The 60,948-nt window shown below is 39.5% G+C and overlaps 3 protein-coding genes across 5 annotated transcripts; 2 read left to right on the top strand and 1 right to left on the bottom strand.

Annotated features, from left to right (window-relative positions):
• Nucleotides 1–15,841: 15,841 nt before the first annotated feature.
• On the top strand, nt 15,842–25,386 carry LOC131219448 (large ribosomal subunit protein eL8y-like). 2 transcript variants are annotated; one of them, XM_058214583.1, is made up of 8 exons: nt 15,842–15,997; nt 21,788–21,835; nt 23,251–23,452; nt 23,649–23,818; nt 24,288–24,416; nt 24,559–24,651; nt 24,999–25,170; nt 25,254–25,386. In XM_058214583.1, the coding sequence occupies exons 1-7, from the start codon at nt 15,995–15,997 to the stop codon at nt 25,128–25,130; spliced, it is 777 nt and encodes a 258-aa protein (XP_058070566.1). In that variant the 5' UTR covers nt 15,842–15,994; the 3' UTR covers nt 25,131–25,170; nt 25,254–25,386. The 2 variants fall into 2 exon arrangements, with proteins under 2 accessions (XP_058070566.1, XP_058070565.1); XM_058214582.1 differs by having other exon boundaries at nt 24,999–25,386.
• A 10,008-nt stretch (nt 25,387–35,394) lies between these two features.
• Nucleotides 35,395–56,748, top strand: LOC131219446 (uncharacterized). Of its 2 annotated transcripts, none has more exons than XM_058214579.1 (5): nt 35,395–35,533; nt 44,888–46,571; nt 50,971–51,084; nt 52,081–52,230; nt 56,397–56,748. In XM_058214579.1, the coding sequence occupies exons 2-5, from the start codon at nt 45,150–45,152 to the stop codon at nt 56,535–56,537; spliced, it is 1,827 nt and encodes a 608-aa protein (XP_058070562.1). In that variant the 5' UTR covers nt 35,395–35,533; nt 44,888–45,149; the 3' UTR covers nt 56,538–56,748. The 2 variants fall into 2 exon arrangements, with proteins under 2 accessions (XP_058070562.1, XP_058070563.1); XM_058214580.1 differs by having other exon boundaries at nt 35,408–35,533; nt 44,937–46,571.
• Nucleotides 56,749–58,996: 2,248 nt separating this feature from the next.
• Nucleotides 58,997–60,866, bottom strand: LOC131219447 (pollen-specific leucine-rich repeat extensin-like protein 4). The gene is made up of 2 exons (XM_058214581.1): nt 60,537–60,866; nt 58,997–60,082 (listed from the first exon to the last, which is right to left on the bottom strand). The coding sequence occupies exons 1-2, from the start codon at nt 60,838–60,840 to the stop codon at nt 59,286–59,288; spliced, it is 1,101 nt and encodes a 366-aa protein (XP_058070564.1). The 5' UTR covers nt 60,841–60,866; the 3' UTR covers nt 58,997–59,285.
• Between the last annotated feature and the right edge of the window lie 82 nt (nt 60,867–60,948).

Here is a 60,948-nt window from a genome sequence, read left to right as displayed (position 1 = left end):
AGGAAAAAGAAAAAACCTCTAGGAGAGGAAGGAGGATGGAGAGATTAATTGTGTGTGAATTATTATTATTATTTAAAAAAAAACATAAATAGCTTCCAAAGATAGCTTGCCCATGACACGCGGCACGAGAACCAGAGCGCATTGTGCATGTGTGGTGGCATATAAAAACTTTTTATGCATGTGAGGTAGTGTTGGTAGCTTTACACATGCATGGCGGCATTAAGAAATTAAGAAGAAAAAGAGAGAAAAGGTGCATACAACACATTTACACCACATTGCATCGCACCAATGCTCGATGTGTGCACGCATATGACACATGTACACTCTTGTTCTACCATATTCTTAAAAAAAAATAAAAAAAAATAAAAAAAAATGCTCACACTATGAGCAGTATGATGGCGCTATCTCCATCTGCATTACAAGCCTCTAGACTAAGGTCTTAATATAAAACATCTATAGTCATCTCCCTATCTGATGGGAGAAAAATACTACACAAGTCTTTCCTATGTTTTAAATAAAATTTCCCAATATTTCCAACACACTGACTAATGCCTTGAGCCTGTAATTGAGAACTCGGCTAAGTTGAGTGTCTTGCTAGAAAATGGTGAGAAAAAGACACCTTCTGGCTTGTAAGCCAAGTCTTTCATACCAATGCCTATAGTGGATTTGTTGGTGCATGAATAGTCCTGTTGAAATTTAGGGGTTCCCATAAATGTTCAATAGGAGAAAGATTCCATGTATTTTATGTTGACTAGTCAAGTAGCTTCACTGTCCATTTGAACATTAGACTTTGATGGTTGATTTTGAAGGGTTGAAGGTGGACATTGTCTCTTATACTAGAGTCGTGAATATTCCGCCTCAATTGGTGCCCTCACTTCATTGGCTCTTGTACTCAATTAGTACAATTGGGGTGTGGTATTGACTTGGATTTGGAATCGCCACTGGCCGAATGAAGCTTTTGAATTTACAGTTGACTAGAAATTGTAAGTCGTAAAATCGTTTAAAGGTGATTTCTCAATTCAAGTGACTTCGCGGTTAGTTTGTGATCGTAGATATCATGTAAGGGCCACGGTGAAAAAAAATGAAGGGGTTAAACACTGTTTTATACTCACACCACGCGCGATCTCTACCTCTACTTTGTAGGGTTTAAGACCCTTTGTAGACAAAAAAAAAATAAGCAGCATATGGCCTTGCTTCGTGGGGCTTAAGACCCTAGTCAAGCAAGTAGAGTAAAAAAGAGTATATAGATAAGCGAGAGAATCGTATAAATAAAATAAAAGTGAGTGTTGCCGATGTACTTAGGATGTATGGAGGGAAACAGGAAATAAATTGAGGTGTGAGAGGAAAAGGGGGAGACCATACACTTTTTTTTTTTTTGCAAAATTGATGGTTGAATATCTCATATTCCAAACCACTTATGACTTCGGTGACTTCTTTGGTGGACTAGCCAGTCTTTTGGGCTAGGCAGAGTGTTGCCATTGTCAAGATTTTCCAGACACCTTGGAACCTCAGCTGGATCTCTAAAATCTTACAATCTACTTACTCCGACCACCATCTAATGCTCGCAATTGTGCTATTTATATAAGCCTTCAACCAGCCATTCAAGGGCCAAATTTGATATCCTTTCAACCTGGCCCACTTAGGTTTCAGTTCCTATGGTGCTCAACAAGTAGTCAGTCTTTCGGGCTAAGCAGAGTGTCGCCATTGTCAAGATTTTCCAGACACCTTGGAACCGCAACTGGATATCTAAATTCTTAGAATCTACTTACTCCGACCACCATCTAATGCTTGCAATTGTGCTATTTACATAAGCCTTCAACTGGCCATTCAAGGGCCAAATTTGATATCCTTTCAACCTGGCCCATTTAAGTTTCAGTTCCTACGGTGTTCGACAAGTGTGATCAAATTAAAGTTGTGTGTGTGTGGAGTTTTCGAGCAGCCTGGACAATTGACCGATATCCGGTGCCATCAAGTCGCAAGCTTATCAATCTGATCCATTAATCATTTACAGGTCGTGTTGAGGATTAATACACTTTGAATTAGTTAGAGACGGTTTTATAAAAGTCCTGTGCATTTCGGGTCGTCGGGGGGTCTTAGTAGTCCGGTCAAGATCATATTGGTCGGCCCCTTAATCTGATGATCTGGTCCACTAGTTATGCCGGGATTTGCCTGGAGTGCATTTTGTCCAACTCGTACGACCGCCCAACAAATTTCGAGTACCATGGGGACGTTTTTACAAGCTTGGTCGAAGTCAAAGAACGGTTCATTACCACTTTGGGTGTAGATGTCTACAGTGAGCCTCTCATCATAATTTAAATACTACATTTTGGTCGATGTACTGTCGTTATTTCCTTATAAATGACAGGAGTACATTGAAGATGTGAGAGTGATGTACTGTCGTTATTTCATTACAAATGACAGGAGTACATTGAAGATGTGAGAGATTTATAGAGATTTGTAAGAAATCCTAATAGAAATATATGAATCCATCTACCATAAACATCACTATCCATAACATATATGATCATACACGAGTTTTTATGAATGCTCTGTGAAAATGCGATGGAATAAATAAAATGATTTTCTAACCAGTTAAAGGCCGAGCAGACAGAGTAACATCCCACAATGACCCTTGTGCAGGTATCTCACTTCATAATCCTTGCCTATAAATATTATCTTCAATAAGGACTTCTCCACACAAGTTTAAATGTGAAACTTCTTCGGGCCCACAACGATTCGTGTTCTAGATTCACACCGTCCATCGATTTTTATAGATCATTATAGGGCATGACTCAAAAAATGAGGCACATTCAAATCTCAAGCGGACCACACCACAAAAGACAATATGGTTTGAACAAACTATGGACGGAACTTTCCCCGGTCAGCCGTGAGGCTTATTTTCTATTTGACCTATTCATAAGATCACACATACTTGTAAGAAGTTTAAATACAAATATTAGTTTGATCAGAGCTTTTTGTGGCCCAAAAAAGTTGTTTACAGTAGCATTAATTCCTACTATTTTAAGTGGCGTGGTCCACTTTAGCTTTGGATTTGTATTTTTTAAAGCTCTTTTTCTATAATAATCTAAAAAATTAGATGGACAGTGTGAATTTAAGAAATACATTATTGCAGGCCTGTGTAAATTTCACACATCAAGAAATTTTGTCGCTTGATGTGTGGTGTAGGGGAGCGGATTAGGTGAGACCTCGGGCTCACCCGAGACCTTGCAGCCCTTACCATGGGGCCCACCTTAATATGTGTATTTTGTAACCACTCCATCCATCTGTTTTTCATATCATTTTAGAGCATGATCCAAAATTTTAAGAAGATCAAATTATCAGGTAGATGGTGGTGATTGAACACCCTACCGTTAAAAACTTCTCAAGGTGCAAAATAATGTTTCTGTATATTTATCCAGTTTATTGATAAGCTCACGAAACTCTAGGATGAAGTGAAAAGGCAAATATTAGCCTGGTTCAAAACTCTTGTGGCCCATTAATGGTCAATCACAGCTGTTTCGTATGGTATGGTCCACTTGATATTTCAACCCGCTTCATTTTTTGCACAATACCCTACAGTGATCCGGTTAAAAGGGATGGATGGGGAGGATATGATATACACACATCAAGGTGCCCACTATCGTCAGGGCCGCACCATCTTAGGTGATGCTGGGTCTCACCTAATCCACTTTCGCGGTGCATCATGTTACAGGGGAGAAGTAAACCTGAAAGTATCAACACGTGGAACTTCTATGGAGTCATCATGATGTATGTGTTAGATCCACACTGTCCATTCATTTTCTATACCATTTCAGGGAATGTGGTAGAAAATGAGGCAGATCCAAGGATTAAGTAAGCTACATTACGGAAACAATAGGCATTGGATGCATACCGTTAAAACTTCTTGAGGCCAGATAAGGCTCAAATTAAGCTGATATTTGTGTTTTCTCTTCATCTGGGTCTATGTGACTTTATGAAGAGGTTAGATGGCAAACAAACCTTGCAGTGAGGATCTTTAAGATAAATAACAATATAAATTAATAAAATCATAGGTATAAAAAATGAGATGTGTATTTAAATATGTTAATGTAATAATGAAAAAGTTGGCATATATCTACCTGGTCAACTCAACCAACTTGACTGAGACCGCTTCAGTTAGGCTTGGGTTGAGAATTCACAACTTGACTTGGGTTGAGAACAAAGTTGGATTGGGTTAGGATTAAAGTATAGAAACTTTGGATTGGATTAAGGTTGAGCACCAACTTGGCCTAACCTGTCTAACTTTCAGCCCTACCTTTTACTTCCCTCGAGAATGGATTGATCCAATCCATACATGCTCAATTTGGCTGTGATGTTTGTGAGAAATTCAACTGTCCTTCTATTTTTCAAGAACATGCTGGGCCATAAGCTAAAAGAAGAGGCAGATACAAAAGTCAAGTGGATCAAAGATAGAAAACAACAAAGATTGAAAGTTCACCGTTGAAACTGTTGAAAACTCCTTGGGCATAAAAGTTTTGAATATAGCTGCTAATTTTATGTTTCGAGTTCATCCAAGTAAATTTGACCAAATCAATAGTTTTAACGGCACACAAACATCACAGTGGCCCTAGGAAGGTTTCAACTGTCGGTATTTCTTTATTTTATATCATCTGTCCACTTGTGTTTTGAATCTACCTCATTTTTGGGCCATTTCTCAACATAATCTTTCAAAACCGATGAGCAGGGCAGATTTTTTACAAACATCACGATGGACCCAACCTAGCTTACGAGGGTTTCGCCGTCATGGAAGCCGGATAAGAATACCAGAATACCTTTAGATCTTATGATCTTCCTTTCCTTCACACCCTTTCTGCAATTCACAAAATGGGACTCGAATTTCTACTGTGTTGTAGGATCGGGGACCCAACTCTCTTTTATAGAATCTGTGGAGAGAGAATTTGAAACCCATCACAACTCTCTCTCCCACGCTCCACATTGTAGCATCCTAGTACAACTCAAATTACTGTCTGCATAAGACAGTTATAGCATTCCAGCCCTAGTACGCAAAGCTGCGCAGATAGACTGCGCAGCGCATCACCTGAAGTGGGGCCCACTGTTCTACTCAATCATCCAGTCCAACTGAATGACAATCCAGACCGTTGATCAGTAAGGCCCACTAAACAGAGTTCTTACATTCTCCCACTTGGGCCTCATTGAGCAACGTCAATGATGGTCATATAGAATAATTTTGAAAATAAGTTTTGATCATTTAAGAAAATATCTAAATGGTTAACCAATGAAACAGTTGGACAGTATGAGTAATGCTATTCAATCTGGTCCATTAAGACAGTCAGTATCGAAACGCGGTAGTCATCACAACATTTAATTTAGGCGAAGTGAGTCTAAGCGCGATCACAAATACTTTCAATCTTAACGACATAGATTAGGAACTAGACAATGTGGTATAAGGATTATACACCTTAGTGTGATTATATGTGTTTATCCTTAAGAGGTCTTGAAGCTTTTACCTGTCTCCAATGAGACACGACTGGAGTTCTACTTATTCAAAATTTTCTCACATATAAAGAGAAGTAGAAATAAAGCTTTATATCAAAATCATCTAAACAAACTGTATAAAACGAGATCTCTAAATGTCTGTGAAAATCAAAGTACGCTCAACTCCCACTAACTGAAAACATCTATGGGATCAATTACTCCTATGGATGTTACATGCTCTTGAAATGGTGTGATAGGGAGCCCTTTAGTGAGCGGATCTACAATCATCTGCTTAGTGCCAATGAATTCCATGGACACTTGATGATTCTGAACCATTTTCTTTACAAAAAGTTACTTGATGTCGATATGCCTTGACCTTGACGAATGCTTGTTATTACTAGAGAAGGAAATAACAGCCGAATTATCGCAAAATATTCTCAATGGTTTCGGGATATGCTCTAGTACCCCCAAACTTGAGAAGAAACTCTTTAACCATAGTGCCTGATTAGATGCCTCATGGCAGGCAATAAATTCAGCTTTCATAGTGGATAAGGCTATGGTAGATTGTTTCACGCTTTTCCATGACACAACTCCTCTCACCATCATGAAGATGTATCCTAAGTAGACTTCTTAGTATTGACGCAGCAAAGTTGCATCTGAATATCCGATCAACTCCAACGGATCAGCCTTCCGTATGTGAGTCCGAAGTCTTTTGTTCTCTAAGATACCGTAATACTTTCTTTGCAGCCTATCCAATGTTGCATTCTGGATTAGATAGATATTTTCTCAACATTCCAGTGACAAAGGCAATGTCCGGTCACGAGACTTGAGCATACATGATGCTCCCTACTACCGATGCGTACGGAAATTCTTTCATTCGATTCTTTTCTAAATCATTTTTGGATCGAAATAAACCAAATTTATCGCCCTTCACAATGGGTGACTTTCCTGAAGTACAATTTTGCATGCCATATCTTTCGAGTACCCTAGTAATATAAGCCCTCTGTGACAAGCTGAGCAGTCCAAGTGTTCTGTCACGGCGAATCTCAATGCCGATGATGTAAGAAGCTTCACCAAGGTCTTTCATTTCAAACCTTTGAGATAAAAAATTCTTGGTGTCGCTTAACATCCTGGTATCACTGCTAGCTAACAGAATGTCATCAACATACAAAATCATCATAACGAACTTACTCCCACTGGTTTTGATGTAGATGCATTCATCTGCAGTGTTTTCTACAAAGCCATATGAAGAAATTACTTCATGAAACTTAAGGTACCACTGCCGCGATGCTTGTTTCAACCCATAGATGGATTTCTTGAGTTTGCAAATCAAATGTTCTGAGCTAGTAGCTACAAAACCTTTGGGCTGCAACATGTATACATTCTCATTTAAATCCCCATTGAGAAATGCAGTCTTTACATCCATCTGATGTAACTCTAAATCCATATGAGCTACAAGAACCATTATGATCATGAATGAGTCTTTCTTAGATACTGGTGAGAAAGTCTGCTTAAAATTAATGCCCTTGACAACCAGTCTGGCTTTATATCGTTCAACATTACCTTTGGAGTCCCGTTTGATTTTAAATATCCATTTAGAACCAATCGGCCTTATTCCAGTAGGTAACTTTACAAGATCTCATACTTTATTGTCCTGCATGAATTTCAACTCATCTTTCATGACATCAAACCAACGAAAAGGATCAGCACTTTGTTTGACTTGTGTAAAGGATTCAGGATCCTTTTCCACCCCTATGTCAAAGTCGTGTTCCTGTAAGTATACGATGTAATCGTCTCGATTTACAGGCCTTCTCTCTCTTTCAGATCTTCTTAATGGTTCAGCTTGTTGGGTCTGATCTTGATTTTCTTCATCAGTGGTTTGTATATGAGGTTCTACGTGGTGCTCTACAGTGACTGCAGAATCGACTGCATCATTAATGTTCACGTGATCTGGATTGACTATGATAGGAGTCACAGTCCTTTGTTCCTCAAATACAAAATTTCTTATATTCGTGCTCCCACTGTTTTCAGTGTCCTCAATGAATCTGGCATTCTCAGTCTCAACAATCCTGATGGAGTGGGAAGGACAGTAGAATCGATAGCCTTTTGATCTTTCTGGGTATCCAATGAAGAAACAACTTATGGTTCTAGGATCAAGCTTCTTTTCATGCGGGTTATAAATTTTGGCCTCAGCAGAACAACCCCAAACATGTAGATATCGGAGACTTGGTTTTCTCCCATTCTACAACTCAAAAGGAGTTTTGCTTACTGCTTTGCTGGGAACCCTGTTTAATATATGAACTGCGGTTTTGATCGCATCACCCCACAGAGATTCTGGCAATGTTGAATTGCTGACCATACTTCGCACCATATCCATAAGGGTGCGATTACGTCTTTCAGCAACTCCATTCTGCTCTGGAGTACCAGGCATAGTGTACTGAGCAACAATGCCACAATCCTGCAGGTATTTAGCGAATGGCCCTGGATTGCGTCCTGATTCGTCATATCTGCCATAGTATTCACCACCACGGTCAGATCTGACAACTTTAATTCTCTTATCGAGTTGATTTTCAACCTCGGCTTTATAGATTTTAAAAGCATTCAGGGCATCTGATTTCTTACTGATAAGGTATAGGTACCCAAAGCGAGAGTAGTCATCTATAAAGGTAATGAAATATTTGTGGCCACTCCATGAGGCTGTAGGGAATGGTCCACAGATATCTGTATGTATAACCTCTAATAGATCTACACTCCTGGTTGCACCTTTCTTTCTCGTTCTAGTCTGTTTCCCTTTTATGCAATCAATGCATACTTTATAGTCAGAGAAGTCTAGAGAATGCAAAATTCCTTCTCGTGCATACGCTCGACTCCTGAGTTCCCGGGGTCACTTATAATCGGTTTCATTAATATGCGATTAATCCAAGTTTAAAGGCGCAGCATGGAATTACTTAAAACATGAAGCACGATCACAACTAGTCTGCTGAAATGAAAATAGATCATTATATACATGTCCAAAAGGATATAAAAAAGGTCGCATCAGGCATTGCTCAACAAAATTACAAAAGAAATATCATGTCCAAAAGACTGAGCCCTCTGCGCAGCGATCCAACGTGCCATCTACAGGTCCGATGTGGCCCCATTCATCAGCTGCAAGTAAGAGAACTCGTTCTCCTCCTCGAGGCTCGCATCGCCAGGCTCCACGAGATCTGTGTCACCTGCATCTATGAACGGGTCCGGTTGGTGTTTTAAAGCACCGTCCCAGAGTGGGAGTGAGTGATCAACTCAGTGGGTGCTATTAGTCTTAAGTTGCAACAAGCATCAATTATAATAAGAATTTAATGAAAAGCAATCAATCATAAACATCTATCTAGTCTTGTTAATGCGCATGCATGCAGGATGATATGATGTATGCCCTCACCACAACGCTCCCTCGTGCGACAATATCTAACGATCGCCAATGCCAACACTCCCTCAGTGCGACCTCGACTGCCGAGTCGCCAATCTAGCTAATGTCATGCAATGATGATGTTAACCTGGTTCTTAGTTAAGTAAATTCATCCAGAAGTGGGGAATCGATACACCCCACGTATCAAATGCCCTAAACTAGTTGCTGAGGCCAAGACCCCCCAATGTGTGAGGCCGAGACCCCGCGATCCTTGACCCCGTCAGTTTCCCCATCCCCGACTTCAAGCACATGGGGGTGCGAATGTGGGGTCGCTCGCGGTCACTACGGGAGGCGCGTCACCCAGCGTAGGCGGCTCGGACATAGTGTCCCATTCCACCATGCCCGCCTCACGAGTTTGGGATCAATATTCCATCCGGTATCGATGGGCTACAACGGTGGTGGGGTGTTTCAGTTTCCATACATATGTGAGCAAACAAGGTTAACAAACTAGGTGGGTCAGCCAGTGGACTAAACCGCACGAGCCCAGGCAAGTATGTGGCGGAACGACATCGGGTACAAGCGACCCATGTAGCCTAACTACTGCCGCCCACACGTACTCGCCCAAACCCATGGGTTTAGCCTCAAGGTGGTCCTACCAACGGAACCACCTTCGCTCTCCTCATGTTCCTGACCAACCCAAGGGTAGGAATAGTGACTCATAGCATGCCAACTACCAATGTAACATCAAGCATATTCAACACCATGTTCTCATGTTGCTCAACATACAATTTAAATTTCTCTAGCAAGCAAACTATTAATATCATGAATAAGGTGTATGTGTGTGGTGTGGGTTGGTGAGGAAGTTAAGCACTTCTTATACCTCAAGAGATCAATTACACAAGAACAATGAATCAACACACTAAGAAGCAACACATATGAGAGAAAAGGAAATCAAACAAACATGAGCATGTAATCATCCATACACTAGATCATGAGAGGCAAGATTTAACATTAAGGAGAACTAAACATGTCATTCCATACAATCTAACAACATACCATTCCTAGGTTCCTCTAGATTCTTCCATACAACATACCAAGCAAACAAAATCAATAAACTCCAACTATAATTGGTGCTAAGCCACCTAAGGATAATAGTCCGCACCTTAAGGGGATATTTCCATTCTTTGAGATCTTAGGATTTGGGGATTTGGGTAAAACCACCATTTCCTAAATCAAAATCAAGAAAGACAACATTAATGCCTAGAAATCTATACTAAGTTGCTCTATTAAAGGAAAATATACCATTCTTACCTCCGCTTCTTGGCATGGGTGGGTTTGGTGGAGGTTTCCTTGGAGAATGGGTAGAGAGTTGTAAGGTTGAGCTTCCTTGGGCCCCACCTCCTACCACATACTCATTTCCTTTCTTCTTCCTCTCTCTTTCTCCTCCTTTCTCCTCTTTCTCTTCTCCCTTTTCTCTCTTCTCTCCTTCCTTCTCTAGGGCAATTTCGTATGGGGAGAAGGGTGCCCCAAATGAGGCCCTTTTATAATGCCAGATTTGGTGCAAATGGCCCCAAGTGCTAGGTTTTTACTATACTAGACCTATGAGAGGGTCTTTCTAAGCTCTAGGGCCCACTATGGGGTGTACAAGTCGATATACACCGTAAAATAGTTAGCCTTAATGATGATCTACGTATGGATACGATCGGCCCGCCATTTGGATGCGCCGATCGACAGATATGATTAGACTTAAGTTTCAACTCCTTCCTTTAGGGTATTTGCACTTCTCATGCACTCGTCCTTTGGCTCAAGTTGACCGGTTCTGGGCAGTACCCAGGTCCGACTCTCGCGATGGACGTCAAGCCCAGTGAGACGGACATTATTCTATAGTTTTGGAACTAGTGGCCCACCAATGAGCGGTGTAGAGCTTGTTTGGAGAATCAGGACAGTTCTGGTGGCCCTCTGGCCATGAAACTAATAAGATAGGTGCTCCATGGCCCGATGAAGGATCATGTAAAATTTGGGGGCAAACGGATGTGGGGTTTTACCGCAACAGTCCGATTTGCGATCAACAGTCACCGTTTCACGATCGGGTTCCAGATTTTTGTGGGCGGGTGTAGAAAAATACATTAGACCCTCATCGTAAATTATGAAGAAATCTGACGGCTGAAATGTCTTACATTTCAGTTTTATTTACACGTGCCAGATTCTAATTTTGGCATTGGTGGGGCGCATCTGGCAAGTGCCAGATTCCACTTCTGGGTGTCCACTGGGTCCGTGGTCCGCGATGGTCCCCAAGCCCAGTGAGATCTATGCTCCCTTGAATTTTTATAATTTTCTGACCTTCCCATGTCGCGGTATAGCCCGCACGGGCTGTCGCTAAGTGTAAACGGCCATCTGGCTTGGAGGCCCGCACCAGGTTCTATCAAGGCTCGTCTGGTCTATTCAATTGAGTTAATCTTGGTCTAATTTATTTGTGATACCTCACTATGAGTGGCTTAAATGAACAGTCCTGTGGCAAATCCTACGTGGACGCCCCAGGACACTGTTCTGGTTGGGTGGGACGTTACACTACACCTGATGTTCAAGTGATTGGGCGGATTCATTGGCTTTCTACGGCTGATTAATCGGACTAGTGCGGTTCTTTATTGGTACACCCTTGTATAAACTAACATTGAGTGTTAATGGTCATTAAGGGATATTATAAGTTAATTAATAAAAAAAAAAAAATTCAAGGATTTTTAGAAATCTAAACAGTGAAAATCCAGGATGTTACAAGCTGTTTAATCTCTCACGAGATATATGGCATAGCCGCCTATGCCATAACATGGAGGAATTCTCATAGTCTAGTCTTCGCTTGGATCCCACTACATTTCTATGCAAGGTATTAATATTATAGACCTGAGATGCAATCAAGTCTAACTGGTATAAGTTGTTTACTAAAGAGCCGGTTCCAACTTTAATCGAATTAAAGTAAATACTAAAACCTCTATTTTCAAAGTGGAACGAATATTCCAACTTATCCAAACAGGAAATTGAAACTAAATTGCGCCTTATAGACGGCACACAGAATGTATTAACTAAATTCAAAAAATGACCAGACTTCAACTTAAGCCTATAAACTCCTATTGCCTCCACGTCAACTTTGACACCATTGCCTACGTATACTGAGCGCTCCGCATCAGTTGGTGGCCTGGCCTGTAGTAATTCCTGCATAGAAGTGCATATGTGAATAGTAGTTCCAGAATCTATCCACCAGGAATCCACTGATACATCGGTCAGATTAGATTCAAAACAGACAAGAACAGAATGATTACCTTTCTTTATGAGTCAATCCTTAAAACCTTCGCAGTCTTTCTTTAGATGACCCGTCTTTTTACAAAAGTAGCACGGTTTGCCTTTAACCCGTTTGCGTTTAGATCCATTTCCAGATTGATTCTCATGGTTTCCAGATGGAGGACCAGAGAATCCATTATTAGAACCTTGTTTCCTCTTCCTTCTACCTTTATTCTCTTGCCCATGCCCTTGTCCTGAAGTCACCATATTAACATTTTGAACCTTTATCATCTGTCTGATCCTGTCTTTTTCTTGGACGTACTAAATGATGAGTTCATCCAATGTCCACATGTCCTTCAGAGTGTTATAGTTTACCAGGAACGTGCCGAATTGGGGAGGTAGGTTGTTCATGATCAAATGAACCAGTTGATCATCGGTGAGTACAAGCCCTGAGCACGGATCTTAGAAACAACTTCGATCCGCTTTACAATGTATTCACGGATGTTGCCTTTTCCATCGTAGACGAGCGAGTCAATTTATTCAAGAGAATGCTTATCCTTATCCGATTTCTTAAATCGTTTTCCCATTTCGATCAGAAAACTTTGGCCTTATCTGTTTCAGGCATGACACCCTTCATTGATTCGTAAATTGAATACTTAATGACTTTCAAGGCATGTATCATTTGATCTAAACCATGCAACCCATCGATTATATTCACTTCGGTGGCATTATCGGATGGCTTTGGCGGTTCGGTGTTATCGGGCAAGATCTAATTGAAGACATCCCAAGTACAACTTCAATGGCGTTCTTCCATTGAGTATAATTAGACCCATTTAAGGCAGGGACTTGATGCGTATTAGTTGGAATTGAGACTGAAATATAAGAGATACACATATACTCACATTAGTTCATAGTTTCACAAAAGCAATGTTGTGAATGTAAACAAATATCAGGCAAAGTTAATCAATTCAGTTGCTAAGGGAGGCATCAACTGAATCATCCAGGATGAAAATGGGCCCAACCATCACATCCTAGTGAGAATCTGTTACATCATCATCATTCCTCCTGTGGGAGGAAATAATAACATGTTAGTGATCCTCCTGAACATGAAGCTAAGTGATGTCAGTGATGTAAATCTGAGACACTCAACACCTGTGGGTGAGATGAGTCTTTCAGTTTTACATTACCAGCACCATTTACTTCACCCGTTCACGCGTTTGCCAAACGGTAATCATCTGTGTTTTCGTTACTGCATGCATGAAGACGTGAACGCAACTGTATGCAATCATTCTAATCCAATGTTACAAGTCTGTACTTGTAAAGTTTTCATCGATTGAGGTCACTATGGTGGCTAACACAACCGAATCCAACACTACAAAGACAGACTCAAGATTGCGATCATAATCCTGCCTCTCCATGAATTATATCTTAATAGTCTGATGCGGTCCATAAGTTAGTTGATTTTGACCTTTTGAAAATCCTTAAAGTGAAATAGGTTTCACATCTTATATTCCAACGGTCCATATCAATACTTAAAGATGGGTGATGGGCCAACTATAGGGCCGAATCAAAGCTATTATTTGATCTGTACTAGTTCAAATGAGCGAAACTAAATCATGCTACTGTCATTCAAATGATAGATGGACTATATATCTTGATGGGCAGATTCATGTATGGTTGTTTATTAGTTGAACAGATCAACTCAAAGTCTAATTATAGATGGAAGTCCATGATTAAATAGACAACCCATATCAAAATAGACAGCTCATAACTTCTTGAATGTGACAGGTTAAATGCTCGTGATTGAACACGTAGATGGTTCATACCAAAATAAAACTTAATGTTACTGTGTGAACCAGACACTAGGATTAATGGGCCTAGAACGATATCAGGGCCCATCAATCAATAGTCCGTAACCAGAAAGCTCCAGTTCGGGTCCTATATTGCAGACCTGACTATTATAATCTCAACAGCGCCCTAGACTCTTCTCGAGGCCATCTCTGAAATTTTCTCACCGAGAGAGAGAGAGAGAGAGAGCCGATCAGGAAGTCCGCCCGACGTGACAAGGAGAGATCAAGCTCCTCTTATTTTTTAGGATTTCTTGCAGTCACAGCAACACGGCACTGTAAACGGTGTCGGAAACAGCGGTGGCCGTGGCTGCCATTGGTGAACATGAAAGCTCGAGACACTGGTAATGGCTTCGGAAAGAGGAAGAAAGATGGTGGTGAGCCATCACCTTCGTCTAGCTATGACGCGGTTCGTCAATGGCCGCCGATCCATCAGGTCAAGGTAAGAGACTAGATCGATGAGGTCCGATGGGATCAAAATCCCTAATATTTACTGAATCTGGGGTTATGGAATGGAAATCCCTAATTTCTGATACGGGAATCGAAAATCCCCAATCTGAAAAACTGGATTTAGGAATTTTTGAAATCCCTAATTGTTGTATTTGGGATTTCAAATCCAAAATTTGTGATCTGAAACTCTGAATTTAGGGTTTCGAATCCAAATCCCTAATCTGAAATTCTGATTTTAGGGATTGGAAATTGAATCCCCTAATCTACTTTGGATTTTGGGGTTGGGAATCTGAAATTCCCAATTTGGGATTTAGGATTCGAAATCCCTAATTGCTGTATTTGTCTTTAGGGTTTTCGAAATTCAAATCCCTGATCTTAATATTTCTGGATTCAGGGACTCGGAAATCCCTGATCACAACTGTTTCAGGAATTCGAAAATCCCTGATGCAGATCTGTTTCAGGAATTCAAAATCCCTAATTTGATCTGAAATAGCTGGATGCGATCTTCCATACCTATGCACAGAAGCATGGCTCCCAACTGTGAGACTTAATCTATATGCGGAATAGGCCCACGAATTTGTCTGTGCATGGGACATGGCGATTAGGGTTTGGATAGCTTACCATATACGCCAGATAAGAATACCAGAATACCAGAATTCCCGTAGAGCTTAGGATCTTCCTTTCCTTCACACCCTTTCGCAATTCACAAGATGGGACTCAAGATCATGCCAAGCCGTAAGCTAAAAAGTGTGGCAGTTACAAAAGTCGAGTGGGTCAAAGACAGGAAACAAGGAAGATTGAAAGTCAATTGTTGAAAACTCCACGGGCAAAAAGTTTTGGATATAGCTGATAATTTTGTGTTTTGAGTTCATCCAAGTAAATTTGACCAAATCAATAGTTTAAACGGCACATAAACATCACAGTGGCCCTAGAAAGGTTTCAACTGTCGGTATTTCTTTATTTTATATTATCTGAGTTTTAAATCTACCTTATTTTTGGGCCATTTTCCAACATAATCTTTTAAAACGGATGAGCAGGGCAGATTTTTTACAAACATCACGGTGGACCCAACCTAGCTTACGAGGGGTTAGAAAAGGGTTTTGCAGGGATACGGCCTCCGCCGTAAAGGATCAACGGTCGCTCTAGCAGAGAGCTTAGGGTCCTAGCTTGTTCATGTCCATTGGATTTGTGGACATTTATTGGACGGTTGAAAATGAAAAATATCTCACGGTCTATTCCAACAAACGAGTGTCATGAATCTTGGCAATGTTTGTCCTGCCGGTCAGATTTTTGGACTACCGGTTACTGATTGTGGGGTCCACAAGTCATAGATTACGACTTCGAAGTGCAAGCGTATCGATCTTCATACTATAGCAGAGTATCAGACATCCCCTATCGTACCTGGGCGTCTAGGGTTTAAAGATGGGCCTGCCTGTCCCTGAAAAACCCTATAAAGAGGCCGTTCCAAACCCTCTTCCGCCCTTTGGCTGCCGCTCCAGAAAAACATCAAAAAAACGAAAAAAAACAAGGGTTTCGATCTGCTCTCGCATAGGCATCGAAGGCGATGGTACGTAGCAGCATTTCTCTTCGTTTTTCTTTCATCTTGATTCTATCGTCATCTTCATCTGTACCAGAATCTCCATATCTCTCTCTCTGCTGTAATCAACGCTAGGGTTTCTTTTTTCCGTTATTTATTTATTTATTTCTGCTGTTTGAATCTCTCATTTTTATCTCAAATCCGATGTCTGTATGCGTAGGAGGCATTGTTCAGATGATTTCAAGCTTCGTTTTAATTTTTAAATGTTTTTCCTGCTGAAATTAATCATTTCGGGGGTTATTATTTGATGCTCGACCGAAAAATGGCTATTTTGCTCTGCCGTGCACACCTACATGTTGGGACCACACTCAGGAGATCCGCACTGCTCTACTTGTGGGGTTGGTTGCTGATGGGCCATGCCTTGGAAGTCTTCTCCATCAGACGATCGTAACTGTCTGATTGGTGGTATGAGAATGGATGGTTTTGCTGACCGGTGACATTTCGGAAGAAGTTCCTTTTATTGCATCGGTCCTTTCCGGGAAAGGGAAATTCTTTGGGCGCAAGCATATGGTCCTACCAGATTATGGGCCTGGATTGCTCAGATGAGCCCTTCCCAATTGTTGCTAGCTGAACAAGGAATGCTATTTTGTGGATCAAGCATTTGACATTTCTGTATATTCATCCATTTGGACACGTGGATAATCCCATCAATCATTCTGGACCATCCACTCCGGTGACGTGTCATGCAAGAATTACACCCACTGGACTGTCCCTGCTATCCAAATGCTAGCCGATGCAACCGGGCCATCCACTCCTGAGTCCTGACCTGACATTGGACCACCCTGTTTTTAGATATGTACAAGATAGCTGACCCTGACCCTGATCCTTATAACTGGTTCGGCAATCGGACCCAGCCCCATTTAAACCAAGTTGGATCCCTCAGTTATCCATGGGTCCGGCTACCTATTGTCAGCCATATTAGCAGTGCTTCTTTAGTTTGTTTTATTTATTTATTTTTTTATCTGTTAAAAAAAGTTAAATGAAATGCTTAAAGTACCCTCACTTGAGAGCTAATGGAGAAAAGAATTAACTAGGGGCAGTATGATCAATTCACATGGCAGTAGCGCCTCACTTTGTAAGCAAGACTGTAAATAGTTCTTATTGGACATGTGATGGCATTATGATATAATGGAATCAATAAAATTCTGTTTAGTGCTTTTGCACCTATTGCTTGGAAGAGGAAGGCAGTTGATAATTGTGAAGTATAGACTAGAGGATTGTGGGTTTCCAACGACATTCATCGTTGCTTTTTTTTTTTTTCCTTGATCCACTTTGCATCTTTGTCTGTGTCACTGGCATTTCCCTTTTTTGAACCACTGATGGGATGGTTCATGGCTGGGATACTTTGGTTGAGGTGATTGTTGAGAACCATAACCAATCCAACTTGGTGCTTGCCAAATTGATGTTTCAAGCTGATGATTGGGTGCATTTTTCTTGTCTGAACATTATATGTGTCATTGATCAAATTTTGGACTAGTCTGCCATTGTGATTTTTGCATGGTGGCCTTGAACGGTGGATTGGACCAAATGAACAGTTCAGACTTCAGAGCCATAGACTACACTGTCCATTTGCTGCAGTGCATCTCGTAGAGCAATAACATGATACAGCATCTAGCGTGTCATAAGTTTATAGGCTGTACCTATTATGTTCTCATGGCATGCTCATATTGTACCCCACAACCTAGGCTCTAGCATCTCTCAAAAATTGTACATATGGTTTAGGTGTTTGGAACTGCTTGTGTTGGCAGATATCTCTAAAACAAAATGAAACTCTCTAAAATGTAACACAGTTGCTCCAATTTCTCAACTCGGTCATTTGAAAATATCCCTGCTGTAAAAACTAGTAATAGAAATGTTTTTTGGTAGTATGCAAAGTGTATCCATGCGTATCATTTTGTTTAACATTGCTTTTAAAGAACCTGATATTGTTCATTCTTTTATTTTAGCACCACCATCCATTCTACAGAGTTTAGGAAACTTTTAAATGGCAGGACTCATCTCCTTGCTATATGGACATTTGAAAAATACTGATATATTATCCTCTCTTTGATGCAAGCTATTTGAGTAGGTCTCCCAAGGGGTACTGGATCTGAGGGTTCCCTAAGTGTGTGATGTAATGTAATTAGACTTGGGTTTGGATTTCCAGCCTGATGAGTATTTGGGTTGAATTAAAGTAGAACAATTTGGTTTCAATCATAAATCGAGTTGGGATGGGTACCTTAAACATGTGATATTTTTATTTTTATCCAATAATTTATTTAAGACCTTATAAAAGGCATGTTTTTGGAATGGATCCGAATCGGTATCCAAACTTGTATAAGGATCTGATCTTAGATCCAATTCTAGATCGCAACTCCACTCCAGATCATAATTCATGCTTGAAAGCAGTGTTCGCAATATCGATTCTATCGGTTGATATTATCGGTATCGCAATCCAGCGATACGAAACCCGTCAGAAGATACCAAGAATTTTATTTTTATTTTTTATGTAAATATCCGAAGAAGAAGAAAAAGAAGAGAGAAACCTTCAACAATGTGGATTTCCCTGTAGAAGAGTTTGCGCTGATTGGAAGCTGCATGTAGTGGGCCATTTGAATCGAAGTGCATTGTTCATAGGGAATTGATTTCGGATGTTTGTAGGTAATTGATTTCGGAAGATAATGTGAAAAAAATCCGGAGAAATCCGGAGATTGGGGAGAGAGATTAGGGTTTTAGGGGCCGAAACCCTCTCTGCTTACAAATAGGGCTTTTTAGCCTTTTTTTATCGTGCGGTCGTACGCGGATTTCATTCGAAAGACTTTCCTTCTTGCGCTGGGATGCTAGGTGGGGCCCACTGTGATGTTTGTGAGAAATTCGCCATGTCCATCTTTTTTGCAAGCTCATTTTAGGACATGTGACCAAAAATGTGGTGGATCCAAAACTCAGGTGGGCCGCACGTGAGGAAACATTAGGGATTCAGTGACCATCGTTGAAACATTTTTATGGCCACAGAAGTTTCATATCAGGATACGTTTTTTATGTTTTCACTCCATCCCAGTGGAAATGACCTCATAAACGGTTTGGATGGCATATAAACATCAAGGTGGATCCCAAGAAAGTTTCAACGGTAGAAAACTCTTTCCCAGTTTTCCCTCTCGTATAGCCCACTTGAGTTTTGGATCCACCTCATTTTCGGTCGCATCTCCTGAAATGATCTTGCGAAATGAATGGTCGGGGTGGATTTCTCACCAACATTACAGTGGGCCCCATCTAGCATATGAGGCAGGAACATCCTGCGAAAGCCTTTTGCAGGAAATCCGCGTCCGGTGCGGATAGAAATCCTCGGAGACAGATGGTATTGTCAGAGGCTTTGTAGGGCCCACCATGATATATGTGTTTTATCCACACCGTCTATCCATTTTGATAGGTCATTTTAGGGTATAAGCCTAAAATATAGGTAAATATAATGATCAAGTGGACCACATGATAGGAAGTCGTGGCAATGATATGCACCGTTCAAGCTTTCCCAGGCCCATCGGTGAGTTTATTTTCCATCCAATCTGTTCATAAGGTTTGATAGACCTAGATGAAGGGAAAACATAAATATTAGCTTGATTCGAAACTTTTGTAGCCCCTAAATTTTTTTTTAATGGTGGCCATTCAATGAACACCTTTTCGTGTGGTGCGGTCCACCTCATTTTTGGATTTGCCTCATTTTTTGGCCCATTCCCTAAAATAATATGCCAAAATGAATTGACGGTGTATATACATCATATTATGTCAATGTGGCCCCACAGCCAGAGTCCCACCATATTATGTACGTCATCTTATGTGGTCCACTTGATATCTGGATCTGCCCCTTTTTTTTCTCAGCCTTTAAATTTATCCAAAAAAATGAATGGATAGAATGCATGGGGCCCACACAATCTACCTCATTTTTTGAGCCAAGACTTATCAAAAAGTAAATATATCAACGTCATGAATTAGTGAGCGGATTAGGTGAGACCCAATACCCACCCAAGAGGGTGCGGTCCTTAATACTAGGTCCACCTTAATGTCTGTATTTTCTATCCATGTCGTTCATCCGTTTTTCCAAATCATTTTAGTGTATTATCCAAAAGACGAAGCACATCCAAATATAAGGTGGACCATACAATAGGAAAAAGTTGTGATTGACTATTAATGGGCCACAAAAGTTCTGGATCAATCCGCTATTTGTTTTTTCCTTTCATTCAGGCTTATGTGAACTTATCAACTGATTGGATGGTAAATAAACACTATGAAAACATTAAGATGAGCCCTAGAAGGTTTTAATGCTAGGGCCTTCAATCAATACTGTTTCATATGGCATGGTCCACTTGATAATATGGCATGGTTTTAATGATATGCTTCATTTTTGGTATGGTGCCACAAATTAAGGTGGCAAAACAGATGGACGGTATACATGTCTTGATGCATTTATAAATGTTATGCAACGTATTTGAATATAATTGTTTTAGTTCAATCGGACAGCGCATGACTTAGGACCCTATACAAAGGAAACATATTATGTGCACTTTTTTTTTTTTGTGGAGATTTTATGATTTAAAAGTGTGTATTAAGGTCATTTTTAATAATCCCTGAAGTTTCATTGAAAAATTCAAACATTTTCCCAATGTTTCCCTATGTTTCCCAAAAAGTGCAATAAATTACGCGATACAAACAATATATCCCGTGCGATAACTGATATGTATCTGTATCCCAAGGGTGCAATACCATGCGCGATACCGATATTTCGAACACTGCTTGAAAGTGAACCTCATAGGAGGAAATGGAGACAAACTCAATCAGGCTCAGATTTTGTGCCTCCTGAACCTGACAAGACTGGAATTTTTCAGGCGGGTTCAGATGCAATACACCAGTATCAGACCTGAACTCAACCTTTTGACTTGAAAGAATTGAGAGAACACTACAGTTATTTCTATTCTGCTATGATTAGTCATCCCGAATTTGTCTTCTTCCAACCTGTACATTTGTTTCTTTAGAAGTATTTTATATGTGAGAAGTTTCGACAAAAAACCCACCTGCATTATGTATTATGTATATATGGAAATTAGTATCTAGCATACCATGGTTGCTGCTTGTTATTTCTCTTATAATTATATGCTTCAATGTTGCTATGTTGTATGCTATGGTCAATGATTTAAAGCCAGGACTGAACCGTGACCCTTTTGGTAGGTGATTCAGTCTAGCTGGTCTGACCTGGACATCTTACTCCAAGTAGTACTGTATAAAATGAGAAAAAAAGAATAGCTAAACATTATGCCACAGGCATAGCGGTTCGGATGCGTGCTTTCTAAGTGGAACTTGCAGGTCCAAGCTCTGCTGGCAAGATTATATATTGTATCCCACCATTTACCCTGGGTTTAGTGAACCCAGTCTATTTTTGTGGTTGGTCACAGTCCAAACTGGTTTGATTGCTGGTCCTTTTTTTTATTTTTTTTAAACATTGGGTGCAGTCCTTTCAATTAAAATGTGCATGTAATTGGTGCATCGTAACCTTTTAGTTACGGCTTTCGAGATTTCTATAAAATAAGAGCATGTTAGTGGTACATGATAAATTGATAGCATTGATGGGGGCTTTTAAAATGCTTTTCGGATGTTATTTCATTCATGTTGATAAAAATGTCGTAATGTTTTAAGCATTTAACTTTACATGTTATGATTATAAATTTTTTTTTTTTCCTTTCATTTTTATAGTGTTCGCCAAATTAATTTCCTTTTAACTTATGTTTTCTTCAGGCCCCCAAGAGAGGTGGAAAAGCCCCAGTACCAGCCAAGAAGAAGCCTGTAAGTAAAGCTTTTGTATAATTCTTGGGAATTTGATGCATTACACACTTTCCTCGAAGAAAAGCAGTGGCTTCTTTGATTTTTTGAATCTTACCAGGACTGATCTATACATGACTAAGCTGGTTTCATTATTTCCTCCTAAAAAAACAGCAAGAGGAGGATGATCATCCCATCCCACTCTAGCCTCATTTACTCATTTACATAACATCACTACTCCCAAATAAACCCATAATATCTTCCCTATTATACCTCCTGAATTGGAGATTTCTCATGGACCAAATAAACCCAAAACATCTTCCATGCACCCTATAAAGACCACAAAACTGACATGGAAGACATGCCATAGAACTTTCGTCCTTTTCTCTCATGCTCCCCATACCCATGCTTGAGGAATTGCCTCAACAGAGTCACGAATTGCCCACTTGTGGATATTCTCATGAAGTTATGGCAGAAAGGTGCTTTGGTAGATTAGTTTCAACAAGTTTTCTTCACTAGCTTGACAGGGAAAAAGGTTTAGATCTTGGATTTGGTCACACTGAGATCTTTGATATTTATGTACATTAGTTAGTGAGAAAACCAAATTTATTAAGTACGCTGAAACATCCCTCCAAGATAATTACTCCACTAGCTTCTGTTTATCCTGCACTTCCATCTCTCCATGCAGCTTAATCTTTCCAGTCTGATCTTTTAGGGGGCGTTTGGATCTTAAGTTACTAAAGATAAGCTACTTATGCCTTAAGTAGCTTATCTTGATTTCTACTTATTAAACTCAAGTGATTAAGTAACTTTAAATAAAAAAGCTGCTTATAATTGATCATAAACCAAACTTACTTATCTCAAGTAAGTTACTTATTTACTGCTTTAAGTAGAAAAAGTAACTTATTTGGTGGTTTCCAAATGGGCCCTTAAGAAGTGCCAAAAAAGTACATGCATGCACAGAACCTCTTGTTTCCAATCCTCAGTCTCTGAAAAAATGGAGAGCAAATGAAATTTGGAATGTAGGTTAACATTTTTGTTTGTTGGAACAATGTGCTATTTCTGCTTCCTTTGATACAAGTCTGGCTTGTTTGATTTGGACAAGAACAAAGGTTGAGCAGCTTCTTTGAAATTGGCGTTATCATATGTTTGAATCTATTCTAGTTTAATCTCTCAAGGCTTCATATTGTTTGAGTTGAATGTGTTCTAGCCACAAACTGTGAATGCGCTTTCTGAGCTTTTGCTTTGTAAAAAAATCTATTGCAAGTCTTTCCAGGCCACAACTTTCCAAAATTGATCTTTTTAAAATAAAATAAAATTATGTTGAGTCATCAAGTCTATAAACATGACATGGTGAGCTCTCCCACTTCATAACTTTGTCTTCTATGGTGATTCATAGCCGTGGTTTTTTTTTTGGTTGCCTTTTTCTCATTTTACAGGAGAAGGTTGTGAATCCACTATTTGAAAAGCGTCCAAAGCAGTTTGGAATTGGTGGTGCATTACCACCGAAAAGGGATTTGCATAGATTTGTTAAATGGCCAAAGGTCGTTCGTATTCAAAGACAGCGGAGGATTCTGAAACAACGATTGAAGGTCCCTCCAGCTCTGAACCAGTTTACGAAAACCCTTGACAAGAATCTTGGTAAAGTTTCTAAAAAGCGTCTCTCTCTCACTCACTCAAATGGTTTTGTCCGTAACTAGTACACGTGGAAAATCAATTGCAAGGATGGATGCACAAGTACTGATTTTTTACCCTTAATACCTGGACATGTGGTCCATTTTGGAATATGTTGGTATCCTGATGTCACACTATCCTGGGTTTTTTATATTATCACCAGCAACAAATCTTTTCAAGATGCTACTCAAATATAGACCTGAAGACAAGGCTGCTAAGAAGGAAAGGCTTCTGAAACGAGCACAAGCTGAAGCTGAAGGGAAGACTGTGGAGGCAAAGAAGCCCATTGTTATCAAATACGGCCTCAATCACATCACCTACCTTATCGAGCAGGTAGAACCAATCCACTTGTTACTCACACGGTACGCACACACATCATTCCAAACCTTCAAAATTGGGGCCCTCACTAGATGGGGTTTGACCTGGAACCACACACCTAACTGTCCTGGCCATTTCTTTGGTGCCCATCTGAAGGACAGTAAAAAAATAGATTGTCAGAGCGCTTCACGTTCATTTGGTGAAATCAGATGATTAAAATCATCTGATCAGACTGATTTTCAGGTGATGCTCCATTAACAATGGGGCCCATGATTTTTGTAGTCTGGGTTGAATTGCTTGTATGCCATGTGCCCTGTGCAATCAAAGATCAGTGTTAAGTAGCTTTGCCAGTATGCCCAGTACTTCCAAAACATACCATATTAGTTTCAACATGGGCTTCCCCTGATTTTTAAAAATTCACCTAACAAAAGAAGTCTTTTTTTTGGGGGGGTTAAATTCACCTTCATATTATCTGTCAATGCAGAACAAGGCTCAGTTGGTGGTGATTGCTCATGACGTGGACCCAATTGAGCTTGTCGTCTGGCTTCCCGCTTTGTGCCGGAAAATGGAAATTCCTTACGCAATCGTGAAAGGAAAAGCTCGTCTGGGAGCGGTTTGTTTCTTCAACTTTCTCCATTTCCTCATTTACAAGCCTTTTAGTTGAGGATTCTGGTGTTCTTTCATAATTCTATGCAACATTCTTGGCCTTCTATATTGTCACTCACCATCAATCTCTGTCCACTTTTGAAGTACAGATTGTCCACAAGAAAACGGCCACTGCCCTGTGTCTGACATCAGTAAAGAATGAAGATAAAATGGAATTCAGCAAGATTGTGGAGGCAATCAAGGTGAAAAAAAACCCCAGTTATCAAGAATCAATCTGTCATTAGAAAAGCTTGGCTACATCTATCAATTGCAATAGGCAGTTTGGATCGGCCCGAAAGTCAGTCCCGGTTGGTATCAGCCTGAAAATGCTACCAAACCTTGCCATGGTCTTGACCCTTTTATTTGACAAGCCTAGAAATCAGGTCCAGGTTTGACATGGGCCAAATTTATAGGCTGAGCTGGGATGGCGGTGGGTTCAGCCCTGGGAGCCTGATGGGCCAGTGGGGCCCATTGGCAATAGTTGTATCTACCAAGCTACTATAAAGTTGGAGGCATTTACTTTCCGTGTCTGAATCCTTCGCTTTTGCAGGCTAACTTCAATGACAAATTTGACGAGCACCGCAAGAAGTGGGGAGGCGGCATCATGGGTTCGAAGTCTCAGGCCAAGACCAAGGCAAAGGAGAGGCTCTTAGCCAAAGAAGCAGCACAAAGGATGAACTGATCAGCCACAGAGCATGAAGGGGATGAGGACAGAGGTTCTAGTAAGATTCGGTAGTGTTCATTTTATATTTTATACTTCCATTTTCGATCTTGTCAGCTTTACATTATTGGAATTTTGTTTCAGTTTCACTGCAAGTAAAAGACCAGACATCTTCGTTTTGGATACACCCCTTTTCAGATCTGAAGAGCATCTGTAGTTGGATTTGTTATTTGAGTGAGCTTGTATTCTTCAATGAACCACTTTACATCTTTCTCTAGTGAGTTGCTTGTTTGTTTCAGTCATGTTTCCAAGATTCAGCATCTAGACCACAGGGTCTAACCACAAAGGTTAGCCTGATAACGGTCCTGATTGATGTGGTCCATCCTGATTCCAGATGCAGAGGGTAATGAATTGGATTGGTTCAGTTATGACTATTGCCATTGGGTCCTAATTACTGTCACATGGGATTGCTTCTGCATGTGGAATGTCACCAAAAGGTCCACTTAGGTCTTCATCTTTAATAACAACTAGGGGTATGGCATGTGCCCTGCACATGGAGAGAGGGAATGAAAATTGGGGTCTTCATGTGCGTTGAGTAAGAAAGAGAGAACGGGGGAAGGATACTTTTAAAAAGCAAGGGAGCTGTTAAACTACAAAAATTCCCTTTCTTTTGGTTAAAACCTTCCCCACGCACTTTTGCGATAACTATAGTTAGGAAACCCCATTTTAGACTTCCTTGTTTTAAAAAAAGAACTCGCACAATTGACTAAATGTTCAAAACTTCATATATTTCAGAAGAGAGGCAACCATAAAAAAGTAAAAAAAATCCTCATATTTTAGACAAACTGTATTAAACATGCAAGTTTTATTTTTTAGGTAGCTGTCACTATTGATACAATTAAGTGGTGGAAGATTTTAGTAGAGACCAATTGATTCTTATGGGAAGCAGTTGAGAAGGAAGGATTACGGAGCGGCAAAGAATAATGTTAACACACTATTTGAGTACTTGTGTAAGTTGGCTTATGTATATAGATTTTTTAATTATTTTAATTATTGCTTATGCATATTGATTTTTTAATTATTTTAATTGAAGCTTTCTATTTTGGGAAATGGTACTATGAGGCCGACCTCATCTGTGCGGCCCCACCTTGTGTATCGGACATCCACACTTTGCCCTCTGGGTTATGGGATATGCCAAAAATCAGCTGCATCGGGAAATCAAGTAGGCCACACCATCTGAAACTGTGTGAAATCATGCCTAAATCCTCTAGAAGCACTTGTTGGGGCCCACCTGAGTTTTGGATACAGCTGAAACTTGGTGCGATCCCTCATCCAAGTGGGGACACAATAGATGGTCTGGAGGTTTGAACCACATCTCACTGGGCCCTATAAATGATCATGAAAGTTTCACTGGGTAAATATTGACTCTCAACTGTTGTTTATGGTGTGGTGTGGCCCACGTAAGTGATGGATTGGCCTGATTTTTAGGCCTATGCCCAACATGGAAGGGCCCATTTGGCTGATGGGGTGGTTGCCCCACATAGATCACAGTGGGGCCCACAGAGCTCGACCTCACAGTACCTTTTCCCTTCTATTTTAAGTGTAGATTTAATATATACGCACTATAAGTGCATATATAGCTATTTTTTTTTAAAAAAATTCTCTATGATTGAATCTGAACTTTGTTAAACCTGAAGTTTTCGCTTTATGGATGACTGCGTTTTTTTTTTTTAACGATCGGACTGAATTAGAGCGGGGACATTGGGCCCGTTTGGATACCGCCAAATAAGTTACCTTTTCTATTTACAGCAGTAGATAAGTAACTTATTTCGGATAAATAAGTTTGGTTTATAATTAGTTATAAGTAACTTTTTTAAAAAAAAAAACTTAAAAGTACTTAATCACCTCGTTACTTTTTTTCTTATTTTTTTTAGATTTTCTATTTTTCCATAAGTTGATGAAGAGAAGCATTAGAGAGAAGAAAGAGAGGAGAAACTGATAAGCATGTTGTTTACCAAACATACTTATTTTCTTAAGAAGTAGAAACTAAAATAGGCTACTTATGACATAAGTAACTTATATTAAGCAACTGATGGGCCTGTTTGGATGGTAAGTTATTTAAGATAAGCTAGTTGTGCCTTAAGCAGCTTATCTTGTTTTCTACTTATTAAACTGAAGTGATTTAGTAACTTTAAATAAAAAAGCTACTTCTAATTGATCATAAACCAAACTTAGCTTAAGTAAGTTACTTATCTACTGTTCTAAGTAGAAAAAGTAACTTATTTGGTGGTATCCAAATGGGTCCTTACTGAGGCGTTTTTCTGCTGTATGGTGTTTTGCCAGCTGTGGTCACAACTAAAACTAATTGCTAGGGTAAAATTGTCTCTGGCTATTTTGGCCCCATTTATGGACAAAATCTAAGCTGTTTTCATACGTTGGATGACAGTTCAATTTTTTAGTTCCCAAAATACTCCCAACTTACATTTGTTAAATTTTGATGTTGTGCTGGTTTTAAGGGTTTTTATTTATTTATTTAAAATCTGAAGTGTGTGGGATCTCACGTGCCCATGTGGGCCATTTGGTGGTTTACGTAGCCCGTTGAATCGGCATATGAGACGGTGATGTCTTTTTTCTACTCAGTGGACTGCTTATGCAAACCAATAAAATCGGTCATGGTTTTTTTTTTTACCCCTCACTGTTGGATTCCATATTTACATTAATTGCATCCTTTACTGAATTTTATTTTATATACGTGCAATTCCAATTTTGATTGTGCAACTTGTCATCTTGACTTGTGATGGATGCTAAAGAAAGAGGAATTATGTGATGCTCTACAGCAGATCTAGGCTGTTCAGATTGTTGGCCCCCACTGGAAGGGCACGGTCCAAGATTCATGCAGGTTGGAGCGCCTGTCTGGTATGCGCCATTGACACGAGCTATGATGGTGTGGCTACTATCAACGGTTTAATATTTTGGCTGTGTCCGTCCACGCCGTTGTCCATGATCTGGACGGGCTGGATTAGTTTAAATTTGTGTCACGCATGGTTAGATTGCCTCTTGAGGATACATTGGATTAAAGGTTTTGAAAGTAATGTTAGAAAATAGTATTCTACTACGTTTATTTTAGATTGGCCGAACCTGCCTTGCTACAGTTGGACGGCCAAGATGACATATCTCCCATTAGACATGAGTGATCGTGCTGCCACCATGGTGATAAAACACAACAATCTACAAGTACAGGACCTTGTTACTGTTGGCTGTTCGGTCTGTTTTCAGTTACGCGGGTGTGTGCCAGAAACGTTACGAACATCAGTCCAATATCAATGCACATGACCAGTCTTGAGAATATCTGTTGCTTATTCAACCACTTGTATTTAATAACAATCAAGGGACAAACGGAGCGTGGGATTTGTCCTCGTAAGATTTTCTTCATGCCTTTCATGAGAAAAGATTTTAAAAATACGTAAGAATGCTTCTCCCGAGAGAATTGCTTAACATTGGATACAAATTTAGTGTATGAGTGTAAACTTAGATTACAACTAATATTATAGCTAATAATTACCGTTACTTGATTACTACTCGTAGGATAACTTGAGATAAAAGATTAATTGATAAGATAAGTTTGTTTATTTGTTGTGTTGGATTAGGTATAAGTAGTTTTTTTTTTTTTGTTTCCTATTGAATTTCTTTATTATCTATAGATTTATGTGGTAACTTATTCCTTTATACCCTTCTTCCATTATTGTAACGGTTACATTAGTTGGAAAATCTCTTTCTAGATCATTCTCTTGATACGTTTCTCTTTTGCAATTGTTCTTCTTTTAAATGCTTCTCGGTCATTTGCTTTACTTTCGTCTACCAAGGTTTTGTCTTTACTACCCTCAATCGTCCTTCATACCTTAAATAACTTGTCAGCCTTTATGTATTGACCACAACCGTCTGTCAACCATGTTCTGCCGTGTAAAGGTAAACTTACCCTAATTATAAACTAGCAAAAAGTGCTCCAAAAATTTAAAGATTTTTTTATCAACTTTTATCTCTCATATAATGTCACATGTCATTTTTCTATTGGCTTTTTTAATATAGTCAAAATTAGAATACAACGGTTACTTCCTAACATATGTAAAGACCGACAAGAACCTGACCCTTCCATACCTCTGTCGGGTGGCTTGACCAAGTCATTCTAGGTTGGGCCTATTTTTCAACATGAATTGTGGTGCCAAAGTCCTAAGTCGACTCGAAAGAGTTGGCAACCGGAATGAAATCTGATCTACTTCCAAAAAGGGCTGTCAACACACTTGAGTATGGGGTTGGCTCGAGAGATAGTATCAAGGAAAGATGTAGTATCCAAACTGGCCGGTAAAAACTAAGCTGTTTGTTTGGGTGGATAAATTAAAGTTTCTAGTTTTTGGATAGCCAAAAATATTCAATTTCACAGGAATGTCATATAGTCAGCTGATGAATGGCTGGTGTAAAAGTGCCGACAAACCTACGTGTGGGCCCTTGTAAGATCCTAGCAATTAAATATTTCCCCTTGTCTTATCTGGTTGAAATACAAATCCTTCCAAATTTTCTTCCATGACCGTCTATTGTAGTACCAGTGTGTTACAATTTTTTTTTTCATGAGTTGCCATCCAAAGTGGGTCCATAATATCTACGGTTTAAATAACTAGACAATGTATCACATATGGCACATTGACAATCTTAGAAAATGACGACTCATTGACAATCTTAGAAAATGACGGAGTCGCTACCTAGAAGACGAAACGGTACATATCACAATATGATTAGATAGTGGGACCAAAAATCAGCCCAATTCATAAGTCAGGTGGGCCACACCATAAGTAGCAATGAAAAGAAAATGCTTTCATAGGTTTTTGTGCCAAGTTGGGTCCCAACCTAATGGCTCATTGGTAAACAGAATGTCATTTCAACACTGAGGTCATGGGTTCCAGTGTCCATATAAAGGCAGATGTATGAGCATGCACTAAAAAAATTATTTATGCCTGCATATCAACACTGGGTCACTTGATGGATGCTTTTCATTTTCAACCGTCCAATAAATGTCCACCAATCCGATAATCATTTAATTATATCACTTTTTATTTTTATTTTTAAATAGTACATCTAAAGTTGGTAACATTTTTTGGACGGTTTAATTTAACTACTTGTATACCATGTGTGTAATTTCTAAGTGCCTGCAGATCATCAATCACACTCTGCCATGCATCGTCTCTTACAAGTGGTCCACAGTTATTGGTTATATTGGGATCCATCAAAGATTACCAAATAGACAAGTTTAAAATGGGAATCCACATTCAATAGAAAATGGCCCACCCCCAAGTTTGGTGGTTATGATTTCGGATCTCGACAATTTCCCGGGAGATACTGTATATCCACGGTGGAGATGTGCCCACCGTTGAATGTGTCATGGTGTGACATGTGTGCACGATCTGAGCTGGATTGACGCTGGTACAGTGTGCTGCAGGAAAAGCTGCGGGCCCTACTGTAATGTGTGTGTTTTATCCATGCCGTCCATCCATTTTTCTAGCTCATTTTATATCGTTATTGTATAAATGATGCAGATCCAAATCTCACGGGGACCATACCATGAGAAACGGGGAATGGTGATTGAACACCCACCATTAAAAACTCCATCTGTCTCATTTTTGGGTTCATGCCCTAAGATGAGCTGGATAAATGGATGGATGGCATTGATAAAACATATACATTGTGGCGGGCCCACGACACCAATTATGATTGGGTACTATCTCACCAGACCCTGGCTAGAGACGGGCGATCGCGGTAGGGGCTGTGTTTTATCCTCGCTGTCCATCCATTTTGAAATATCATTTTAAGACATGAACCCCAAAAAAAAAAGAAGCAGGCCGAATGCTTGAGTGGACCACACAACAGGAAGCAGTGGTGGCGATGCCACCCATTATTGAAATCTTCCTAGTTTCCATCCTGATATTTATTTGCCATTTAACCTTGATAAAGGGAAAACATAAATTCTTAAAGCCTATTGTGATGTTTATTTGGCATCCAAACTTGTTCATAAGGTTACAGAGACGGGTATGAATGGAAAAAATAAATATAAGTTTGATGCAAAACCTCTTTGGCCCCAAGAGATTTTGGGTGGTAGGTGTTTCATTCTCACTGTGTGGTCCACTTGAGCATTTGCTTGCCTTCTTCTTGGGCTTATGCCCTAAAATAATGTATCAAAATGGATGGACAACATGAATAAGATACATACATCAAGTTGGGCCCTATAGAACCTCTGCTAGGATTGTCCATCCTAAGGTAGATCCTAGGGGGGCAGTACTTAATCTATGTCCGATGGCGAGAGGTTCCTATTGAATCTGAGTCTACTCCTAGACATAAAGTTGTACGTGAATCAAGTTAGCTCGAATAACTCTCTTGACTCTGCTTCGAAAAGCTTGATGTGAGTGGGCTTGAAATTGAGTTTGAGCCGAATTGAACTAGACTAAGCTCGGCTCAAAACTTAACTCGGTTCGAATCAATCCGACTTAATATAAATATTTATATTTAAATAAATTATTTACATTAAAAACCTTAAAATTTAAAGAACTCATCTTTTATGCTCGATCTCAAACTCAACTTGCTCAATCTTAACTCTAACTTAGCTTGAGTTGGCCCAAGGTACTAATCGAGTTGAGTTGAGTTGATCTAGCCAATCAAACTTGAGGGCCAAGTCAAGCCGAGCTGAGTTTAAGCCGAGTAGCCTGTGGTTGAGTCGAGCCGCTGAGTCAACTCAATTAGGTTTATCCTGTGTAGGGCTGAAAGTTGGGCGGGTTGAACTCGACCGACCTGTGATTGACCCGACATTGGGTTGGGCTTGGGCAGGATGTATAAAGTCCAATCTTAGCCTTGGGCTATACAAACACCAACCCGATAAAACTTGGGTTGGGCTCGGGTTGAAGTCTTGGGTTGCCCGACCCAACCCGACCCGAACCCGATCAATATAAAAGTTACTTATAGATTATAATTGAGTGTAGATCGTATGTGTTGAAGAAATAGGAAATTTCAATGCTGTCGAGTCTCATTGGTCCACATCATTTCCGATGACTCAAGCTAACAAGAAATGTTGAATTTCTCTCTCCCAAATAGATTGTGTGATACACAACATGACTTTTAAATACGTAGTTGTCATGTATTTTCATTTGTTTGTTTAGAATAAATGAAGTTCTTTACGATAAATAAGTACGTATATGATTAATAAAATTATAAATATAAAAAATAAAATTTATATTGAAATATAATAAACTAATGGAATCATTAAAATATTAGCATGTATCTACCCGACCAACTCGGCCAACCCGACCGAACCCACTTGGGTTGGGCTTGGGTTGAGAATTCCCAACCCTGGGTTGGGTTGGGTTGGTACAAGAACCTTGGGTTGTGCTTAGGGTTGAGCCCCGCCCCGCCCCGCCCCGCCCCGCCCCGCCCGACTTTCAGCCCTATTCCCGTGTACGGCTGTGCCTGATATCTCCCGGTTCAACGGGTTGGACCATAAGTTACAGTTCAATCAGGGGGAACTTCTAATATTTCATGGGTACACTAAATCCAATCCGTCCAATATGTTGGTCCCATCACGAGGATCACTTTAGAGAAAAAAAAAAGTAATGACCACTCGTTTAACGAGATCTTAATTATTTTTCTATGACTTAGTGGCTGGAAATTGTTTTGTATGAATGGCCCACTTTTTAAGTATACATAGCTGAGTTATGCGCTAGTAGATCTCCATAGTGGGATCAATCTATTTGAAGGGTTAGTTATCACATATACTAAATTCCTTTTAAATTATCATCTGGATGTACCATAACTTCTGTGCAACCGATTGGACTTGGGACCTCCTCGCCAATAACTTCAGGGTTCAAAGTCAACAATATCCACGTCCAAAATAAAATAAAATTCGATACTCTGGTACAGTGCAGTAGTTCAACCACGTGCGCTTGGTAATTCTACACGTATAATGTATGTAATTCAAATCCAACCATCCAAATCATGGGTCCAAACTTAGATAGGTGACAGATAAAAAATTAATATTAAAATTGACTGTTTGAATGATCGACGGTCATGATTAAAATGAAAAAAAGCTTCAGTCGTCAGAACTCAACAAACATACACCGATCAATCAGAACTCAAAAAATGTCCACTCGATCCTAATAAAACGGTGTGTCCCACTATTTGGACGGTTTCAATTGAGTCATTTATATCCAAAGTTACATTTTCTGAATGCGGGCGTGTGAACCATCACAACTCTCCAAAAGTATCAAATAATTCCCCTGTGAAAGAAATTGAAGGTTTGATGGTGAATGATTTTCGTATAGTTACCATCCACGGTGGGGACAATCAGATTAACGGTCCGGATCACAGATCTGTGGTCTCCACTGCAACGAGATTGCAACCGTTCTTTCAAAACGGTTTTTCGTTCCAATTTTGAAAATGCCGGGAAGGAAAATGCGGTTTTGTTTCCGTCCAATTCCTTTCCCTCAGGTTTGTACTGGTCTGTAATGGGAAAACTATGTGGGCCCCAAAATAATATATTTATTTTATCCATTCCGTCCATAAATTTTTAAATATAAATTTAGAGCATGGGACAAAAAATTAGGAATATATATGTGTTAATTGGACCACACCATAAGAAATAGTGGTGATTGAGCACCTCCCATTAAAAACTTACTAGGGTCTGCTACAATGTTTATTTGCTGTATAACCTGTTAATTAGGTCAAAAATACATGGATGGAGGGAAAAAGGCAAATATTAGTTTGATCCAAAACTCTTGTGGTCCCCAAGAAGTTTTTAATGGTGGGAGTTTAATCGTAACTGTTTCCTATGGTGTGGTCTATATAAGAATTTTATTTGCATAATTTTTTGGATAATTACCTAAAATTATCTTTAAAAATGGATGGACGGTGTGGATAAAATTTATAGATCATAGTAGGGCCCACGGAGCTTTTTGCAGCACGACCCGTACCGAGCCCGGTACTGTAGGAATCACTACCGAATCCGAGTCCGGGGCGGGAGAGGCCGGCACGTGCGAGTCATATATATCGAGGAAAAAAAATTCAAAAGCTTTGCTGAGCCTACGTGCGTGTGGGAGCTCTGCTCATCTGCACGAAAGCACGTGCCAAGTTTTAACACGTGTGATTATTCATATGTTCCATGATCGAGATACGCTCCTTATATATGTGGGCGTAGACCATTTACACCTCATGAGGAACACAGCATACAATATAAATGGACGGCTAGAAAAATCTGATTTAGCCGTCAGTTTATTTTGTACATGGAGTGGCCCAGCTGAGAAGTAAAACGGCCTGAATTTTTTGGACATAGGTCTAAGCATGATTTTCAAACATTTCTAAAGTTCAGATATTACACACGTGTACCAAATTGGCACGTGTGTATGGGCAGGTTTCCAACACGGGTGTATGATTGGAAAGCTTCCAGGAAATATCAGAGGGATTGTACGATAGTTTACCAGAAAAGGAAATAAAACGAATTTCATGATCTACGGACCGCATATTCGTAATCGTACATCATGCAGAGGTTCTCAATTCTGATAAGTGGGTCCTACCTTTTATTGATCCAGACCATTGATCTCTTGAGTCCTACCGTGGATTGAACATACGTAAAATCTCTACCCAATTGAATAATCCCAGCCGCTAAATTCAAAGCATTTTGGTTTAACACGGACGGTTGTCCTTTTTTCTCAACCGTATCTCTATAGGCCAAAAATAGAAAGTATGAGATCTACCTTTTAACATACATCCTCTAAAACAATTCATCTACGGTGGGAGACAACTTACCAACGGCTTGGATTACCCAACCGTACGGACCCACACGCAAACTCGTGTATGTAAAAACACGGACTCCTGTCACATACGTTAGTAATCTTCCCCTCTCGTGCACGAAATTATGCTAGTTTTACACCGTTTAAAAATGGTGGTGACTCTTTAACCATACAATTGGAATGATTATACCGAAAATCCAGACCGTCCAAATATCTAGAAAGGATAATGAATTTTTTATTATAAAGATAACACAGACGTTTGATCTATTTCCCTCAGATTTAAATAATTCTATAATTTAAGCAAAAAAAATGCATAGATAAATTTTTATCAGGAAATTTTTAGAGTTTTCAGTCTATTGAAGTGGGATCCATAATTTGAATGGTCTGGATAGGATGTACGTAATTTACATATGTAAAGAGGAAGAGTCACCACCATTTTAAAAAATGGTACTAAATAACTCTGGAATCTAGCCAATCCTCGCAGGCTAAAAGAAAAATGCCCCTCTCTCTCTCTCAAAGAAACGGAACTCCCACACCGATTTTTTTCCGAGTCGTCGAACGCGAGCCAGCGAATTTCGAAATTCCTAGATTTTCTTCTCGTCTCAGGTCAGTCTCCTCTCTCTCTCTCTCTGATTTTTTCTTCTCACAGTTCGATTGGATTCTCGATTTTGAGAATTATTATTATTATTATTATTTTTTCAGATTTTGATTTCATCTCTATTTCATTCCCTCTCTCTATCTCTTGACCTAAAATTCTGCTAGTTTCAAGATTTCCTTGAATTCTATTTCTCATGTTGAGGGTTTGTGTTTCCAACTCATAATTCGCATCTTTCGAATGGAAGCGAAGGGCGATTCATTGGAGGTATGGGCGCTTCTAATTGTAGAGATTTCGTGTCTTGTTGTTAGTGTTTCGGAGGGATTTTCTCTGAATTCAGGGATTTTGGTATTTAGTTTCTTTATAGACGCGGTTTTAGTTATGTGGGTTTCGGGTTTTTGGATGTTTTGGGAAGAGTTTTCTTTGGAATTAGGGTAGAAGTCTAAGCTTCTTATTGGGTAGAGAGAGAGAAAATTTGGATGCTTTAAAAAAAATGGGTGGTTGGATTCCATGTTTTCATGGCCGTTTTAATTAGAAAGCTTTTGGGTTAGTTGGAATTAGGGTTCTAAATCAACATCCTTTATGGGTGGAGAGATTTTTTATTTTTTATTTTTTCCCTCCAGTTGCTGTTGAATCATGGTTCTAAATAGCTTTCTGGAGTGCGACTTGCCTGGAGATCAAAACCGGTACAACTCATTCTGGTTTGGATGATTTCGGTCTGTTTGAATTGGTGATTAATTGGAAAACACTCCTGTTTGAGTTTTCTGGTCTTCGGCTATTCAAGGCCATGTTATCTCAGTGCTGGTACGTGTGTGGGTATTGGGAGTAGCAACTATTAGTTTTGCCGGATCTTCAAAATTGGGAATTCCCCAGATGGGTTTTGAAGTATTTGTCGCTTGTTATAATAATAACTATGTTAAAATACCTTAAACAATATTACAGGTGAGTTTTAGCTAACTTTAGCATTTAGCTAGAGAGAGTAGAGAGAATCAGTTGCTTCAGGCTCATCTTTGTATTGAGTTAAAAATCACAGAATATATGTTTATCAGGTACTGGACAAGGGGAATCTCTTATATACCTACTCTTTTCCAAGTATCTGATTGATTCTCTAGTTTTTTTTTTTTTTTTTTTTTTGGAGCTGAGTACCATAGATTCAGGTACTGGTTCGTGTTGATTAAGTTAGTAGTATGTTCATTTTCTCCTTGGCTGCAGAACCTTCTCTGTAAGTGTTAGGTTCTTAGAGTAGCAACTGGGGCTAGCCTCAATTTGAACTGGAGGCACTGGGGTTGGGTTATGTTTGGTTGGATTTTTTATAACTTGATTTAAATGTGCCGGGTTTAGGTTGAGTCGTAACTTGAACCGACCTAATCTGATTATGCATATGCAACCCAACTCAGTTCAATCTAAAATGGCCTTTGGTCATCTGCAGTGTGGATCTTCATATGAATGGTTTGGAACAAGTTGCATTAGCCAAATCTAGAAATTTGGGTTGTCTCGGATTGAGTTTGGGTTTGGAATATGAAAATTGGTTGGGCTAGGATTGAAAATTGAAGGGTCAGAATCTATGTAGAAGGACATGAAACTGTTTGGAAATTGTGCTGTGTATCCAATGCTCCTAGATGTCGCTAAGTGCTATTTTTTAAAATTATTATTTAAAAACTACCTTAAAAAAAAAAGTTTCATTGTTGTTATCATTGGGACCAAACCAAAATGTCCTCAAACTTTAGTACCTACTTCCTCCGGTGAAGTAGGGGAGGAGACTACCTTAAATGGCTAACCTCATCTTCTGGAATTGGGCAATAAGCTGTTGGAAACCGAGGATTGAGGTCGTCAGATTCCCTTGAAGGTGGAGGGGTAGGGTCTAGTGGGGGTAAGTCCAATGAATTACCTTTCTAGTAATCATCTGAAAGTAGTAGGATGGTGAAAGGAGGGCCACGAGGGCTATGAGCCGGGCAGCTAGTTGCAAAACTAGTCAAAGTGACCTGTCACCCCCATTGTTGTTATTGTTTATTTTTGGGAAACTAGTTTTCCATGGAAATAATTTTTTAATTATTTTTTAAGGATTTATTTACAAATGAAACTCTGTGACCTGTTCGACCAACTATGTGTTATGGGGCATAGTGTTGGATGGTTAGAAGGTAGCACAGGCAAAGATGTAGTGTTGCATAGATGAGGATACTAAGCTGGATGCATGGGAAGATTAGGAAGGATGAAACCAATAATGAGGTCATCCAAAGTAGCCTAGTAGTAGTCCCAACCACAGTTTTAAATAGCAATTTTGGAGGGTGATTCGTTCGGAGACCAAAATAATGTAACTATATCAAAATAAATTGATACAAAACTGAGATCTATGTACTAGTTTGAATGAGTAACACATACAAGGGTTCAAGAGGCAACACATGCCACCATTGCAATTCATGCAAAGAGAATCAACTTCTCAACTTTTCTTAGTATTCAATTAAAAAAAAAGGTGATATGTGCCATAAGTGACATATTTATAACCTGGGAACAATTAGAGCCCTATTACAAGGAAAATGCTATTTTTGTTCGAGTCAGCAAGTTTTAGAACTATGATAGATACCAAATAGTCATGCACACATTATTTGAAACAATTGCAGGTTGCATGTCATCTTATGATGCATATATGCTAACACCAGCAGCCTTCCAGTCACTCCAAACATGTAAAAAAAGCTGTGGCCATCATAGATGCCATCATCTATTGAGGATACGCTAGCATTCATTTCCGCGCATGATTTGCTTCTCCCATTACATGTGCCAGAAGTGGAGTAAAAGAAAGAAGTCATTGTACAAACAGCAAGCTTTTAATAATACACTCTTCCTGTCTACTTATCCTTAGGTTGTTAAGAATGGTACTATTTGGGTTGTACTCTTTGTTTTGGTCTGGGGCTTAGGCTGTTAAGAATGGTGCTAATTGGGTTGTGCTCTTTGTTTCTGTCTGGGCTTCTAACAGTCTTGTGATATGGGATAAGCATTTTGGCTTTGTATTTGTTGGTTTTGGGCAATGATGTGCCTCTTGTCTCCTTGGCCCACTTCTTTGTTTTCCTTTCTTCTTTCAATAGAAGTTTATATTACTTAGCCAAAAAGAAGAAGAAGAAGAAGAAGAAGAAGAAAAGAAAAAAAGAAGAAGAAAAAAGATCTCATGGGAGGAATCGAATTGACATCCATGTCTATAGACTAATTTTGCCTTTTGTTGTAAGTTTTTGCTTGACTTCGGAAAAAATTTCTGTTAGGAACATGCCTAGGTATGGTAGTTCTTTGGATTCTATGCATGAAGAGAGTTAGAGAGAGAGAGAGAGAGAGAGAGAGAGAGAGAGAGAGAGAGAGAGAGAGAGGACTTTTTAGAGAAATGAAATACTTGTGTTAGATCATCTTAACTAACACGAAGACACATATTAATATGAGAATACACATTCACACACTTTACACCCCCACCCCCCAAGCTGGAGCATGGATATCAATCATGCCCAACTTGGAATATAGGCGAAGAAGATGGTGATGACCAATGCCCTTAGTTAGAAAATCGGCGAGTTGATCATTTGACTTGCAAACATTCCTAGAAGCTACTTTCTCTTAGAGAAAATGACAATCAACCTCAATATGTTTGGTCCGCTCATAATAAACTAGGTAAGAGGAGATGTGAATAGTCGTAAGATTATCACTGTGTAGCGTCATGGGAGAAGAAATTGGGAGGCTTGATTTAGTAAAAAGGGTCTTCAACCAAAGTAGCTCACATACACCATGAGCCCCAATACTCCACTTCAGCATTGGTGTGGGCTACAACGGATTGTTTTTTGCTTTTCCATGTCACTAGATTCCCACAAACCAAAGTGCAATAATCGGAAGTAGATTGATGATAAGAAGGAGAGCCAACCCAGTTGCATTACTATAGGCCTCAACATGAAGATGACCATGTGATGTATAAGGAATTCCTCGTCTAGGTGAACTTTTGAGATACTTCAAAATATGGTAAACGACATCCAAGTGATTCTTGTGGGGAGCACATACAAATCAACCGACTATACTAACTGCACATGTAATTTTAGGATGAGAAATAGTCAAATAGAGGAGTTTGTCGACAAGGCGCTAATACAATCCAACATCAGGCAAAGGATCACTACCATCAAGCTGAAGTCGGCAGTTTTGTTCAATAGGAGTGTCTATATGCTTAGCATAGAGAAGACCACAATCACAGAGAAGATTAAAGCTTTTTTTTTTTTCCAAAAAGAAAATGAAAATATGACGTGGAGATCCTACAACTTCAATCCCCAAAAAGTATCGAAGAGACCTAAGATCTTTTAATATCAAATTCTCTAATGAGGAATGTCTTCAATAACTTGATAGCTTCATTTTCATCACCAGTGACAGTGATGTCATCCACATATACAATAATAATAGAGAGACCACTAACATGTTTGAAGAATAGAGTACGGTCAACACAACTTTGTGAATATCCAAACTCATTAATGCATATCGAAAGCAGTCGAACCAGGCTTGTAGGGAGTTGATGAGGACATTCGAGCACTAGTTAGAGTATACCAGAGGAGGAGAGCTTCCGTTTTTTATGGTTAGGTGATGCATACATGGGGCCCCGTGGGCCCAATTTGAGTGTCTAGCCCATTGAAGACCCCACACATGCATGATTATAGATATTTGAAGGCCCCACATTGGGAAGATGCATGTGAGCTATTTAGTTGGACCATTTCGATTGTTGGATCATTGTCATTGGATATCTTGATCGCGGGTCACAAAATAGTTTAGTTTATTTAGTTTTTTACATGTTTGTTATTTTTTGGTTTAGCTTGTATTTTTGCTGAGTTTATGGATTTTTAGGAACAAATTTTATTTTATTGAGCGTCTTTATGTAAAACTTTTTATTTGAGAGTGTCTTTTTGTAAAAAGTCTTTCTTGAGACTATATAAGGCTTAGACGTCTTCACCTTAGCTCATTATTGAGCATATGAAATAAAGTTCCTCTTTCTCTCCACTTTGTGATGAAGTAAAACCTCTTGTGATTGGAGTTATTTGGTGTGATTTCATGGAGTGAATCCAAGTTATCCATTTCTCTCATTCTCTTCAATCAAAAGGTATTCATTCACTTCTCTCTCTCTCTCTCTCTCTCTCTCTCTCTCTAATTTTCTTATCTTCTCCATCAACAAACAAACTCTACCCCCATTTTTGTTCTCCTGTCTCCAATCCTTACACCCTCAACCTAACCCAGCCTAAACCTCGCCCGGCCCAATCCCCCTGACTGTACAATTGTATGGCCATCTTTGGCCGTACCACTATGTCCATACGGATAGACTTGTATGACTGTCTGTCGCACACACAGGTCTTTTGTTTCCCCTATTCAAACCCTAATCCCAAATCCCAGCCATAGTTCCCTAAATTCCTAAAATCTCAAACCCTAATTTCTTCAAAATTCCCTTATTTCGCAAAAATCCCTTTTTTTTTTTTTCCAAATCCCAAAACCCTAGTTCTTAAACCTTTTAACAAACTAAGAGATTTCCTTTAGAAATAGATCAATTCCTATGTTAGATAGAAGTCTTACCTTCCGTAGGTCCTATCTAATCATGTTTTATAAGATCTAACTAATGGGTTGTGATTTAGTCTTGAATATGAGCATAGTTAAATACTTGAATTCATTTAGCTTGTGATTGATTAGCATTATTTTATGCTTTAAATTATTCTAGTTAATCCGTTGATGATCTCATTTCACTATTCTAGGCTAGGCCATCCATCCTACATCATGATTGCTTGAGATTGGAAATGGCTTTGCGGAGTGGTGTAAACTAGTTATTGAGTCACTTATATATCGACACCGAATCGCAAAGTAGACAAGATTTACACTCACAAGCATATTTGAGTAGAGAGAGAGAAATAACTTTATTAATATCAAACTTTTCTTACAATGCTTAAGAAAAGAACTAACACAGAAAAATTTTGAATCACTACTTTCTATACCCCCCCAAACTCTAACTGAATCCCTAATGAGAAATCCTCTAACCAAGAGATTGATTTCAAATCAATTGTAGTTGACTTCAAACCAATCTAATCTATCTAAGATGATAAAAACCCAACAATAATAAAAGAAAATATAGAAATTCCTAATTACATCTCTAAATCAGCCTCATTTCTTCAATCACATCTTTAAATCAACCCCTATTTCTCCCAAAAATAGTAAATTACAATCCTTGATTAGGCTCCCAAAATCTATAAATAAATAGTAAAAAAATCAACACATTTTGGGCCTTACGGTGGGTTATGAACCTACATCATTGTTGGGCCTTACGGTGGGTTATGAACCTACATCATTGTTGGGCCTAAGTGGGCTTGCATTACGGAGCTTACAAATAGAATCACTCCCAACAGTTGGTAGGAAATTCGGAGGAGGTGCCATTTACACTTAATGCAAGTCCCCATGGAAAAAGGCTGATGCAGGACATGAAATTAACCATGGAGTGCAAGAAATCAAGTTTGTGATTATGCCAATATTAAACAGTCACAAAATTCCACACCCTACATACTATCAAACATTCAAGAAGGGGAATCTATGGGGGTCCAAGCCTACACAACCATTAGGGCTGGATTGAATAAAATTATAAGCCAAACGAACCCAAAGCAGTGAAAGAATCACCCATTCTTGCATAGGATTGTTCCCGACTCAAGAGATTCACTAAGTTTTAATTTATGAGAAAATCTAGGGTTTGAAAATTGTGGAAAACTGAGATTTGGGACCCTTTTGGGTTATGGATTTCGGATTAGGAGGTTTTCTAGATGACGGTTAGGGATTGATCAAGGTATTCGAGGGTACAGGGACTGATTTAGCAATTTCCAGATTTCACAATTCCGTTGTACCACATGTTGATCATGTTTAGGAGTGAATATTAGGGATAGATCTAAGGGGGGTTTAGGTAGATGATTAATGGGGGATCCTATGGGGAGGTTTTAAGCCAAAAAAAGGGAAAGAAACAGAGGGGAAAAGAGGACCTGGGATGGGCCACGCACGCTGGACAGCAGGTTGGCCTGGATGCACGTGTGTGACTGGACGTCCGTACGTGTGTGAGGCCCACAAAATTGAAAAATGACTCCTAGGTTAGGATCGGCCAGGGGTGGGTTGTTTCCATACCAAAAATTACTTCGATCTGGCACTTGGTTCGTGCATAGTACTCCATCGAAGTTTCAGCCCCGTAGATGCATTAGAATCTGAAAACCTTCTTGTGCACCATTGTAGGAGAGGATTTTAATGCAAAAATTGGTGAATCTGATGGTGAATGGGGTGTTGAAGATAATGGATGAGATGCGGAAGAAGATGGGGATGATTTGGAGCGGGTGTGGCTTCGCACCACGGTAGTTAACCCTTCAAGGACGGGAGAGCTTCGCACTCAATTTGATCCTTCAACTCAATGTGAGAGCGGGAGAAATGCATGAAATTTTTTTTTTTTTATATTCATAATATCATGAGAGTCCATACATGGGATTGCTTTGTTTATAAGAAAACCCTAACTCCAAAAAGACAAAACTACCATTGCGCTATGTGCGCGTACTAATACCAAAACTAAGATAAATAAAATGACTAATCTAAGCAATCAAAGCTGTTCATGATGTTTCTAATAATAAAAATAATTAAAACTGAAAATCATAAATCATCTAAAGTAGTGGGCCACAATCATGAGATCCGATGGTAGGATCTATGTGATGATTGAGTCCACTCCAATGCTCCATAACGCAGCCCCCTACTTATGGGGTCCTCTAAAGATGTCGTTGTTGATCCAAATCGAAAGTGGGGCCTGCCTCCTCAAATACGTGCGTAGAGGAGGCGTGTGCATGATGTCCCCATCAAAGGCATTCTTGATATTGAGTTGATGAAGAGGCCATGATAAATTGGCACCTAGGGAGAGTAACACGTGCACAGAATTAAGTTTTTCTATAGGGGAAAAAGTTTTGTTAAAGTCCACCCAAATTAAGTTTTGCGACAGGCGTAAAAGTCTTGTGGAAGCCCACCCCCTAGGTCTGAGTAAAACCTTTGGTCATAAGACGAGCTTTGTAGAGATCGACCTCTCCATTTGATTTATGTTTGATAGTGAAAACCCATTTACATCCCTAACCGACAACTGTTTTTTTCCATGAGGCAACAAGTTCAAATTTTATTTTTTTTCCAAGGCATGCAGCTCCTCTAGCATGGCATATTTTCGCTAAGGAAGCTAAAAAGCTTGACGGTCATTCGAAGGAACTGTGATAGGAGAGATATTGGAAAAGAATGCATAGTATGATGGTGAAAAAGAATTATATAAAATGAAATTGGCAAGGGAATGAGCAGTACATGAACTCTTTTCTTTGTGCAAAGCAATGGGAAGATCAGGAGGATTAGGTAAAGAAGTCATACCTAAGTCTATTAGTTGATTGGAGAAGGCTCGTGGTAGGAAAACAATTACTTTATTTCTTCCTATGAAGTACGAACATATGTTTTAAGGCCACCAGTTTGTTGAGTAGCAAGAGGCTGACAAAATGGAGGGATAGTCGAGGACTCAATACTAGATGTGGAGAGGAACAATCAAATATAGGAAGAGGCAAATTATGCGGCATTGGAGATTCCTACAATCTCTGATAAATAGACAGGCTGATTAGGATCATGAAAAATAATTCATACAATCAAATCTATCATTGGTAATTTTCTAACCTGGATTATCACTTATTCCAGGTACACCAACTTCCCTTGGAATAATTGAGGAACTTGCAATATCACTTGAATGTCAAGATGTACTTTCCATTTTGCTAAAAAAAATTCATTCGAAGCTACGCCTACTAGAGACCACCCAAGCATGTTCTCAACTACATGCACACACACAGACACTACTGCCCACCACTCCCAACAACTTAGAACCACTCAAGGGTGTGTGTGTGTCCCTCTTGATTGACACACACACACACACACAAGTGCTCTGTAAGAATTCAACAATAGAATATACATGCACACACATTTGCACACACATTCACATTCCCTACATTTTATAGTGTTAAGTTGAATGATCTTTGGCATTAGGAGCATGCAGTTCTTTTGGACTTGTTGCTGTTCTTGTATTGTGTACATTATTATCTCAAATTCTCAATACCCTTCGGTCAGATTTGTCTCTGTTCGTGCTATGCATAGTAATATCTCAGATTCTCATTATTCTTTAGTCTAATTCTTGTCGCCATGTGATGTCTTTTTGTTAATTTTCTGTCTCTGTGTGTGTGTGTGTGTGTGTCTATATATATATATATATATATTCATGAGGTTTTCAGATAGCATTTAATTCTTCTCTTTCAAATGTGTTTTAATGATTTTTCTTATGTTTTACTTTTCAGTTGGCAGGATCGAAAACTGGCTTACTCCTGAGTTATTTTAATTCCTCAGATTATTGTATGCAAATTGGAAAGAGAAAAGCCACCGACAGTGTTTCTTGACAACCATATGTACGAAAATATGAAGTGGTGAAAAGTTGGAATTTGGATTTAGGACCCAAAAAAAAAAGAAGCAAAGCAGAACCTCTTAAGAGCTGATGATGGCATGAAATAATCTTTTTGCATCTTCAAAAAATTCTTATTCTCAGCAAACAAGGGGAAAAGAATGTCCAGGGGTCAATCTCAACCAAGAACTCAGTTTGGGAGGAGAACCCTAGAAAGGTACAAGGACAGAGGCAAATCTGATAATGTGGTTATCATCGACGTTGATCAAGGCAAATCCAGTAATGTAGTTATGATAGATGTTCCGGAGTCTTCCCATCAGAGAACGAGAGGTTCTAGGGCATCAGGAAGAAATAATAAATGCCCTCCCAAGGTTATAATCAGTATTGATGATGAAGAAGACGGTGATGGCCTTCAAAGCGATGGCACCTCAAGCCAGAAATCACGCTCAGGTTCTAACCAATCTCATCTTTCTGAAGAATCAGATGGTGATGACTGTCAGATATACGACCAAGACAGAAACTTCCCTTTCAAATTATCAAAGTGCAGTAGAATGTGCCCTGGAAAAGGGCCATTCAGACATCGTTTTGGTTTAGCTACAGACTTTGAGAGCAGTTCATCTGATACTGAAAGTGAGAATTCTGATTGTGAGCTTATGCAAGGTTCTTCTGGAGAAATCCGTGAACAGTGGGAAAAAGCTGCGTTAAGGAAAAAGAAGGAGGATGTTCACAGTGGTCAATTTGGATGTGAGGTTCAGGCCAGCGATTCTGGATCTAATGCAAACCACAAAAATCAGTCCCATGAGACCACTCAGACTGAAGCAGAACAATCCGAAGATGCATCAGATCATTCCAGTTCAAGCAATGTGAGCAGTGAAAATGAGAACCTATCTACCTGCACTGCCACTTCTGTACCGGAAGGGAAAAACCATGCTTCGGATTCTGATCAAACTGTTGACCAGGTTAGCTGTGGAAGAGATGATTTTCTGGACAAAGAAAAGCAGGTTCCTGGAGTGCATTCCTCTTCCAACACTCAATTTGAGAGTGACACACATGACACACATGTTAATCATGACAAAGCTAGTCTACAGACCAAAGAAGAATCAACCTCCAAACCTTGTCCATGCACTGGCAAACTGCGCAATGTAACCCAGGTTCATGATGGAAGTGTTTCACAGGATAAAGAGGAGACTGTTCATGGGGTACCTTCTTCATGCAACACTCAGTCACAACATCATGCACATGTTAACCATGAAAGAGTTAGTTTTCAGGGCAAAGAGAAAGCAGTTTCTGGAGAGCCATCTTTGTGCAACAGTCGGCCACATGAAGAAACACGGATTAATGGCGGGACAAGCTGTTTACAGAGTGAACAAGAACAGGTTCTTCAGCAACTCTCCTTGTGCAGTGCTCAACCATGTAATGTAATACCTGTAACTGTAAGAAGTCTTACAACTGGAGACGTGGATGACACATCAGGGGTTCAGAACAATCTAATTAGTGACAGGGAAAAGCACAAGGAGACTGATGAGTACAGGCGTGCTACAGAAGAAGAATGGGCATCTAGGCAGAGACAGTTACAAATTCAGGTTTGGCTTTTAAATTTCTTTCATGCCTTGCATTTCAACCATGATTGCCTAGATCCTTCAAATACCTTGGGGTCCCATGTGTTGAATGTTACACTACATTGGTTTCATCATTGGATCTGTTTTGGTTGTAGCTCACCCGTATGCATGTAATTCTTATATTAAAAAATAATTAAACTGAAAAATAATATAAAGAAATAATAAAAGAATGTAAAATAAAATAATAATAAAAAGATATTTTAGATGTCAACATGTCCTTGTACTTTTGAGATCTGGAGGTGAAGCTCTTCTGCAACCTAGATCTGTACCCGTAACTGATATCCATGCCCATACCCATTACCCATACCTAAGCAGTAAGCATCTTGATATTCTTTTCTGTTTTCAAATGCACATATTTTGCTTCCTTTGACTGTAGGTTTTGTTATTGGGTTACATTAAATCCTTCAAACATCTTGATGTTTCTCCGGTTTTGAACTGTACATATTTTACTTCCTTTGACTGTACATTTTGTCATTGGGCTACATGAGATACCTCTAATATTTGGTTATTATGCCCGTGTTTTTTTTCCCCCCCTGCTAGTGATTTGGTTCTCTTGATCCCTCCTACATCTTTTTTGCTTTAGAATAAGTGATAGTGATGTAGGACGGAATGAGCTAACTTAATACGATGCCATGAAATTAAAAGACAGATTCACTAGAGCAATGGAATGATAAAATAAAGCTAATTTATCGTAAATTCAGAAATTTCAGATTCACGACATGTCCAAATTTAAGCCTATGACAGTCCCACAATGCTAATCTCATAAAGTATTGATTAACCAGGACCTAAGGGAGATAGAACTCCCATCCTAGCATATGATTAAATCTGAATTCAATGGAAATCATGTGTCTTGTAAGAGTTTTGACGTGTTAGGGCTGTTTAAAGGGTAGAGAATGTGGGAAATAGGTTTGGGGTTATCTAGGCTTAGAGGAATTAAGGTTTGGAAGATTAGGGTCGAGGTTTTGGGTTAGGCTTTCAGATTTTGAGCTAAGAGTTTTAGGGCTTCGGGTTTCTAGAATTGGCAATATAGGTTTCAGGTTGTGGGAATTAGGGATTTATGATTTGGACAAGGGATTTTGGAATTTGGGAATTTTAGGGTTAGGATTTTGGGAAAATTAAGATTAGAGTTTTATAGATTTAGGGTTAGGGTTTTAGGGGTTTAGGGTTGGATGGATTAAGGGGTTGCAAAAAGAAGAAAAATGAATATTTAAAAGAAGAAGAAAGTAGAAACACAGAAGAGATGAAGAAGGAAGAAAAGACGAAGATGAGAGAAGATGATACCTTGTTGAGGAGAGAGAAAAGTAGAAAAGATAACTAGGGAATTGCTTCCCGTGTTTTTGCACCACCAATCCAATCACAAGATGAAATTTCGCTCAATCTTAAAGCAAAATGAGAGACATCTCTTTCATTCATAACATGCATATTGGCTATGGTGGGGACGTCCAACCCTTTATAGTCTTAGAAAAGACCTTTTACAAAAAGACGCTCTTAGATAAGATTCTCAATATAAAGATGCTTAATGAATTAGAAGTAATTCCTAAGTCCCTAATCTCAACACAAATATAAGCTATAGCAAAAATAATGAAGCATGTAAATAAAGTAAACAACTAAACTATTTCGCGGCCCATGGGGGTCCGTAATGAAGATGTCTGATGATTTTGATCCAACGGTCCGGTCATCTTGTTCACTCAAATCCAAGGGTCCGACATGTCCATCAAGGTCCTATATGCAACCCACGTGCATCTTCCCAGTGTGGGGTCTTTAAAGATGCACGAACATGCATGTGAGTCTTCACTGTGTTTAGGAGTGTGAATTGGGCCAAGTGGGCCCCATGTAATGGTCGTCTAGCCATAAGGAGACTGGCTCAGCCCTCCTATGGCATGTTGCTCAAATGTCCTTATTAGATAGGCCTTTATGTTCAATTCCACTTTCAAAGGCATGCGATAGGAAGAACATAAGAGGTTTTGAAGAGAAAGAGACTACATTGTGAATTGTTGATGAATTGAGGTATCAATATTGATTCTTGGCTTGCGACGATGTGGCTGATCACTGTCTTAGATCTTGTAGAATTTTTACAAGGCTTGGCAGGCCTATCATCTACTTGAATGCATGGGTTCCTCTGGAATACTTACTGAGTTAAGGGTCGTTCATGACATATGATTGTGATGCTGTATACATTGTTTTGAAAATCTTAAAATAAGATCTTGGGCCTGTTTGGATCGTGAGAAAAGAAAAGACTAATCATTGTTCAATGATGGATTCCCATGGATCCATTTTTGGGGATCTTGTTTGGATAGCAAGTGGAAATCTCATATTCTTCTTACAATGGTCACCTCATATCTTGTGCATAATAATTTGACTATTGAAAAAGCTAATGATTGCTAAGTGGAATCCCACTATTTCCTTTGCCATCCAAACAATAAAAGGTCCAAACAAGGAAAGCATTGTTCTTTTCTTTTCTCACAATCCAAACAGGCCCTTACGGAAAATGGTCTGAAACTCATGCTCAAATCCCATTGTCCAAAAACCCTTTATTGAATTCTATAATTCTTGGGTGGATCTTATCATTCACAATTTGAATCTTTCAATTTCTCTCAATTGTTATGATTGTTGTTCCACCTAGGGACAAGCCATCCCCGTTGTTATTCCACCTATTTTGCAAAGACATGCAATCCCTGTGAACAGTCATATTTTGGGGACAAAATTCCCTTACTTTCCTAGGTTCCCATGCATAAATGTGTTTGACAAACCACTGATAAGCTGTCCATGCTGATAGAAGTTTCCTGAATCCAAGCAGCCCCGTAAGTTGTGTGGTGAGACTCACAATTGTCCTCTCCCTTTAGTTCTTTATTTTCCTGCTATACTTGGATTGAGTATGTTCATTGTGGCCAACAGGTGTTTGGAGTATGTTCATTTAGGCCCACTTTGATTTCATTATATTTTTATTGAGAATTTGTTAGAGATTAGAATCTGTCTCTTCAATAGTCAATAGAAGAGTCTGGATCTTGTCTCTCCTTTGATATTGAGAATTTGTCAAAGAGGCCATTGTGGATCACCTATAAGTGCCATAACCTTTATTATATTATTGTTGTAAATATGCAGAATGCATGTCTGGGATAAATATACTGGTTAAATGTTTGTGCCTAGCAGGACATAATATATGGGTCCTGATGCACCAACAGTGTGCTGATGTGGCATTATATGCAACTGGATGCCTGGACCCTTGTCGTGTGATCGGTACTGTTGATCTGGTGGGTGTGCCATGGATGGGGTACCTCGACTGTTTTCTAAATCCAAAGACCTAGCTTACAGATAAATGGTTAAGGAAAAAAATAAAATAAAGCAATGCACAGAAAAGGACAAAAGATCAGAAGGCTAGGAACTTCAATATAGAAAATTCTTTTTTTGGAGAATCTCTCATCTGCAGTGAAGGCCATCAGATAATGGTTTGGATCACCAAATTATGCCCCCCCATAGGCATATATCAGGATCTTATTCATGACCTGTTTCAAAGGTACTTGATAATTTCTTATACATTGTTAAAATATTTCTTTATTAGATTAGATTATGTTAGCCCTTGTTGCAAGCTGGGCATCATTAGTATAAGATGCTCTAGCTTGAGGGGGTGTTGGAAGTAAAAGGGTACATAGTTGAATACATGGTATGTAAGAGTTGAATAAATATGAAGGACAGTAGATGAATAACTGTAATGGGCTTAGGCCCAACTCAGATGGAAGGGCCCAAGAACCCCACACGGTATGTACATGTTTTGGGCATGATAAAAGTAGAGAATGTGCTAGGGTTACAGACCCAAACATCTCACATATTCCACCCCACTGCAATCTCTACTCTCTTCCCTTCTCTATCATCTCTCTCATTGCTCCTGATAGGCCCTCTCTCAAACTGAGTGTGCACTGCATGCTGTCCATGTAGATGGTCCACCATTGATCATCATCGGATCAATGGTTGGTGCTGTTTAACATACATTAGTAGGATGGTCATGATTGTTTTGTTTTCTCTTTCTTTTATTTTTTTAATGCTTTTTAGGTTTATGTATTAGATATTGGATTTGCTTGATGTGCTCGTTAGCTAGTGGTTATACTCATGTACAGATGGGAGCATGCAGGGTATCTACCCCATTCCTTTATAGCCGGTTTTTATTACTTTACACCTTCAGAATGTCTACCAATACAATGTTTAACTATTAAAGTAGGAGCATCATGTCTAGCTCAATTTTCCAAGTTGCAGGTTTCCAGATTGGTGAAGTGTTGAAAGAACTCTGCATGTGTAAAATGAGAATATCAATGTTAATGCTTTTAGCTCCACCTTTTCTCGGACATAACTTATGTTTATTCATTTGCAGGCAGAAGAAGCTCAGAGGTTGCGAAAGAAAAGGAAGGCCGAAAATCTGCGCTTACTAGACATGGAGAGAAGGCAAAAGCTACGTCTAGAAGAAGTTAGGGAAAGCCAAAAAAAGGTCTGGAGATGCTCTTCTTCCAATTTTCAGGCAATGTGTTGGGCTGGCATGTTGGATTCCAGGCTGGACTTCCCACAAACTGGGCTTGGGCCTACTTCTAGAACAATCGGTTGCGCCTCAGGCTGGATTTTTAGGCCAATTAATGGAGGCATGAGGCTGGGGGCCAAGTTCGATATCATTTACTATTTAGGCCCTCCCAGAGATTGTGTCCAGGCCCAAGCCCATGCCCGGATTCCAGGTTTGGTGAATAATTCCACTAGGCCTGGCCTGTTTTACAGGTTCGAATAGGTTAACTGACCGTGGCCTGAATCTAGCCTGTCTGGATGCTGCCACCCCTTCTTATGATCTCTTCTAGTTTTTCTTTCATCTACATTATTCCATTTTCTTATTGTTTTTTCCTATGCAGAGAAGGGGTGCCACCCCCACGTGTGAGATCCTGGCCACTCATCATGTGGATCCAACTGTTAACATGCCTGTCCTAAATTTCGATTTGGTCCACTCATCTGGTGGGAGTCACATGTATGAGAAAAATGGGCAGTTAGAGAAAGTGATCAGTGGTCATACTCAGTGTACACGTGGCCTATCTAATTCATGGAATGGCCTGATTTTGGTCTGGTCATGTTTGTGATACATGGTTCTAAATATCATTTGAAACCAAGTTGACCCATCCTAATTGTCTCATTTTTAGTGGGCAATGGCGAGTCAACAAACTGAAAGTCTGAAACAGGGCCAAAACGGAACAGGTTGGGGTGAGTCGTACCCAGCGAGTGGCTCTCTGAAACTGCTTTTTTAAGTCCATCTCATGGTGGGCCTTACCTGATGTATGGCCTGGAACTTGGACATGTGTGCCACATTGGCATATATGTGGTGATGCCCCTTTTCATCTCAAGCACACAAGTCCCCTGCAATTACCTTATTTGTCCGTCCACTTTAGCATGATTTGGTTTTTACATTTTATGAAGTGTCATTGAAACTGTATAACGATACCAATTTCAGGATGAGGAAACTATAAACTTGAAAGAGCAGCTTCGTGTTGAAGTTCGGAAGGAACTAGATAAATTGGAGCTGAAGTACAGAGATATGGCTTCTCTACTCCGTGGTTTAGGCATCCCTGTTGGAGGGGGCAACCATCCCATGTCACGTGATGTGAGTTGCATGCATTTTGTATTGTCTCTTGGGGATTTAGATTATTATTATTATTATTATTTTTTTTTTTTCAATTTTTAAATTGAAGTTAAAATAAATAACCTGATATGGTTATCAAGATGTCAACAACACGGGCCTCATCAGGGTTGGCTTGTCACGACCTGTAAATACTATCCTGAGCCTAATATGAACCCAGGCCATAAAGAAATTTCTACACACACACACACACACACACACACACACATATACTACCACTACTAATCATTATTGTCATCTTAGCCTTACCACAACTAATGGGGGTGGGCTATACTACCACTACTAATATGCATCATCATCATCATGATCTAATCAACAAATTTCACCACTGCCATAATCATCATGACCTAATCAACAGATTTTACCACCACCACCAACACCACCGATTTTGAGCTTGCTGGCTTGCTTGCCATATTGACACCCTTATAACCTGATTAAATGCTTTTTGTTCCCTCTAAATGTCTGATGAATTGGTTGGTTCAAGTGCTAATCACCTAGGTTGGGTAAACTTGCAAACTGGTGTGCATGTTGGCATCTCTCTGCTAACTCAAGGAAGTTAATCACATAGTTGGGCTGATTATTGGACTTGGGTGTGCTGATTATTTCACTATTCACTATGTGATATTTCCTGTGATGATGTGATCCAAAAAGCATTTGGCATGATGCTATGTTTACATGGAGTCTCTAGGATCACTTTAGAAGGCAATATCTTGGTGCACAATTTTTTGGATGGATTCAGTAACTGAATGTTTGCTAGCCCCATGGTTTCCTCTCCACATGTACCTTTACATGGTACATGTGTCAAACTGGTAGAGGTGCATATGAAATCTGGTCTGTGAATATGATGGCCCTCACCATGCAGACGATGGAATTCTTAAATCAGGCTGTTCAGCTCATCAGTTGGGCTGCACATAACTGTTGAATGTGGAGCTTTGGGATATATATATATATATATATATCTATATATATATATATATATATATATATCTATATATATATATATATTTGATGACAAGGTTTTTGTTCATGGGTGCCCTGTCTGATGAATGACTAGCCACATGCTCCTCTTCACACACATCTTTACACATGTCACATGTACCAAGCTGTTATGCAAATGCACCATCTGATCTGTGCATGGGGTTGGCTTCACCATGCAGATGTTCGAATTCTAAATTCAGGCTCTTCGAGTCATTGGGTTTGTCAGATGTGAATGTTGACTGGAGCTTTGGCAAACATTTTATAGTCCGACCATTCTTTAAGGGTTAGTCCACCTGATGAATTGACTAGCATGATTTTTGCATCAGATCATCTTCATGGTGGGCCCACTTCATGCATGGATTAGATGTTCCACACATAGGGGCGGTGCCATGGTGGAGGTGGTTTACAACGTCTAAATCAATAGACAACTGAAAGTATGACTCGGCATACAAGTATGAATCACCTGATGAGCAGACATGCTGATTTTTGTGCCAGCCGACTTAACAGTGAGGCCTACCATTTGCATGGTACGAATCTCCTGAACAACTGGCATGTTGGGGGAAGGACCTGGTTGTACAGGAATTAGCATAGTTCACACACACTCTCTCTAAATCTCTATATGATGCTCTTCAGTAAGACCCCAAATTGGTGCATTCGATGGACTGTATACAGGCTGCAAAATGGCCTGAAAACAGTCACAACTGAGGCCTTGAAAAGAGTACTGTTTTTGTGTTTTACTGGTTCAATTTGGCAAAAGGAGACATGAAGGGAGCTGTTGAAAATTTTAACAGGGGATTTAGAGAATTTTTTTCATAGAAAGCCTTTAGATGGCTTTCTAGAATTCCTGTTTTAGGGTAGTTCTGGGAGTAAAGGGCTTTACATTTCTACAGGTACAAATCTGACTAAATTAGAACTTGGAAAGGCATATCTCAAGGTTGTGAAACCTGTAGTATATCATTCTTAATGCATTAGACAAAAACTATCTTTCTCTTCCAATATCTCTATGAATTTGGTAACAATGTCTTACCAAATACACAATGCAAATAATTGCTGGTCATGTACCCTGGCTTTTGATTAAAAAGAAAAACGGACACACACAAGACTCCCCAAGATGGGACCAAACCCTAATGTCCTTAAATTTTGGTACTTATTTCTTCCGGTGAAGTAGGGGAGGAGACTGCCTTAAATGGCTAGCCTTGTCTTGTGGGAACAGGCCTTGTGCTGTCAGTAAACAAGGATTTGAGGTCATCAGATACCCCTGAAGGTGGAAGAGTAAGGTCCGGTGGGGGTAAGCCCTGTGATTACTCTCTTAGTTAATCATCTGAAAGGTAGTAGGATGATGAAAGGAGGTTATAAGGACTACAAGGGGACGACCAGTTGCAAAACTGGTTAAAGTAACCTTTCGCCTCCACAAGGCTCCCCAAGATTCTTTGACAACTGAGCTGCTTGAGCTTTGCGTCGAAGTCCAAGTTTGTGAATTTGATGATGAAACTGGTTGCATCACACTATCATATGATATGAACAGTCACTGTTGAGTGTAGAGAAGTATGAATAAATGCTTGCTTAAGCTCAACCAAAAGAATTGGTGGCTCTTGGGAGGCCTTGGGCTGGTAATGGGTTCTGACTGAGGAACCACTGACGGACACATGATGCCATCCATTCCATTAGACACGAGATTTGATAGGATGGGGAACTATAGAAAATGATGGCTTTCTCCTGTCACTGCAAAATTCACCCACACGAACCACAATCAAATAATGTAGCTATATACTTAATATACTCCGATACCCATAGTGGTTTAGTTCCTTTCTTTCATGCAGAGCTCCTGCTTTTACATATTTTCTGCCTAAACTTTTTTCTTCCCCCCCCCACACACCCCTTTATGATGATGATTAAGCATGAATTTTGAAACTAGGGCCTCACTGTTGTACAATTGATGACATTGTTTCTGCGTGAGTCTGGATTATTCAATGGGTCAACCGCGGCAACTCTTCTGCAGTAGCTTTTCCCTCTCTGCTTTAGTCCCTATATTTTGAGAACAATGCAGCTAGACTTGCCTGCCTTGTAGTTGGCAGCCAAGTCAAATAGGGTTGCACTGCATACTAGGTGAGCTCTAGCCTGTGGTTTGGCAGGCATGCTGAAGATGCATTCTGCTTGCAAGCATTCAATGGAGGACTGGTATTCCAGTTTCTTTGGTGAAGCTATTGGCTTTTCAGTATTGAGTATTATTCTTTGTCAATGTTCCTGGCTGACAAGCCTAAAGGTTATCCTATCATCAATATCGATATAATTAGTGGAGCTACTCAAGTGGATAGTTTTATTTAAAGGGTTAGGCATCAATCCTTCCACAATTTCAGTTTTTTCCCCCTTCAATTTAAGAAGTTTCTAGTGTTCCCTTTCATAATGCTTCTGATAATTTCAATCAGCAATAAAAAATGGGATCTTTGGGGTGATAGAGAATAACCATTGTAATGCAATAAAAAGTGTTCCAATTTAATATGATCACATAGTGATGTTGTTTATCCTAATTTGTTTATAATCTTGTATTAATGTATTAAAATTTGACATGATATTAACTGTACATTTTTGTGTACGTTCTATTGGTTTTCTGATAATGGTTGGAGGAATACTATGATACTCTGGCAGTGTGATGGATGATACACAGGCAGTTAGAAATTACTCAAAGTTTGTTTATGTGGCATACAATAAGTCAAACTAAACCGTCCAAATTATGGCAACAATTTAGATGTGTCGCGAACCAAAGTACTCTTATTTGGTTATCGAAATATTAGATGACTGAACGTTTTGTTGAACAGTTAGAGATAAATGATATCCAATGGTCTTATTCAAAAAACAAGTGCCCACGAATCAGAGGTTAGAATTGTCAACCAACCTGGATTTTATACTGTAATTTAATGACAGTGTTTCACAATTATTCGGTTTAATTTGGGTTTATACACGCACATGTACCCTTTTTAAGTGCCTGTGCATCAAGCGTCATACATAGCCAGAGTATCAGTAACTCCCTTAATGGTTGTATATTTTTGTTTACTTTGTTTCGAATTTATGCTGTAGACCAACCTTTTGATTTACTTTGTTTGGTGTTTTGGTTTCAGTATTGGTTTCTTACCAAATATTAATGCTTGCCACAGGTAAATGCAGCTTACAAACAAGCCGTGCTAAGATTCCACCCAGATAGAGCATCGAGGTATGACATCCGTCAGCAGGTTGAGGCAGAGGAGACGTTCAAGCTGATTTCCCGCTTGAAGGAAAAACTGTTACCAACAGCATAGTATGCAAACACACATTTCCCTCCCGAATTTCATGTATTTTGCTGTGAGTCCCAGTAGCACACATAATCATGTGATCAAGTCTCTTGTTGAAAAGATTGCCATTGTAGGTTATGTTCTTCTTAGCCGATTTTTAACCCCCCACCATGGGAGAGAATCACAACTGCATTTTTCCATATCTGCCTGCTATAGAATTGAGATTTTAGAGTTTTTACTTGTTTTTGCTGATTCTTGAGAGCATGAGGATCATTGCCTCATATTGTTAGAATATATACTTGTAAGGGAAAGTGGTCAAGTACATATATATGTTTTGTACGAAATGTTGTATTGTCCTATTAATATAAAGGGAATGCATCTCACAAGTTGCTTCCTAATTGCAACCCAGTAAAATACTAAAGTCTTCAATCAGTGCTTTTGGCATCACCTCAACATCACAAACACACGCATGTAAACAGTATTTGCACAATAACCATATCACCTACACGATTCTACTGCTACTGCCTTAGGCCCAGAGCATAGGGACAGACAACATTCTGCATCATTTTGTGTCAAATGGATGATCATTAGGAACACATTTCAATTAAATAGATTTATGTCCAAAAAACTTGCGGAAACAGGGAGTACCCTTGCATTAGGGCTATCAATGGTTTGGGTTCAGATCAGGACCTATGATACCCGTACCCAGGCTAACCAGGTTCTGGTCTTGCCGGGTCTGGGCCTTTTTGGGTTCGGGTCTCATTATTGAAGACCCAGACATCTGATCAAGTCCGAATACCCATCGGGTACCCACTGGGTCTTTAGATCTAGGTTTCTAGTTGGTTTGGAACAAATAAGTGCATTTACATGGTTAGGCCCACCTGATAGATGGCTTTAGGTCACACACACGTGCACTTTGTCACATGCGTGGTGTTTAAATGGGCTCCCTTACATGTGTATAGCTTAGAAAACCATATTCTGTTGCTAGAACCAGTGTTCGAAATATCGGTATTGTGTTACGTATCTCATCCGTGAGATATAAATATGTATCGATTATCGCACGGGATATATTGTTTGTATCGGGTAATTTATCGCACTTTTTGGGAAACATAAGGAATCATTGGGAAAATGATTGAATTTTTCAATGAAACTTCAAATATTGTTAACAAAGACCTCAATACACACTTTTAAATCATAACATCTCAAAAAAGAAGTGCACATAATAGGTTTCCTTTGTATGGTGTTCTAAGCTATGCGTTGTATGATTGATCTAAAGCAATTATATTCAAATTGAATGCATAACATTTAGAGTGTATATGATGATCATTTCATCAAACACTCATAAATACTTCAAAATTAGTCTCAATTGACAACTGGTTGAAGGAAATTTTGAAAATTTTTTTTTAATAAAATTTTATATTAAAAAATAAATTTTATTTTTCAAAAATTGACAAGAATTTACAAATTAGTGGATCGGCCCTCATCAAGGTGTTCCAAAACGGTAATGGTGGCCGTAACGGCGACCACTGTTACCATTATGATACGGGCTGTAACGGTCGTTACAGCCCCCGTATCGGTCGCTATGGCTGTTTTTTTATTTTTTGAAAAATGCTGTTATTGGACCGTTACGGGGCCGTTACGGCCGTTTTTCTGTAACAGCCGTTATGGCCATTTCGACCCCATACGCGTAACGGTTATGATCGTTACCATTACGTAACGGCCGTTACGTAACCGATTTTGAATACCTTGCCCTCATACATGCTTGATTCTATGTTTGGAGTGCAACATTGCATGTAATTTGGGAAAATTTAAAATTTTCCTAAATTTTCCAAATCGGAACACCTACACTCAAATTTCAAAATTATAGTGTATGTGATGATCATTTCATCAAATACTCCTAAATACTTTGAAATTAGTCTCAATTGATAGCTGGTTGAAGGAAAATTTTGGAAAAAACATGGAGAACATGAAGAACCAATGGATATCAAAATCAAAGTTTTAACTCCATGATTTTACATGCAAAACACGAGGAACCAATGAATTTATAACCAATTGACACTGATTTAACATAATTTCAACAACAAAAAAAAAAAAGGATAAAAAATTGAAAATGCTCACCCAATTAAACACGTGGGATATATCGGAACTACTTGTGTGTTTTGTATGGCGCAGGTGGGATACAAGATATATCGTGGGATATATCGGCCGTTATTGTCGATATTTAAAACATTGGCTAGAACAAACAATATAAGTTTAAATATAATATCACCATTAAAACTAGCTAGACTGGACTAGGTCCTAGTTGGACCAACCCGAGCCTGAATTTAACTGGACCCAAAAGCTAAGATCCGAACCCAACCCAAGCTTGATGGGTCCAAAAATTGGACCCAGACCCATTAAAATCCGAACAGGTCCATCGGGTATCCATGGGTCCGGGTACCCATTGACAGCCCTACTTCACACATTCTTTCTTGAGGGGGCATTCCACTTGAATCCTTCATATGAGCTAAGAGTTACATTTCATTCTTGCTATTATATTTCATTGTGGACCCATTTACCAAAATCTTAGTGCATACTTCATAAAGATCCAGCGAACTTATTCTACCAGTGATTACAATTGCAATACCTTGCACTACCTGACCTATCAGGAACAAAGATACAAAAAACAAAAATAAAAACAATACAAATACACCCATATATATATATATGTAAACTACAGATAACAGTTATTGATATATAATAAAGCTACTAACTTGAATCAGCAATACACTTTAATCAAGGTGAGGTTTTCTTTGAAGGAGAAGCTGGGGTAAATCCAGGGAAGCCCGGGGTACTAGGTGGGAATGGGAATGGAGGAAAAGGGAAAGGGAGGGTCGGTGTCGGTGGAGTGATGAATGGATTTGGCGGAAGGTTGCTGGTTGGTGGAAATGGCTGTAATGGGTTGTTGGTGGGCGGCAATGGAACTCCAAAGGTTGGTGGCCTTTGAAAGAAGGGTACTGATGGAGTAGGATAAAAGAATGTCGGCTGGTCTGGTTTTTCATTCAAAGATGTAGTTGGTTTTGAAAATCCAGGTGTTGGCTGACCTGGTTGTGTTGGTAGCTGTCCCAAATTTGGTATTGGTGGTAGATTTGGTATTGTTGGAAGTTGGGGAATTTGGTAGAGTGGTGGTAGATTTAGTGATGGTGGGTTTTGGTTTAGAGGAGGAACTGAGGGGACATTTGGATAAGTAAGTAACTTCTCAGAACTAATTGAGGAGGTCACGGGGCTAGGTTTCTCGTAGCAAAGCTCGGGTTGTTTCAGAGGCTTAAAGGTGAAAAACCCAGCCGAGAAGATGTGAGTTCCTTGCTTTCTCGACTTGAGATGGAGAGAAGACGAAGTTGCTGTGGAAGCCACCGCACAGTATGGCTCACTGCTGCTGATTAGTTTCACTGAGCATTTCTTTATTCTCCTGACATGCTTGCCGACCGCGAAAGGTAGATGTACTTTGAATTCACCGTGTTTGTTTGTCTTCACTTCCTTCTGGAAGCTTGGTTTTTGTCCTGTGTCGCCGCATTCTATCGCAACAGAAGCACCTAGAAACAGGAAAAACAAAAACTAAAAATTAGGGAGGCTTTTAAATGATATGATTGAGTTAAAATAGGAATTCTCTCCTTGAATGTGAGGAGTGCATTTGCAGACGCCTAGTCCATTCCACAGTATTGCCAATGATGGCATCCTGTGCAAGTTCTGGGAGGTTCATCAGGTGGGGCCCCACGGGGAATGTGCTCAATGACAAAAATCAGATCAATTCCATCATGTCAGGGGCACATGTATCAGAAAAAAGGGACTGCCCACATTCAACATATGTGGGCCACCTGACAGGTAGACAGCCTTTTTTTTTTTTTTTGTGCTGTATAAAATCCACCCTCGGTTCCTCCTGATGAACGGTCCAGATCTCTCACATTTGTGACACCTTGTCATGTGTGGGGCATGTATTTTAGTGTGTGCCATGATGAATGTCTGTGGGTAGATTCCCCTGGCATGAACCTGAAATGAAGTGGCTGGTCTTTGAAAATTCTTGGTGAAAACACGTGTCGCAGTAAACCGTTCCGACGACCATTGCAGATGGAAGCTTCTTCATCTCATGCTGTTCTTCGGCAGCAGTGGCATTGTGGAAGAGGAGACCGAAGGCGAGAATCGACAGGAAGGTGCATCTCATCCTGCCCATGTTTCCTGAATTCTGTGAGCGTGAACACTTCATGCGGGGTGCTGGGCCTTTTATGGATTGGATTCTGCGATTTGCCTCCAATTTGTTCTGTTTCAGCTTTTTTACAGTTGGTCGTTGTCTCATTCTTTATATATGATAGATATCCTTTTTCTTCAATGCAAGAGCTTTTTGCAAGTGGGCCTTTAGATGAGAAGAAGTTATAGCTTTCCCAGCTTTCTTGCTTGAGCCTCG

The sequence above is a fragment of the Magnolia sinica genome, chromosome 11 (assembly GCF_029962835.1).
Source record: "Magnolia sinica isolate HGM2019 chromosome 11, MsV1, whole genome shotgun sequence".
Taxonomy (NCBI): Eukaryota; Viridiplantae; Streptophyta; class Magnoliopsida; order Magnoliales; family Magnoliaceae; genus Magnolia; species Magnolia sinica.
This window is presented reverse-complemented; position numbering and strand designations above follow the sequence as displayed.

Excerpts from the sequence above, each read along its gene's own strand:
- LOC131219448 (XM_058214583.1), top strand. Across the intron at positions 21,836-23,250 it reads TACCAGCCAAGAAGAAGCCT|GAGAAGGTTGTGAATCCACT; the intron begins GTAAGTAAAGCT and ends CTCATTTTACAG. Across the intron at positions 23,453-23,648 it reads AACCCTTGACAAGAATCTTG|CAACAAATCTTTTCAAGATG; the intron begins GTAAAGTTTCTA and ends TATTATCACCAG.
- LOC131219446 (XM_058214579.1), top strand. The coding sequence starts at position 45,150 with ATGTCCAGGGGTCAATCTCAACCAAGAACTCAGTTTGGGAGGAGAACC. Across the intron at positions 46,572-50,970 it reads AGAGACAGTTACAAATTCAG|GCAGAAGAAGCTCAGAGGTT; the intron begins GTTTGGCTTTTA and ends ATTCATTTGCAG. Across the intron at positions 52,231-56,396 it reads ACCATCCCATGTCACGTGAT|GTAAATGCAGCTTACAAACA; the intron begins GTGAGTTGCATG and ends TGCTTGCCACAG.
- LOC131219447 (XM_058214581.1), bottom strand. The coding sequence starts at position 60,840 with ATGAGACAACGACCAACTGTAAAAAAGCTGAAACAGAACAAATTGGAG. Across the intron at positions 60,083-60,536 it reads GACCAGCCACTTCATTTCAG|GTGCTTCTGTTGCGATAGAA; the intron begins GTTCATGCCAGG and ends TCCTGTTTCTAG.